The sequence below is a fragment of the Babylonia areolata genome, chromosome 9 (assembly GCF_041734735.1).
Source record: "Babylonia areolata isolate BAREFJ2019XMU chromosome 9, ASM4173473v1, whole genome shotgun sequence".
NCBI lineage: Eukaryota > Metazoa > Mollusca > Gastropoda > Neogastropoda > Buccinidae > Babylonia > Babylonia areolata.
This window is the reverse complement of record NC_134884.1, coordinates 49,394,842-49,466,930: the sequence shown is the minus strand read 5'-3', so window position 1 is coordinate 49,466,930 and position 72,089 is coordinate 49,394,842. Positions and strand designations below refer to the sequence as shown.

The 72,089-nt window shown below is 46.1% G+C and overlaps 1 protein-coding gene across 1 annotated transcript; it reads left to right on the top strand.

The window, feature by feature from the left end:
• Nucleotides 1-17,955: 17,955 nt before the first annotated feature.
• LOC143285661 (spermine oxidase-like) lies at nt 17,956-60,689 on the top strand. The gene is made up of 11 exons (XM_076593059.1): nt 17,956-18,339; nt 22,528-22,725; nt 23,243-23,329; nt 32,457-32,572; nt 42,133-42,287; nt 42,648-42,705; nt 43,301-43,381; nt 45,442-46,239; nt 52,094-52,293; nt 53,493-53,601; nt 58,682-60,689. The coding sequence occupies exons 1-11, from the start codon at nt 18,318-18,320 to the stop codon at nt 58,808-58,810; spliced, it is 1,953 nt and encodes a 650-aa protein (XP_076449174.1). The 5' UTR covers nt 17,956-18,317; the 3' UTR covers nt 58,811-60,689.
• Nucleotides 60,690-72,089: the final 11,400 nt, after the last annotated feature.

Sequence of the window (72,089 nt, the reverse complement as noted above, 5' to 3'; positions counted from 1 at the left end):
AGCACAAAGAAGACTGAGGTGATGCACCAGCCAGCTCCAGGAAAGCCTTACGTTGAACCAAGCATCTTCATCAACGGGCAACGACTGAACGCAGTGGACAAGTTCACATACCTGGGCAGTACACTCTCTCGCACAGTTGTCATCGACGACGAGGTGAATGCCAGACTCGCCAAAGCCAGCGCTGCCTTCGGCAGACTCCATAAGAACGTTTGGAACAGGAGAGGCATCACCCTGGAGACGAAGCTCAAAGTATACAAGGCCATAGTTCTCACCACACTGCTCTATGGATGTCAATCATGGACGGTCTACAAATGCCACGCCAGCGAGCAAAGATGTCTTTCTTGTCTGTCAGGAGAGTGGTCTGGTCCAAAGCTCGGACAGGGGTTGATCCTGTGACTCTCGGCCCATACACAGCTCGGAGACCATCATGGAAGGTCTTCATGTCGTGAGCATCAGCAGCGGACTGAAGTTCTTCGAACTTTCTCTCCCACCAGATGTTCTTCATCTCATGCAGCCTCTTCTGTACGAGTTGCTTGGTTTGCAAGTACTGGTTCTTCTTCCTCTGGCAGTCTTTATCAGAAATGTGATCCTGATGCCGTCAAACCAGTCTTTGTGGCTCCTCTGTACAAAGCCAAGTGTGTCAGCTGCTGATGTGTACACAGCATCTCTAAAGGTGCTCCATACCTCTTCTACATCGGTCGATGCATGAATTTCTTGGAGAGCTACTTGGATTTGCTGCTGCAGCACGTCCTTGGGGATAGGGAGGCGGTGGGTGTTCAGCTTCCTAGGGGGTTTCTGCCTGGCTGGTTGTAGCTTGCGTGCAAGTCTGATGTTCATCTTGCTGCGCACCAGGCGATGGTCCAACCAACAGACTGCTCCTCTCATGCAGCGTGTAATGGAAACATCACATCTGTCCCTCTGCCGGACAATCACATAGTCCAGCATGTTCCATTGCTTGGAGCGGGGGTGCATCCATGTGTTCTTGTACTTGTCCGCTTGTTGGAAGAGGGTGTTGGTGATGGTCAGTCCATGCTGTGCGCAGAGCGAGAGCAGAAACAGTCCGTTGGAGTTGCACTTGCCAGTGCCGTGCTGTCCAAGGACTTTTGGCCACGGGGAGAAGTCCACGCCAACGCGGGCATTGAAATCCCAAGGATGATCAGCCTGTCCTTTCTGTCTACTGCTGAAATGGTGCGGCTGAGCTCCTCATAGAAATCTTCATCAGGCTTGGTCATCATCGGGGCATAGCAGCTGATGACTGGAGAAGCGATCCTCGGACAGATTCAGACGCAGGGTCATCAGCCTATCGTTTATGCGACGTGGAAGGCTGTCAAGCTGTCGTGCAAGTTTGGTCCGTATGGCAAAGCCCACACCTGAGGTTCTTGGGATGCCATCTGGCTTCCCAGTGCAGTAGACGGTGTAGCCCCCTCCAACTTCCTCCAGCTGGGTTTCACCAACAAACCTGGTTTCTCTCAGGGCTGCTATGTCCATCTGGTAGCGATCGAGCATTCTTGCAATGAGCGCTGTGCGCCTTTCTGGTCTGTCATCTCTGTCTAAAAGGGTGTGAACATTCCAGGCACCCAGAGTCAGGGCATGACTCCTGGTTCTTTTCTTCTGTTGTTTTCGACCGCTAGTGTTGGATGTCCAAGTAGGTGCGGTTTCCTACTAGGTGCTAAGTGAGGCAGACTTTGTTCAGGGATCATTTTATCTCCCCTCCCCCGTGTGGGGAGAGCAGTGCTGTCCCGAAAAAGGGCTGCTCTGACGTTGTGGGAGGATACGGGCGCCGCATCTGCCCCAGTCTATGGCGGACGACCATCACCCCACAGCCAGAGTCGTGACTAGGAACTGCCAACAGCATCCTCTGCCTGTCCCTGTTACAACTTCTCCATTGCCGCAAGGCTTGGGAAAGCTGGGCGTTGAAGGGCTAGCTCGTCGTTCCGACATTAACCTGGTTGCCTGACCACACAGGTGACTTTTTTTTTTTTTTAGTGAGGAGGAGTTGTGCAGTCCCTTCCCCACTCTCTCGCCTTCCGACGCTCACAGTCCCACAGGTGCAGATACTGCCACGTGTAGAACGGCCTCGGCAGGTACAGGTTTCTTCTTCGGAGCTCCGTCTCCTAGGAGGACTTCCAGCCAAGGATAAGAGCTCCCCCTGCCCTCTGGTCATCCTCTTCCGCCTTCACAGCCATTGGGAAAGGTTTCCTCCTCTGCCTGGTCCGTCGTTGGGAGACTTCACATGCGGCAGGTAGTACTGGATTACATGGTACCAGTAGCAAGGGCTATGTCCCTGACCTGACTGTACACAGAAACAAAGTACATATAAATCATATAATGAGTATGTACGTATGTAACATCGACGCACATCATATCAATACTTGGGGTCTCCCGTCGGACCAACAGATGAGTAGGCAGGCAGGCTTATCTGTTGGTGTGTGTCCTCATATGGGAGAAGAGGCCAATTCTGGATGTGCAGCACTTCCCACAGGTGTTGCAACGGAAAACGTCTCCAGAAGCTGAACCCTGCTTCCTTCGCTCACGCTTCTCCTTAATGGCCAGCGTTCTCTTGTTTTCAAACGTCTTTATGCCACTAGAGCAAACCATCCTCCAGTGATAGCGGTCAAGGGCATCAGTTTCCCAGGAAGCAATGTCTATGTCACAGGCTTTGAGGTTTGTCTTCAAGGTGTCCTTGAAGCGCTTGCAGGGTCTTCCAAGTTCGCGGTGGCCTTCCTTCAGTTGGCCATACAAAAGCATCTGCCGAGGACCCTGTTGTTTGTCATGCGGACAACGTGTCCTGTCCAGCGTAGCTGGCACTGGATCAGCAGGCTTTCGATGCTGGGCAGGCCACTCCTCTCTAGGACCTGGAGGTTGGAGACCATGTCTTGCCACTTTATGCTGAGGATCTTTCGTAGGCATCTCTGGTGAAACTGCTCAAGTTGTTGAATGTGACGGCGATACGTCGTCCATGTTTCACAGCAGTCGACATTAGCCTGGTTGCCTGACCAGCACAGGTGACTTTTTTTTTTAGTGAGGAGGAGCTGTGCAGTCCTTCCCCACTCTCTCGCTTACCGACGCTCACAGTCCCACATGTGCAGATACTGCCACGTGTAGGACGGCCTCGGCAGGTGCAGGTTTTTTCTTCAGAGCTCCGTCTCCTAGGAGGACTTCCAGCCAAGGATAAGAGCTCCCCCTGCCCTTTAGTCACCCTCTTCCACCTTCACAGCCGTTGGAAAAGGTTTCCTCCTCCACCTGGTCCGTCGTTGAGAGACTTCGTATGCAGCAAGTAGTACTGGGTTATATGGTACCAGTAGCAAGGGCTATGCCCCTGACCTGACCTCAATACAAACACATACTAAAGAACTTATATATCATGAAATAATTATTTATGCCTGAACATCAAAACCCATCATATCAATACGAACACATCATATAATTACAATGTCGAGACTGACCATCCAAATGAAGCCCTGCCTTTTTATCTATGCTTTTTTCCCTCATAAAACCCATACTAATTTTTGATTGATTAATGAATATTTGGAACGATGATGGACGTCAGTTTTCCGTATATTCATTGCACCAGATACATATTTTGCAAGTGAAAGTATCATATCTTCATTTTCTCTCATCAGAATGCCGAACAAATTTTTTCTCTGCGCTGGAGCTGTAGTGAAAAGGGTAAAGTTTTTTTTTCGCAATTCATCGTATCTTTTGCAGTTAAATATGAAATGATTTTCATCTTCTGGCCTTTCGCCACACATTGGGCAAGGAGAAGTTGCTACATCTGAATCAAACCTGTCTTCTATTGGTATTCAGTCCAAGTGCTCTCAATCTGAGCTTCGCAAAGCAAATTTTACAATCTTAATATACTTCTCTGTTTGAAAAATTGATTTAAATGAATCGAACCATTTATACCTATCATTGCTTTCTATTTCTCCGTGCCAGTTTTGTTTGTAACATTCTGTAAGTCTGGGAATTGCGAAATCCTCAAAATTTACAATGGGTAAAAAGATTGGAACTGCTATGGATTAAAACCCAGAGAATATTTTCATACATACTCGTGACAAAACTTCAATAACATGTCATAAAACAATCATGCAAAGTCTCATGGTTGTAGGTTTACTCATCATTGAGCAAGTCCAAAGTATGTTGTCAAGGCCAGGAACTTGACGACTTCAGTTGCGTCGAAATTGAACAAAATAAACACTTTCGTGATTCAGCAAGCAATCTTCATAGGCAATTTTTTCATTGTTAAAGACATCTTTACAATGGAAAAACTAATGCATATGATAGAAGAGATGTTCAAGAATCCAAAACCCAAATCATGAAAAATCATAATTTTGGTCTCTTTTGCACTGCCGTGTCCCCCATTAAGTTCCGACACACACACACACACACACACACACAGGGATGGCTCCGTGCACTGTGGCTGGGGTGGCACACCATTGCACCAACACACGTGTACGCCTGTCTGTCTTGTCTTGTCTTGCGACGACTCAATACTCATTAAACAGATGTGACGGGGTGGTAAGGTGGTGTTAGAGAAGGTGAAGACAGGTAGAAGGTGTTGTGCAGAAGAGAGCTGCAGCCAGGCAAGGTAGACTCGGGAAGGCAGTGCGCTGGTTTTCTTCTTTTATTCTCTCATTCTTCCAGACCAGGAGAGTTCTCTATTTGTCTGGCACTCGCTCACTCCTTATATTCTGTTCCGCCGAACCGCAAAGCCAGCGCCGCGAAGCGACTCACGAAACCGGCCCTCCGCGAGCCTTGACGGGCCAAGTTTGTGTTTGTTTGACCAAATTTAGCGGCTTCTGACTTTCGGCTCGGGGAACTAACATAGACATATTATATATCACACAAAACTACAAGAGACGAGCATTTTCTTAAGCTGAACCATTTTCTACAAAAATAATGTAGTTAAAAACTGTAAACAAAAAGAGTCACTGAATGAACGAGCTTTTAACTTGACGAGTTCATGTATCATTTTTGTACATTACAACAATTAAAACGTCGCGATATGTAATATAATTGCAACAGTTAAGTAACTGAAAATCCTGAATTTCCAACTATATAAAAATCATCTATAGAATCTGCTTCTAGAGTACAGATTTTTTATGTCAAAATTCAAGAGAAAACTCAACGGACAGCTCCCGTGTCGGCACCGCTTGGCGGTGCTTTTGGCACTTGTGATTGACAATGAAATACTTCGTTTAAACCAACTACAACATAACTATACATGTATGACACGAATCAGATTGATAACAGAAATGCAAACATCTGCAAGACACGCTATAAAAATGTCTAGGTATTGTAAAAACGTATTTTGCTCAAATCGGCACTGACGAATTCCAATGGCTTGAAGAAGAGATAGTTTTGTGGGGCCGAAATACTGTCAGACATTTCGTACTATCGCATTCCTATAACTTTGGTGTACACGGAAAGCGATACACGAGAAGAAAGCTTAATCTTTTACATTTTAATGCACAATCTAAATTCCACGGCAACTATATCGATTTATAGAAAACATGGTATTTTATATGTTTCAACTGAGTGGATTTCGAAGATCGCGCCAAAATTCATTCACATAAATATTAGTTTAAAAGAGTTATAGGCCACCTGGCCAAATCATATCATTACAGTTGAGAAGTATAATCTTTCTGAAGTCCAATAATATAAAAACTATAATCTCATCTATAAGGAAGTGTTTATAATTAACAAATTGATGAAAATCATCATACGGTTCCCTGTAAAGGGAGATAACTTGTGACCGATTTACAACTTCCTTGGGTAACCTTCGGCGAGTCACAAAAGTCGTCTGCTAAGATGGCCCAACGAAGATTGTAGCCAATCCGGCTACACAGAAATGGCGGTTGTGTAATGATTGACGAGCAGTAATAACAACGGTGGCTTCCTGATCAATAAAACCCATGTGATCACGGATTGTTGGTCACCTGTCTGTCGTCACCTCCAACACTATTGGCGCCACCTGCGGGAAGCACCAGCTATGTCAATGCGGGTCGATGGTTTGGACAAAGCTAAGCTGCTGGTGTTTATTGGCATTCTCTGTACACAATCGATTTCAACCATTGTGAATCACCATTCGTTGTCCCACCATAGCTTTTCCGATGACAACCAACAGTATCTGTCGGGACCTTCGTCTGTCCTTCCCTCTCTCATCGAGTCTACTCAGGCCTGCATCTCTGATCTGAAGACATGGATGACTGAAAACAAGCTAAAACCGAATGAGGATAAAACTGAAATCGTGATTTTCACCCCACAAAGACTTTGCCACTCAGTCTCTATTCCTTCCTCAGTTTTCCGCAGTGGTACTGACATTCCTCTTTCCTGTTCCGTCCGCAGTCTTGGTGTCTCTTTCCTATCAGGAGCATGTTTCAAATAATTATATGCAAACTGTGTTACTTTGAAATTCGCAGAATTACATCCATTCGTCATCTCCTGTTGTTTACATCAAAAGCCTTTTCAAAATATATTATAAAAAAAGAAAAGAAAAAAAAGAAAAAAAGAGAAGAGACGTGTGAATTTATTTTCATTTATGTCAGTGAGTTGTATGAGGGCTGTATGACAAGAATGGTTTTTTACGGAAACCAGACTGGTCTTCATGGATTAGGTAGTTGTTGAAGATATAAGAATATAAACATTTTTGCAAATGTTTTTCAATGGGTTTAGAGAGAGAGAGAGAGAGAGAGAGAGAGTGACTGAAACCTGATTGAATGACACAGAAAACGAATGATGAGTGCTCAGTGGCAGCTATCAGTCGGCTCTACCCAGGCAGGCAGCCTCGGTGTTGTGCAAAGGACTCTGTGTTTGAAAAGCGCTTAGAGCTTGGTCTCTGACTGAAGATAGGCGGTGATAAGAAACTCTAGGGAGAGCTGGACAGTACAAGGTCTTCAGAGAAGCAGCCCCCCTCAGTCAAGTGTTTCGGCCCTGAACTCCTTACACTCTAAGGGGGCCGGGCCGCACCCAGGTCATGACTCCTGGATGTCCTTGTATTGCCGCCTTTTCTTTTTTTTCTGTTTTCCTGGTCCTCAGCAGGTTCGAACCCGCGCCTCCAGGGTGATCGCCACTTCAGGACTGAGTCACCTTTTCTGGCAGACGTTTTAACCACTGAGCCATCGTACGCCTAGTTTGAGTATGGAAATTTAATCCTTATGAAGCATACTTTCATTCCTCCTCGACCAGATCCACCTGGAACTCTTTTCTGCTGCTTCTGCCATTGTCTTGAGAACCCATGTCCTCTCTCTGCCAGAAATCGACAGCTGTTTCATGAGGCTGTAGTCAGATGCGCCCACAAACCCTCTTGCACCAAACTCTATGGCAAGGACTTTGGCTTGGAAGCCAGATTCTCTCAGGTTGCTGGCTAGGCTAGCATACTTCTCGGTCAACTGTGCATTCCCAATCTTCGGCACCATCAAGCAGCCCACGTTTCCATTCTTTGGAAACTTTGGATGCTGTTCCTGGCCAGACTTTATTGCCTTCTGCCGAACTGGTGGAACTCTACTGGAACTTATGGTGGGGTTGGTGCTCCTTGGACAGCCTGTGCTCACCACGTGTGCAATTTCTTTAAGCACTTGGTTGTGCCTCCATGCGTACCGTCCCTGGCTTAACGCCACTTTGCACATGAGCTGAGGACATGTCCCACTGTTTGTTTGCCATGGCAGAGTGGGCACGCAGGGTATTCTGCTTTCCCCCATGTCACCAAGTTTGTTTTCGAGGGAAGGAGGTCGTACACAGATCTTAGGATGAAGCTGGTCCTCAGAGGGGTCATGTTCCACATGTCGCTCCAGCTGAGGCTTCTTTGGAGTGCATGTTCCCATGTTGTCCACTGCCCCTGCTGGCCTTGCTGCACTGCCTTCTGGACTCTTTTGTCATCCTCTTCCTTCTTGATCTCTTGTATTATCATGTCTTTTTGCTTTCCCCCTTGCCTTGGAACACCATTCCATCTTTGTCAATCCCAGGCCCTGTCTGTTGGTTTGGGTGTGTCCTATTATTTCCTTTGTCTTAAGGCTTTCTTTCGCTGCACTGACTGCCTCCCTGACTTTCCATTTTCTGCCAGTCTTCAGCTTGGGTTGGTTGGATCTCACAATACTGTCACCTGAGTCTTCGAGCATGCTGAGAAGTCTTGCCTTCCCTACCTTCTATTCTTCGACAAGGGACTTCAGAGGTAGCCTCAGCTTTGCTTGGCGACAGTAGAGTGCCACGTCAGTGAGATCAGGTGGGACACCAAGCCATTTGCGTCAGTGTCTTTGTTGATCTTTGTCTCAATTGACTTGACTGTGCTACAGCTGATATCATCAGGAGAGGCCACAGGAGCTTTAGTATCAGCATGGACTGTAGGCACCACACTTTGTATTTGTCAGGAAGGCCACACTGGTCTATGATATGCAGGCCTTCTTTTGCTGTCTGCTTAGTTTCCTTCCCTCTTTTTGTGTCTTTCAGGGACTCATCATACCGTCTTCCGAGGCTCTTGCTTGGTTCATCTGACACTGTTGAAATGGCTTGGTTGGCTGCAGTCAATGTGACCGTTTCAGCTACCTTTCCTTTATGCAGTGAGAGGCTTCGTGTTTCTTTGGTTTGAAGTTCGTCCTGGCTGAGGCAGCTAGCTCGTTCAGCCGCTTCAATATTTCACGGGTGTTTATCCTCTTTCGTTGAAAGGACTGTTGTGTCATCCATGAAGGCTTTCAAAGGAGGTATCTGGTATCCGTTACCGAGGTCGGCTCGATCCGTTCCCGGCTTCATTGAGGCCTTCAAGATCACTTCCATCACCAGCACGAACAAGATTGGAGAAACTGCACAGCCCATGGCTATGCCCACTTCCAGATTGATCCAATCTGTCATGTATTCATTGGTGATGAACCGCATTGAGAAGCTATGGAAGTACTTCAGCATTTCCCCGATGTTCGTTGGGACATGGTGCATCTTGAGAGCCAGTTGGATCTTCTCATGAGGAACTTGACTGACCCGTACGCATTTGCCAGAGTCCAGCCATACCACGTCAAGTTTCTTTCTCTCTGCCTTTGCTCTTTGGTTTGCATCCCATTGGCGCTATATTGGCCGAAGTATCCACACACACACACAAACATGTGCGTCTTCTTAGGCTTTATTCTTTGAAAGTTTGTTGTGCTGTTTTCTCTATGAGAATGCAACAAGTGCAGTGTTTCACAACAACATAGGTGATTGGTTTCGGACCACGGTCGGTGTGCGCCAGGGCTGCCTGCTCTCCCCTACTCTCTTTAATCTATTTCTTGAGAGAATCATGGAAGAAGCACTAGAAGAACATGAAGGAACAGTGAGCATTGGAGGGCGAACAATCACAAACTTGCGCTTCGCTGATGATATTGACGGATTAGCTGGTCACGAGCAAGAGCTAACAGACTTAGTGAACCGCTTAGAAGAAAAATCAACAAAATTTGGTATGGAAATCAGCGGGGAAAAAACAAAAGTGATGACAAACAGCAACTTCACATCAGAAATCAAAATCAAAGACCAGAAACTTGAAAGTGTTCACAGATTCAAATATTTGGGATCTATCGTGACAGACGAGGGATCAAAACCAGAAATACTGTCAAGAATTGCCCAGACCACAGCCGCAATGACCAAGCTCAAACCCATCTGGAGAAACAGAAAAATCGCCATCAGTTCCAAAATCAGACTGATGCGTTCTCTGGTCATGTCAATCTTTTTATATGCACGTGAATCATGGACCCTCACAGCGGACTTAGAGAAAAGAATAAGAGCTGTAGAAATGAGGTGCTTCCGAAGACTCTTAGGCATCTCATACAAAGACCACATCACGAATGAAGAAGTCAAGAGACGCATCCGCAATGAAATCGGGCCCTATACTGACCTTCAAACACTCGCCAGACAACGAAAACTGAAGTGGTTTGGTCATGTCACACGCTCCTCTGGTCTTGCTAAAACAATCTTACAAGGCACAGTGAGGGGAGGAAGAAGAAGAGGCAGACAAAGGAAGAGATGGGAGGACAACATCCGAGAGTGGACAGGCATGGAGCTGAGAGACACCCTGAGAGCGGCCGAGAGACGCGAGGACTGGAGAAAGGTGGTTGACAAAGCTTCGAAGGCGCCCCAAAGGATTCGGAATCTGAGGGATCGGTGACGGTGACGGTGTGCTGTTTTACAAATTAGTGATTTTGTATTTACCTCATCATCCGAAATACTTTGTTTGATATGTTTTGCAGGAAGGTGTGTATGCAAAATGTACGTGTGGATGTCTGTGGATGACTCTGTGTGTGTGTGTGTGTGTGTGTGTGTGCGCGCGCGCGTGTATCTTCAATGGTGGAAGGTTTATACCAGCCATCACTGTTGTGTTTTTTATCACATGTGTGTTCTGTTGTATGTCATGCTTGTGGTCTGTGAGTGTCACATGTGTTGTGTGTTGCACGTCACGCTTGTGGTCAGTGTCACAAGTGTTTTGTGTGTTGTACGTCATGCTTGCTGGCGAACTCCAACATGGCAAGCGCTCCCATGGAGGCCAAAAGAAGCGCTTCAAAGACACTCTGAAAGCTTCTCTGAAGGCCTTCAACATCAGCCACAACACATGGGAGCTGAATGCAATGGACAGACCAAAGTGGCGTTCAGCTATCCACAAAGGCGCCAAATCCTGTGAGGCCAACAGAATTGCTGCACTGCAGCGGCAGAGCAACGCAGACAGGCCAGGAAAAGGTAGTGCCAGCAAGTCCCTGACAGCCGCCACCATCCCCTGTCCACACTGCGTCAGAACCTTCCGGGCGCGGATTGGCCTGACCAGTCATCTGCGCACCCACAGAGCCCAACCCACCCAACCCTAGGATGACTAGATGGTCCTCGTTGATCCCGACGGACGAACCACGTCATGCTTGGGGTCTGTGAGTGTCACATGTGTTGTGTGCCGCACGTCATGCTCGTGGTCAGTATCACGTGTGTATTGTTTTATGTCATGCTTGTGGTCTGTGTCGCATGTGTGTTGTACGTCATGCTTGTGGTCTGTATCACGTGTGTATTGTTTTATGTCATGCTTGTGGTCTGTGTCACATGTGTGTTGTGTGTTGTATGTCATGCTTGTGGTCTGTGAGTGTCACATTATGTTGTGTGTTGTACGTCATGCTTGTGGTCTGTGAGTGTCACATTATGTTGTGTGTTGTACGTCATGCTTGTGGTCTGTGAGTGTCACATTATGTTGTGTGTTGAACGTCATGCTTGTGGTCTGTGAGTGTCACATGTATGCTCTCTTTCTCTCTTGCCGTGTTGCAAGCACTGTGTGTGTGTGTGTGTGTGTGTGTGTGTTGTCCCCGGCAGACAGAGGCTGACATCTCGCTACGTATTGCTGTAAGCACCCCATTTAGAATGTGCTGACTACGGATGATTTGTAAATTGTATTCTTCAACACAGTACTTGTGTTCATATTAGTATGTTGTTAATTATTGCTTTGTTCAGTTATTGCTTTGACATGTAGTCACAACTCGGCTATGATTGATCTAAATAATTGCCATGTTGTCATATCAGTGCTTGGAGCAGTGTCAGTCCATTTCATTCTTCTTAACGTCACAGTCAATGACGTCTCTGGACACTGATAGTTTGTTCGAGAATGTTCTAGTGAAGCATATGACGCGTTCTTTCTCGTTTGCTGTCACTGATGAAGGCTATGTTCCTTATCCCGCTTCGGCGGAGGAGATTTAAATGTTGAGCTACATGTGTGTAGTATTCTGTCGAGATTACAAGATAGTGTTGTGTTATCAGCTATTGGTTAAAACCTATTGGTATGTATCACAGTCTGTCTCCTATACAGCTTACTCCAGTATCGTGCTACATGATAAACTGATTCATTTGAGTCACTTTGACACAGTATAAGCTTTACCTAATCTATACTGTCAGTGTACTTTAACTAAATCAGCTTATCTACACAATTGAAATGTATTAGAAATATCATTTGATGTCAGTGTTTGGTCTTCACACATATGCATTATCTTATGTTGTTTATCCCAAACAGAGTGATAGTCTTTCCATGTAATATGTATACATGTGCTTTATTATTCACTTGTGCTGACATGTGCTTAATGACATCTGTTTACTTGTGGATTCAGGCACTGTTTTATCTCTTCTCCTAATCCATTCTCTTCTTATAATTATTGTAAATAAAACAATAGAAAAACCCTTTTGTGACTAGCTTCTATATGTACCTGGCATGTGTGCGGGAATTCTTGTCTGTCCTTTAATTCAGTTGATCAATCATTAATTCTTTTGTACTGTACCCTTTCATTATAAATAAACCACTTGGGTACACGTCTCTCTCTCTGTGTGTGTGTGTGTGTGTGTGTGTGTGTGTGTTTAGTTTGCACATTGTTTTCAAATGTAATTAATACATTTGCCTTGTAAATAGGGTTTGGTTCTATATTCATTAGTAGTTTTATGATATAACTTAAATTTTGATTTATTTTCAATCTTGCTTTTCCAAAAAATGAAACATTCACAATCTAGTTTGCTCATTTAGTTTTGCTTTAGATTGTGAACAGGTATGCAGACTGATTATCCCAAACATGCTATTCATGTCTCCTGCTTGTCAAGCACAGGTGGCACATGCATTTGAAATCTGAAAACAAGTTCAATTCAATTCAATTCATGTTGTTTAGAGCCCAGCCGACCGTTTAGGCCATCTCAGGGCTGTTACCACGTTTCAACAAAAAAATCTTCTCAAAACTGTAAATAAAATATCTTATTTAAAATTTTTATGTTTACAGCCCAGCCAGCCACTTAGGCCATCTCAGGGCTGTGACCACAACAAATCTTTACAGTATGCCTTTTTTAAAAAAACATGCAATTAAAAATATCTAAATCTTGTTAAAAATATTTGTTTCTCTTAAAAAGTCCATTACTGCCCAGGGAGGCACATCCCTGAACAGTGTTCTCAAGGACTCAGCTGTGTAGTGTTTATGTCGGACCTCGTTCAAATCCCAGCAGTCAATTAATAAGTGTTTCACAGTAAGAGGTTCATGACAAGGGATACACCAAGGCATTTTTTAGCAGATAGGAGTGTGTGAGGAGTGTGTGGCCAGTATGTAATCGGCACATCACCGTTTCCTCTCTGCGGTTACCAGAAAAAGATGGAAGGTATTCTTTCAAATTTGGTCTAATTTGGAACAGTTTGTTGTTGGTATTGTTGTTCCATTCTTCTTGCCAGAGATTGTTTGTGTAACTTTGAACTTTTGGTTTCAGGTCAGAAAACGGAATTGTGGAATTGAATTTGGTCTGCTTTGTTGCACTTTTGGCTAGTTGGTCAGCCATCTCATTTCCAAAAATGCCCGAATGACCCGGTATCCAAACAAAGACAATATTATAGTCATCATTTTTAAGGGAGGTGTGCAGCTCGTGGAATTTTAGAAGCATGGGATGATTTGTATTGCGGCCAGAGATGGCCTCCAGAGCAGACAGAGAATCAGAGAGGATAAGAAAGTTTTTGTTTTGTGACTGATGAATCATTTTTAGAGCTAAAACCAAAGCAGTGAGTTCTGCAGTGTAAACACATTCCCAAATTAAGTGTTATATTAAAGTATCTTTGAAGTTCCATGGCTTCATAAAACAACCAGTTTTCATTTCTATGTCTTGGGTTTCTATTTATAGATGTGCCAGCAGTCCATAGCTCCCTTCCTACAGCTTTCAGTGCTGCTTGTGATAGAAGCTGATCCAGTGGAGCTGACAGCAGTCCCTCTTCCATGACCAGAGTGTTTGTCCACAGACCTAATCCAAAGAAGACAAGAAACACACGATTTGTTAGTTTTTGTCCCAGGTTTGACTGGGGAGATTTTCAAATGTCACATGGTTGTGATGTACTGTTGATGTATTCAAGACACTTTCTGCAACCAAGGACTCGAAGAAGTATGGCATCAATCAGTGGAAAGCTAATAATAGCAGACCATATACACTCTAACACAATGAACTGTACTGATCACACACACACACAGTACACACACACACAGTACACACACACACACAGATAAGAAATGGAGTGGTTGTTATCAAATTTCTATATACCCATATTGTTATATTTGAAGCAATAAAATGTCATTTTAGAGTGATGTGTGTGTGTGTGTGTGTGTGTGTGTGTGTGTGTGTGTGTGTGTGTGTGTGTGTGTGTGTGCGCGCGCGCGCGCGCGCGCGCGCGCGTGTGTGTGTGTGTGTGTGTGTGTGTGTGTGTGTGTGTGTGTGTGTGTGTGTGTGTGTGTGAAAGTCAAAGTCGAAATTTTATTTCAAGATGGAATATTGAATACGCAACAACTGCTTTATTTTATTTTACTTTTACATTAACTGATTAAGCCATCTGAATAAAAAATATAAAAAGTAGAAAGAAAAAACAAAACAAAGTAAAATTGAAAAAAATAGAGAGAAATCTATACAAACACAAACAAAATACATACCTGCATTTCTCATTCATACAAAAAAGCAATGCCTGTGCTTGTATTCAATTACTTCACCTGCATCCAGTTTTACAAACACATTTGCTCGTATTGAAGTACAATAACACAAAAACACAGCCAACATATGCATGCAGAAAACATTAATCAAATAAGAAATGAAGCAGAAGACCAACAGATTACAGGGTAGCATTATTGTCCATCTTTTAAAGAGTCAATGAGATGATTCTTAAGAGTTTTCTGAAAAATGTTTTTGTTTGTATTACTTTTTAAAGTTGATTGGAAGGTTATTGCAATAATTTGATTATCTATTGGCCAAGGTATGCATATACATATGGTTATGTCTGTGGTCATTAGTTTTAAATGTGTCTGTAATCTTTGCAGTGTGTGTGTGTGTGTGTGTGTGTGTGTGTGTGTTTTGTGCACTGATGTGTATATTGTGCACATGCATGCTGATGTCATGTACCCACATGTGTGCATGTGTGTTTATTTGTTCTGTTCACATGTACACACACTGCCACACTGCACACAGATGAAGAAGGTGGCAGAATGGGTAAGATGCTCAGCTTATACAGAGAATCTGTGAGGGTGTGGGTTCGAATCCCACTCTCACCCTTTCTCCTGAGTTTGACTGGAAAATCAATCAGAGCATCTAGTCTTTCAGATGAGACAGTAAACATAGGTCCTGTGTGCAGCACACACTTGGAGCACTGAAAAAGAACCCATGGCAACAAGAGTGTTGTCCTCTGGTAAAATTATGTAAAAAGAAATCCACTGATATGTACACAAACATATTATAAGCATGCATTTATGGCCTGACAAGTGCGTTGGGTTATATATGTTTTAACAACATCCAATCATTTTTTTCATTGGCAAAATGAAACCCTGTCTGCAGATGCCATCATGTAATTAAGGATACACAAAATCTCTTTCGTATTTTATATATATATATATATATCAACAACAGTAGGCTCCCCATGTCTTAAAACTTGCCTGATTTACAGCGAAAAATTGCTGCTTTTTAAGAATACAAGTTTTAAGACAAGAAGAGCCTACTGTTGATATTTTAAAATTTTACCAGTCTTGGTATTTACGTCAGTGCTTTCTGCAAGGAGCGGTGCCCAGGACAGGGAGAGAGTGAACTGTGTGTGTGTGTGTGTGTGTGTGTATACATATGTGTGTGTATGTGTGTGTGTGTGTGTGTGTATGTGTGTGTGTGTAAAATAACAAATTACTTGATAAATATCATAATTTTTAATTTATATGTTCACAGGTGAGTGACTATATTTTTTTCTTTTTATAAGCTCAAACATGTATGTTACTAATTTATCCTGTTGATCCTTTCCAACACTGTAAACTGACAAGTGTGGCTACCCCATGGAAGGAAGGAGGGACTGCTTAGATTATTTCTTTTAAATAATTTGACAGTCTTACACACTTAAATCTACATTCACTAAAAAGTAGAAGATAAAGAGGAGATTTGATAGAAACTTTTAAGATATCAAATGACATTAACATAAATGATGTAAATGCAAGATATATATCTTTAGAATGTCTGATTATGATAATACAAGGAATTCAGTAAAGAAAATTTGTTTAGAACACTGCAACACCAACCTTAGAAAAAATTCATTGGCTAACCAAATTGCACAAATATGGAATGCACTACCAACCGAAGTTAAACTTGCACAAAATACTAACATGTTCAAAAATCTCCTTCCTTGACACCAATACCATATTAAAAGAGAAAAAAAAATTGAATATGAAGAATGTACCCCTGCCCCCAGCACTCCCCGCCCCCCTCCTGCCCCGTTCCCTTACCCCTATCCACTTGCCCGGTTTACTGAACTGTAACACTCCTCACCACATTTATGTGCTGGATCGACTCACTGATTGTGAGACCGAGTGTTTTTGACTGATTTGCTAGGCTGATGCCTGGCTGCCTGGTTCAGTGAGCTGATTGACATTTAATTATGGTGTGCATATTCAATTGTGTGATGTGTGTATGCGAACACACACTTGTGTGTGTGTGTGTTTGTGTGTGTGTGTGTGTGTGTGTGTTTGCTTGATATTTTAGTTTCGGAAATTTTAAACTTGGGTCTGGTCTATTATGCTGTGATGTAGAAAGCAATTCCATTTACCATGTTTTGTCTTTAACCATAAGTCTTAGATGCTTATTATGTTTGTTTTTAGCATCATGTATTACAAACTTATTCTTACTTTGTTTAGGAAATACTACATATATATGTGTGTGTCTATGACTGTGCACATTTTATTTTTCATCATGTATTATTGATTTCTTCTTCTTCTTCTTCTTCATCTTAAGCTTAGATAATGTGTGTGTGTGTGTGTGTGTGTGTGTGTGTGTGTGTGTTCTTTAATACTGCAGTTTTATTACTGTTGTTAGTTTTTAGGTATTGAGTGTTGTATTCTAATCCCAGGGTGTGCCTAGTTTCTAGTATAGGACAAGGAGTCTTCATTAATTAATTAATTAATTATTATTATTGGTAGTAGCAGTGGTAGTGGTGATTGTGGTGGCAGTAGTATAGTGGCAGTGGTAGTATCATTGTTATTATTATTCCTGTTGTTGTTATCATTATTATTGTTATTATCATCACCATCATTATTATTATTACTATTATTGATATTGTTATTGTTGTTGCCATTATGTTGCCACGTTTTTAGTAATTTTTTATAATGAGTGTGTGAAATGGAGACTGATGGCGGGCGCATGGATATTTGATGCAGCTGAGATTGTGCGCTTCTGAGCGTATGCAAATTAACTAAATGGCTTCTGTATGTCTATATTTGTACAAAAAAGAATTGAACTGTGTGCCACCACACCAAGCATCTGCATTTAAGGACAATAAATTATCTTGTGATCTTGTGTGATCTCGTGAAAAGGCTTCCTAACATTACGTTTAAGTAACATACTTACCGTGATCCACAAGTGCAGACTCCGGCGGGGGTCTGATTCCTGTCCTGTGCAAACAACTACCCGTCTTTGCGGAGAAAACGAAAGTAGCTACGGCTGATAACCTCCCGAAGTAGGTCACCTCCCCTTTGCATCCCGGACAGGTACTTGCGTACCCCGCCCAACAACAACAGACAAAAGAAGAAAATAAATAAAATAAAAGGAAAGAATTGAAGATGACAATTGGATGGGGACACAAAAAAGACCGAGAGGTCTAGGCAGATAACCTGCCAGTCCCTATTACTATACTTCATCTGAGTGCAGTTACCTCGAATGGCACGATCGTGCATTCACGGCAGCCGCAATTTCTTGCCTCAGCTTTTCTTTCCACGCTGCTGTTACTGTTGATCCCAAGCAGTTATACATTATCCATAGAGTTATCGTACACTTTTTCAAGCAGCACTCTTCTTTCGTAATCCATAATATAATAAAGTTCGCCGTTCTTTGGCGATTTCCATGATTGTCGTCTGCCATATTTCTCCAAGCAAGACAACGATCCATCGTGTTATCTCATTGGTCCGCTGTTTTATCTGTGATGACGTATGCAAGATGTGTGTTGTGCAAGGAAGTTCGTCTCAAAAGTTCGCCTGTGCAAACCGATGGATTTTTCCGACACACGGTGAGATGAACATCGCCAATTCAGTCTTGGCCCAAAGCAAACTTGCATTGTGTTCACTTTCAAGGAACCTTTGTGCAACTCACCCCTAAGCTGAAATTCACGGTCACGACACCAATCAATGTTCAGTGCTCAATGGTTTGGAGGGTGTGTGGTCGGCAGTGGTTTTTGAGACGACGTCCCACAGCAGAAAATAGTTGTCCAGGCCAAGAGAAGCAATACGTTTTCCAGGCCAAGAGACGCAGTACGTTTTCCATTTTCCAGGCCAAGAGAAGCAATACGTTTTCCAGGCCAAGCGACTTGTCGTTGAGGCGATATGGAGGCACGGCGAAATGAAGGTACGGGATGGTAATGTTTGTTTTCTTTCCACTTTATCTTATATTCAAGTACAGTGAAGCCATAAAACGGCAGTGGCGCGCACACGCACGCACACACACACACGCGCGCGGCGCGGGCGCACGCACTGACGCACACACACACACACACACACACTGGCCGACACACACACACACTGGCACTGGCACACACACACACACACACTTTACACATGCTGACACACTGACACACACTCACACAGACACACTGACGGGCACACACACACACACTGACACACACACACACACGCACACACTGCCGGCACTGGCACACACACACACACACACACACACACACAAACAACAACAAAACCCCTCCAAAAAACCCACACTGACGCACATTCATACTGTACACACGCACACCCACTATACACATGCACACATCGTACTATACACATCAGTGCACAAACTCACGCACATGCACACACACTGACACACACACACACACACACACACACACGCACACTGACACACACACACACACACACACTCACGTACTCAGTGGTACACCGGCCAGCACACACACACACACTCACTGGCACTCGGCTGGCCGCACACATACACATGCACACACACACACATGCACACACACACACACACACACACACTGACCACACCCACACAAACATACATGTATACACACACGCGCGTGCACCACACACACGCACGCTTGCACTCATCAGTGCACGCACTGACACACGCACGCACGCAAGTTCGCTCAGTCGCTCCGGGCGCACGCACGCACGCCTCGTACTTACACATACTGACGCCCGCGCAGTGACGCCAGCCCGCGGCGCGCCTCAGTCGCACACCGTAAGGCGCGCGCGCGCACGTACACACACACACACACACACACACATACATCATACATTAACACTCATAATAAACACTCGCGCACGAACCTGATAGTCTTTAATCTTTACATATTTCTCTGTTTGTTTAGTTGTCTTGTTTCCGCCTCCACCTCTTTCATACTTTCCTTCAGTCATTTTTTATTATTTTTTAAATTTTTTATCTGATAGATCATTTAATTCATTTTATGGCATGATCTCTTTTAATTGTCGTCTGTTACTTTTGTTTCAAATGCTATGTGTATGTTAGTGGGGTGTTTGAGTGAATGCTTGTAGTGCTATTGTAAAGCGCATAGAGCTTCAAGAATATGCGTTTCAGCAAGATGTGTTAATAGATAAATAAATAGATAAATTTAATGTCTGCCTGTCTGTTCTCTCTTTATCTCCGCTCTGTCTCGGTCTGTCTACCACTGTCTCTCCCCCCACCCTTCTCTCTCTCCAGGCCGCTTTCGTCTCCCACCCCCACTCTCTCTGTCTCTTCCTGCCTCTTCCCTCCGCCCCTGTTCTGTTCTCTCTCTCTTCCTGCCTCTTCCCTCCGCCACTGTTCTATTCTCTCTCTTCCTGCCTCTTCCCTCCGCCACTGTTCTATTCTCTCTCTTCCTGCCTCTTCCCTCCGCCACTGTTCTATTCTCTCTCTTCCTGCCTCTTCCCTCCGCCACTGTTCTATTCTCTGTCTCTTCCTGCCTCTTCCCTCCGCCACTGTTCTATTCTCTGTCTCTTCCTGCCTCTTCCCTCCGCCACTGTTCTATTCTCTCTCTCTTCCTGCCTCTTCCTTCCGCCACTGTTCTATTCTCTCTCTGTTCCTGCCTCTTCCCTCCGCCACTGTTCTATTCATTTTGCATCTTCAGGTTCTCTCTGTCCTTGCCTATTTTATGTCCGTTCTGTCTTTCTCTCTGCCCCCCCCCCCACCCCCCCCTCCTAATCCCCTCTGTCCTGTCTCCATCACACTCTCACGACAAAATGTAGCTGCCGGCAGTCAACAATTTTCACCGAGGTCACAAGGCGTGGACGTTCACTCCGTGTGACGGGTGTCAGTGGCTGAATTGTTACAGCACTGGAGTTCCGCCTGAGGTCCCGAGTTCCATCCCCAGTTCCATCCCCAGTTCCATCCCCAGTTCGCCGCACCTGGTGGGTGAAGGGTGCAGATTTTTCGGACCTCCCAGGTCAACATATCATGTGCAGACCTGCTAGTGCCTGAGCTCGAGCCACCTTATGCAAAAGATCAAATACACGCGTTAAAGATCCAGTAATTCATGTCAGTGTTTGGTGGGTTATGGAGACACAAAGATACCAAGCATGCATCAACACGACAGAATCATCGGCAAGTCGATGTTGGTCGTGTGACGAAAAGAAGTGTCACACAGAAAGGGAAGAAATGTGGATGTCACAGCAGTGGTTGTGTGACTGCAGACAGGGGAAGAAATGTGGATGTCACAGCAGTGGTTGTGTGACTGCAGACAGTAGAGGGGAAGAAATGTGGATGTCACAGCAGTGGTTGTGTGACTGCAGTCAGTAGAGGGGAAGAAATGTGGATGTCACAGCAGTGGTTGTGTGACTGCAGACAGTAGAGGGGAAGAAATGTGGATGTCACAGCAGTGGTTGTGTGACTGCAGACAGTAGAGGGGAAGAAATGTGGATGTCACAGCAGTGGTTGTGTGACTGCAGACAGGGGAAGAAATGTGGATGTCACAGCAGTGGTTGTGTGACTGCAGACAGTAGAGGGGAAGAAATGTGGATGTCACAGCAGTGGTTGTGTGACTGCAGACAGTAGAGGGGAAGAAATGTGGATGTCACAGCAGTGGTTGTGTGACTGCAGACAGGGGAAGAAATGTGGATGTCACAGCAGTGGTTGTGTGACTGCAGACAGTAGGGGAAGAAATGTGGATGTCACAGCAGTGGTTGTGTGACTGCAGTCAGTAGAGGGGAAGAAATGTGGATGTCACAGCAGTGGTTCTGTGACTGCAGTCAGTAGAGGGGAAGAAATGTGGATGTCACAGCAGTGGTTGTGTGACTGCAGACAGTAGAGGGGAAGAAATGTGGATGTCACAGCAGTGGTTGTGTGACTGCAGTCAGTAGGGGAAGAAATGTGGATGTCACAGCAGTGGTTCTGTGACTGCAGTCAGTAGAGGGGAAGAAATGTGGATGTCACAGCAGTGGTTGTGTGACTGCAGACAGTAGAGGGGAAGAAATGTGGATGTCACAGCAGTGGTTCTGTGACTGCAGTCAGTAGAGGGGAAGAAATGTGGATGTCACAGCAGTGGTTGTGTGACTGCAGACAGTAGAGGGGAAGAAATGTGGATGTCACAGCAGTGGTTGTGTGACTGCAGACAGTAGAGGGGAAGAAATGTGGATGTCACAGCAGTGGTTGTGTGACTGCAGACAGTAGAGGGGAAGAAATGTGGATGTCACAGCAGTGGTTGTGTGACTGCAGACAGTAGAGGGGAAGAAATGTGGATGTCACAGCAGTGGTTCTGTGACTGCAGTCAGTAGAGGGGAAGAAATGTGGATGTCACAGCAGTGGTTCTGTGACTGCAGTCAGTAGAGGGGAAGAAATGTGGATGTCACAGCAGTGGTTGTGTGACTGCAGACAGTAGAGGGGAAGAAATGTGGATGTCACAGCAGTGGTTGTGTGACTGCAGATAGTAGAGGGGAAGAAATGTGGATGTCACAGCAGTGGTTGTGTGACTGCAGACAGTAGAGGGGAAGAAATGTGGATGTCACAGCAGTGGTTGTGTGACTGCAGACAGGGGAAGAAATGTGGATGTCACAGCAGTGGTTGTGTGACTGCAGTCAGTAGAGGGGAAGAAATGTGGATGTCACAGCAGTGGTTGTGTGACTGCAGTCAGTAGAGGGAAGAAATGTGGATGTCACAGCAGTGGTTGTGTGACTGCAGTCAGTAGAGGGGAAGAAATGTGGATGTCACAGCAGTGGTTCTGTGACTGCAGTCAGTAGAGGGGAAGAAATGTGGATGTCACAGCAGTGGTTGTGTGACTGCAGACAGGGGAAGAAATGTGGATGTCACAGCAGTGGTTCTGTGGCTGCAGTCAGTAGAGGGGAAGAAATGTGGATGTCACAGCAGTGGTTGTGTGACTGCAGACAGTAGAGGGGAAGAAATGTGGATGTCACAGCAGTGGTTGTGTGACTGCAGACAGAGGGGAAGAAATGTGGATGTCACAGCAGTGGTTGTGTGGCTGCAGTCAGTAGAGGGGAAGAAATGTGGATGTCACAGCAGTGGTTGTGTGACTGCAGACAGTAGAGGGGAAGAAATGTGGATGTCACAGCAGTGGTTGTGTGACTGCAGGCGCTGATGACCCCACGGTGCCACACGCCAACACTGGTGCCGACGCCAACAGGCCCCAGGCCGCCCGGGTGGTGGTGGTGGGGGCGGGAGTGGCAGGGGTGGGCGCGGCAGGGACTCTGTTTGTGGGTGGCCTTCGTGACGTCATTGTGCTGGAGGCTGCGGACCGTCCGGGTGGCCGTGTGCAGAATGCTGTCCTGGGTCAGTGTGTGTGTGTGTGTGTGTGTGTGTGTGTGTGTGTGTGTGTGTGAGAGAGAGAGAGAGAGAGAGAGAGAGAGAGAGAGAGTGTGTGTGTGTGTGTGTGTGTGTGAGAGAGAGAGAGAGAGAGAGAGAGAGAGAGAGAGTGTGTAGTGTGTGTGTTTGTGTGTGTGTGTGTGTGTGTGTGTGTGTGTGTGTGTGTGTGTGTTACATCCAAACTTGACATCATTTCCAACCAAACACAAACACACAGCTTTTGGTTGCCATTCGTGGCCTGACCAGGCTGTGGATTCAAGCATAGGCCATGCATATCCCTTTTTGATTATACATAATGAACACATTCACACACACACACACACACACACACACACACAGATGAGACCAGTCAGCTGATTAACACTGTCTGACATACCATGCCACTCACCAACCAACCAACCAACCAACCAACCAGTGAAGCACCCAACCTACTAGTCGACAACGTGTACACCTCTGACGGGCACGAATGACGGACTTTTTGCAGACGAGGGATTTGTGGAACTTGGTGCTCAGTATCTGCACGGAAAACACGACATCTTCTACATTGCTGAACGAGAAGGAATGCTTGTTGGTGAGTGCAATTATTAGAGATGCTGTGATTAGAGGAAAACGGTGACATCGGGAATAGTAAAATCATTATGATGAAACGAATGATACATTCTGAGTTTCGACCCATGGAGTACATTCTGAGTTTCGACCCATGGAGACACCTTCAGACGACAGCTCCGTTGTGCAGATTGTTGATATGGGGAAAGTCCTGGCCGACAGAATCCTGCTTGTTGGTTCATGGCCATTCAGTGTGAGGTGTGATGGTTCATGGCCATTAAGTGTGAAGTGTGATGGTTCATGGCCATTAAGTGTGAGGTGTGAAGGTTCATGGCAGTTCAGTGTGATGGTTCATGGCCATTAAGTGTGAGGTGTTATGGTTCATGGCCATTCAGTGTGAGGTGTGATGGTTCATGGCCATTCAGCGTGAGGTGTGGTGGTTCATGGCCATTCAGTGTGAGGTGTGATGGTTCATGGCCATTCAGTATGAAGTGTGATGGTTCATGGCCATTCAGTATGAAGTGTGATGGTTCATGGCCATTCAGTGTGAGGTGTGATGGTTCATGGCCATTCAGCGTGATGGTTCATGGCCATTCAGTGTGAGGTGTGATGGTTCATGGCCATTCAGTGTGAGGTGTGATGGTTCATGGCCATTCAGTGTGAGGTGTGATGGTTCATGGCCATTCAGTGTGAGGTGTGTCAGTGTGAGGTGTGGTGGTTCATGGCCATTTAGTGTGAGGTGTGGTGGTTCATGGCCATTTAGTGTGAGGTGTGGTGGTTCATGGCCATTCAGTGTGATGGTTCATGGCCATTCAGTGTGAGGTGTGGTGGTTCATGGCCATTCAGTGTGAGGTGTGGTGGTTCTTGGCCATTCAGTGTGAGGTGTGGTGGTTCTTGGCCATTCAGTGTGAGGTGTGGTGGTTCATGGCCATTCAGTGTGAGGTGTGGTGGTTCATGGCCATTTAGTGTGAGGTGTGGTGGTTCTTGGCCATTCAGTGAGGTGTGGTGGTTCTTGGCCATTAAGTGTGAGGTATGATGGTTCATGGCCATTCAGTGTGAGGTGTGATGGTTCATGGCCATTCAGTGTGAGGTGTGGTGGTTCATGGCCATTCAGTGTGAGGTGTGGTGGTTCTTGGCCATTAAGTGTGAGGTATGATGGTTCATGGCCATTCAGTGTGAGGTGTGATGGTTCATGGCCATTCAGTGTGAGGTGTGATGGTTCATAGCCATTCAGTGTGAGGTGTGGTGGTTCATGGCCATTCAGTGTGAGGGTTCATGGCCATTCAGTGTGAGGGTTCATGGCCATTAAGTGTGATGGTTCATGGCCATTCAGCGTGATGGTTCATGGCCATTCAGTGTGAGGTGTGATGGTTCATGGCCATTAAGTGTGAGGTGTGGTGGTTCATGGCCATTCAGTGTGAGGTGTGGTGGTTCATGGCCATTCAGTATGAGGTGTGGTGGTTCATGGCAATTCAGTGTGCTGGTTCATGGCCATTCAGTGTGAGGTGTGCTGGTTCATGGCCATTCAGTGTGATGGTTCATGGCCATTCAGTGTGAGGTGTGGTGGTTCATGGCCATTCAGTGTGATGGTTCATGGCCATTCAGTGTGAGGTGTGATGGTCCATGGCCATTCAGTGTGAGGTGTGCTGGTTCATGGCCATTCAGTGTGAGGTGTGGTGGTTCATGGCAATTCAGTGTGAGGTGTGGTGGTTCATGGCCATTCAGTATGAGGTGTGGTGGTTCATGGCAATTCAGTGTGCTGGTTCATGGCCATTCAGTGTGAGGTGTGCTGGTTCATGGCCATTCAGTGTGATGGTTCATGGCCATTAAGTGTGAGGTGTGGTGGTTCATGGCCATTCAGTGTGAGGTGTGGTGGTTCATGGCCATTCAGTGTGAGGTGTGATGGTCCATGGCCATTCAGTGTGAGGTGTGCTGGTTCATGGCCATTCAGTGTGAGGTGTGCTGGTTCATGGCCATTCAGTGTGATGGTTCATGGCCATTAAGTGTGAGGTGTGATGGTTCATGGCCATTCAGTGTGAGGTGTGATGGTTCATGGCCATTCAGTGTGATGGTTCATGGCCATTCAGTGTGAGGTGTGATGGTTCATGGCCATTCAGTGTGAGGTGTGATGGTTCATGGCCATTCACACCACTGTGGAAGAAAGCCATAGGTTGGAACTGTTTAGGAAAGTTCCTCTCTAGCATAGGCAGGTAGCGTCTACAGTTTCCGCACGGTTAGGGGGTGGGGTGGGGGGCATAAACACGCTATGGAAACGGGTGTTATCTGTCTTGTCCATTAATAATAGACAGTTAATACTGCACTAAGAACGGGAAAAAAAAACACACCAACACTTGTACCTACCTTTGAAAGTGTCAAAATGTGAAAGCAGTAGTAAAACAACGCTCTCTTTATCACTGAACTTTAAAATAATATGGATTGGTTTGCATGAGTGTGTTGGTTCAACCAGCAGTGTTTTCAGCCAAGAGACTGACAGCGGTAGAATGAGGAGGTCGGCAGACAACAGATGTAAGGGAAACAAGGAGAGGTACCCAAGCGCTAAAACACCCTGAACACCAACACACTCCTGTCGATAGCCATGACGGCGAACACCATGGAAACGAGCTCCGTGCAGGGAGCGAGAGAAACTGAATGCACGGGATCGATTTCCACATTCCCCTTCCACAGGACCTTGAGTGGTGGTCTGGAAGCTAGTCATTTGGATGGGACGATAAACCGAGGTCCCGTGTGTAGCATGCACTTAGCGCATGTAAAAGATCCCACGGCAGTAAAAGGGATGTCCCTGGCAAAATGAAATTATCATGTAGAAAATTTCTCTTTGATAGGAAGATAAAATACACTTGCAGGCAGAACAAAGGGTGGCGCTGTCACTGTTGCGGCGCTCTCCCTGAGGAGATCAGCCCAAATTTCACACAGAGAAATCTGTTGTATCAAAGAGTAATAATAGAATACAAAGCAGTACAGCACAAGGCAATACATTGGCGGCAAAAACGATGCAGCAGCCTTGCTGTGTACCATACTGTGGTCACTGTGTGTCCTTCCAGCCTGGCTGTGTACCATACTGTGCTCACTGTGTGTCCTTCCAGCCTTGCTGTGTACTATGCTGTGCTCACTGTGTGTCCTTCCAGCCTTGCTGTGTACCATACTGTGCTCACTGTGTGTCCTTCCAGCCTGGCTGTGTACTATGCTGTGCTCACTGTGTGTCCTTCCAGCCTGGCTGTGTACCATACTGTGCTCACTGTGTGTCCTTCCAGCCTTGCTGTGTACTATGCTGTGCTCACTGTGTGTCCTTCCAGCCTTGCTGTGTACCATACTGTGGTCACTGTGTGTCCTTCCAGCCTTGCTGTGCACCATACTGTGCTCACTGTGTGTCCTTCCAGCCTGGCTGTGTACCATACTGTGGTGACTGTGTGTCCTTCCAGCCTGGCTGTGTACCATACTGTGGTCACTGTGTGTCCTTCCAGCCTTGCTGTGCACCATACTGTGGTCACTGTGTGTCCTTCCAGCCTGGCTGTGTACCATACTGTGCTCACTGTGTGTCCTTCCAGCCTTGCTGTGTACTATGCTGTGCTCACTGTGTGTCCTTCCAGCCTTGCTGTGTACCATACTGTGGTCACTGTGTGTCCTTCCAGCCTTGCTGTGCACCATACTGTGCTCACTGTGTGTCCTTCCAGCCTTGCTGTGTACTATGCTGTGCTCACTGTGTGTCCTTCCAGCCTTGCTGTGTACTATGCTGTGCTCACTGTGTGTCCTTCCAGCCTGGCTGTGTACCATACTGTGCTCACTGTGTGTCCTTCCAGCCTTGCTGTGTACTATGCTGTGCTCACTGTGTGTCCTTCCAGCCTTGCTGTGTACCATACTGTGGTCACTGTGTGTCCTTCCAGCCTTGCTGTGCACCATACTGTGCTCACTGTGTGTCCTTCCAGCCTGGCTGTGTACCATACTGTGGTGACTGTGTGTCCTTCCAGCCTGGCTGTGTACCATACTGTGGTCACTGTGTGTCCTTCCAGCCTTGCTGTGCACCATACTGTGCTCACTGTGTGTCCTTCCAGCCTGGCTGTGTACCATACTGTGGTCACTGTGTGTCCTTCCAGCCTTGCTGTGCACCATACTGTGGTCACTGTGTGTCCTTCCAGCCTGGCTGTGTACCATACTGTGCTCACTGTGTGTCCTTCCAGCCTTGCTGTGTACTATGCTGTGCTCACTGTGTGTCCTTCCAGCCTTGCTGTGTACCATACTGTGGTCACTGTGTGTCCTTCCAGCCTTGCTGTGCACCATACTGTGCTCACTGTGTGTCCTTCCAGCCTGGCTGTGTACCATACTGTGGTGACTGTGTGTCCTTCCAGCCTGGCTGTGTACCATACTGTGCTCACTGTGTGTCCTTCCAGCCTGGCTGTGTACCATACTGTGGTCACTGTGTGTCCTTCCAGCCTTGCTGTGTACCATGCTGTGGCCATGTTGCTTCCTTCCAGCCTTAATGTGTACTATGCTGTGCTCACTGTGTGTCCTTCCAGCCTCGCTGTGTACTATGCTGTGCTCACTGTGTGTCCTTCCAGCCTTGCTGTGTACCATACTGTGCTCACTGTGTTTTCTTCCGGCCTGGCTGTGTACAATACTGTGCTCACTGTGTGTCCTTCCAGCCTGGCTGTGTACAATACTGTGCTCACTGTGTGTCCTTCCAGCCTAGCTGTGTACCATACTGTGGTGACTGTGTGTCCTTCCAGCCTTGCTGTGTACCATTCTGTGCTCACTGTGTGTCCTTCCAGCCTGGCTGTGTACCATGCTGTGGCCATGTTGCTTCCTTCCAGCCTTAATGTGTACTATGCTGTGCTCACTGTGTGTCCTTCCAGCCTTGCTGTGTACTATGCTGTGCTCACTGTGTGTCCTTCCAGCCTTGCTGTGTACTATGCTGTGCTCACTGTGTGTCCTTCCAGCCTTGCTGTACACCATACTGTGCTCACTGTGTTTTCTTCCAGCCTGGCTGTGTACCATACTGTGCTCACTGTGTGTCCTTCCAGCCTGGCTGTGTACCATTCTGTGCTCACTGTGTGTCCTTCCAGCCTTGCTGTGTACCGTACTGTGCTCACTGTGTGTCCTTCCAGCCTTGCTGTGTACCATACTGTGGTCATGTTGTAACAATACTGTTGCCATGTTGTTTCCTTCCAGCCTTGCTGTGTACCATACTGTGGTCATGTTGTAACGATACTGTTGCCATGTTGTTTCCTTCCAGCCTTGCTGTGTACCATACTGTGGTCATGTTGTAACGATACTGTTGCCATGTTGTTTCCTTCCAGCCTTGCTGTGTACCATACTGTGGTCATGTTGTAACGATACTGTTGCCATGTTGTTTCCTTCCAGCCTTGCTGTGTACCATACTGTGGTCATGTTGTGACGATACTGTTGCCATGTTGTTTCCTTCCAGCCTTGCTGTGTACCATACTGTGGTCATGTTGTGACGATACTGTTGCCATGTTGTTTCCTTCCAGCCTTGCTGTGTACCATACTGTGGTCATGTTGTAACGATACTGTTGCCATGTTGTTTCCTTCCAGCCTTGCTGTGTACCATACTGTGGTCATGTTGTGACGATACTGTTGCCATGTTGTTTCCTTCCAGCCTTGCTGTGTACCATACTGTGGTCATGTTGTGACGATACTGTTGCCATGTTGTTTCCTTCCAGCCTTGCTGTGTACCATACTGTGGTCATGTTGTAACGATACTGTCGCCATGTTGTTTCCTTCCAGCCTTGCTGTGTACCATACTGTGGTCGTGTTGTAACGATACTGTCGCCATGTTGTTTCCTTCCAGTCTTGCTGTGTACCATACTGTGGTCGTGTTGTAACGATACTGTTGCCATGTTGTTTCCTTCCAGCCTTGCTGTGTACCATACTGTGGTCATGTTGTAACGATACTGTTGCCATGTTGTTTCCTTCCAGCCTTGCTGTGTACCATACTGTGGTCATGTTGTAACGATACTGTCGCCATGTTGTTTCCTTCCAGCCTTGCTGTGTACCATACTGTGGTCATGTTGTAACGATACTGTCGCCATGTTGTTTCCTTCCAGCCTTGCTGTGTACCATACTGTGGTCATGTTGTAACGATACTGTCGCCATGTTGTTTCCTTCCAGCCTTGCTGTGTACCATACTGTGGTCATGTTGTAACGATACTGTCGCCATGTTGTTTCCTTCCAGCCTTGCTGTGTACCATACTGTGGTCATGTTGTAACGATACTGTCGCCATGTTGTTTCCTTCCAGCCTTGCTGTGTACCATACTGTGGTCATGTTGTAACGATACTGTCGCCATGTTGTTTCCTTCCAGCCTTGCTGTGTACCATACTGTGTCCATGTTGTAACGATACTGTTGTCATGTTGTTTCCTTCCAGCCTTGCTGTGTACCATACTGTGTCCATGTTGTAACGATACTGTTGTCATGTTGTTTCCTTCCAGCCTTGCTGTGTACCATACTGTGTCCATGTTGTAACGATACTGTCGCCATGTTGTTTCCTTCCAGCCTTGCTGTGTACCATACTGTGGTCATGTTGTAACGATACTGTTGCCATGTTGTTTCCTTCCAGCCTTGCTGTGTACCATACTGTGTCCATGTTGTAACGATACTGTTGCCATGTTGTTTCCTTCCAGCCTTGCTGTGTACCATACTGTGTCCATGTTGTAACGATACTGTTGCCATGTTGTTTCCTTCCAGCCTTGCTGTGTACCATACTGTGGTCATGTTGTAACGATACTGTCGCCATGTTGTTTCCTTCCAGCCTTGCTGTGTACCATATTGTGGTCATGTTGTAACGATACTGTCGCCATGTTGTTTCCTTCCAGCCTTGCTGTGTACCATACTGTGTCCATGTTGTAACGATACTGTTGCCATGTTGTTTCCTTCCAGCCTTGCTGTGTACCATACTGTGGTCATGTTGTGACGATACTGTTGCCATGTTGTTTCCTTCCAGCCTTGCTGTGTACCATACTGTGGTCATGTTGTGACGATACTGTTGCCATGTTGTTTCCTTCCAGCCTTGCTGTGTACCATACTGTGGTCATGTTGTAACGATACTGTCGCCATGTTGTTTCCTTCCAGCCTTGCTGTGTACCATACTGTGGTCATGTTGTAACGATACTGTCGCCATGTTGTTTCCTTCCAGTCTTGCTGTGTACCATACTGTGGTCATGTTGTAACGATACTGTTGCCATGTTGTTTCCTTCCAGCCTTGCTGTGTACCATACTGTGGTCATGTTGTAACGATACTGTTGCCATGTTGTTTCCTTCCAGCCTTGCTGTGTACCATACTGTGGTCATGTTGTAACGATACTGTTGCCATGTTGTTTCCTTCCAGCCTTGCTGTGTACCATACTGTGGTCATGTTGTAACGATACTGTCGCCATGTTGTTTCCTTCCAGCCTTGCTGTGTACCATACTGTGGTCATGTTGTAACGATACTGTCGCCATGTTGTTTCCTTCCAGCCTTGCTGTGTACCATACTGTGGTCATGTTGTAACGATACTGTCGCCATGTTGTTTCCTTCCAGCCTTGCTGTGTACCATACTGTGGTCATGTTGTAACGATACTGTCGCCATGTTGTTTCCTTCCAGCCTTGCTGTGTACCATACTGTGTCCATGTTGTAACGATACTGTTGTCATGTTGTTTCCTTCCAGCCTTGCTGTGTACCATACTGTGTCCATGTTGTAACGATACTGTTGTCATGTTGTTTCCTTCCAGCCTTGCTGTGTACCATACTGTGTCCATGTTGTAACGATACTGTCGCCATGTTGTTTCCTTCCAGCCTTGCTGTGTACCATACTGTGGTCATGTTGTAACGATACTGTTGCCATGTTGTTTCCTTCCAGCCTTGCTGTGTACCATACTGTGGTCATGTTGTAACGATACTGTTGCCATGTTGTTTCCTTCCAGCCTTGCTGTGTACCATACTGTGTCCATGTTGTAACGATACTGTTGCCATGTTGTTTCCTTCCAGCCTTGCTGTGTACCATACTGTGTCCATGTTGTAACGATACTGTTGCCATGTTGTTTCCTTCCAGCCTTGCTGTGTACCATACTGTGGTCATGTTGTAACGATACTGTTGCCATGTTGTTTCCTTCCAGCCTTGCTGTGTACCATACTGTGGTCATGTTGTAACGATACTGTCGCCATGTTGTTTCCTTCCAGCCTTGCTGTGTACCATATTGTGGTCATGTTGTAACGATACTGTCGCCATGTTGTTTCCTTCCAGCCTTGCTGTGTACCATACTGTGTCCATGTTGTAACGATACTGTTGCCATGTTGTTTCCTTCCAGCCTTGCTGTGTACCATACTGTGTCCATGTTGTAACGATACTGTTGCCATGTTGTTTCCTTCCAGCCTTGCTGTGTACCATACTGTGGTCATGTTGTAACGATACTGTTGCCATGTTGTTTCCTTCCAGCCTTGCTGTGTACCATAGTGTGTCCATGTTGTAACGATACTGTTGCCATGTTGTTTCCTTCCAGCCTTGCTGTGTACCATACTGTGGTCATGTTGTAACGATACTGTCGCCATGTTGTTTCCTTCCAGCCTTGCTGTGTACCATACTGTGGTCATGTTGTGACGATACTGTTGCCATGTTGTTTCCTTCCAGCCTTGCTGTGTACCATACTGTGGTCATGTTGTAACGATACTGTTGCCATGTTGTTTCCTTCCAGCCTTGCTGTGTACCATACTGTGTCCATGTTGTAACGATACTGTCGCCATGTTGTTTCCTTCCAGCCTTGCTGTGTACCATACTGTGGTCATGTTGTAACGATACTGTTGCCATGTTGTTTCCTTCCAGCCTTGCTGTGTACCATACTGTGGTCATGTTGTGACGATACTGTTGCCATGTTGTTTCCTTCCAGCCTTGCTGTGTACCATACTGTGGTCATGTTGTGACGATACTGTTGCCATGTTGTTTCCTTCCAGCCTTGCTGTGTACCATACTGTGTCCATGTTGTAACGATACTGTTGCCATGTTGTTTCCTTCCAGCCTTGCTGTGTACCATACTGTGTCCATGTTGTAACGATACTGTTGCCATGTTGTTTCCTTCCAGCCTTGCTGTGTACCATACTGTGTCCATGTTGTAACGATACTGTCGCCATGTTGTTTCCTTCCAGAAGAGGACTCAGAGGAGGAGGAGCTACCAGACACACTGCTGCAGTACACTGACTTCCGGTTCTGTCTGTCTGATGGCACAGCTGTGGACAAACACACCCTCCGCCGTAATCTCCAGGTACCACACACACTGACGTCACAGCTCTGGCCAGGTACAGTGCAGTGAAAGGCACCTCGGCAGAATCAGTTAGTCAGTTGGACTTCTGATCCAGTGTTCACCAACGATCAGAGTTCGAGGCCCTGTTTCGGCATGGCGTGTCCGTTGGACAGGCAGTTGACTCCGATTTTCACCCTGGTGTGAAAGGGCAGATAATATTCGGTTAGGGGAGGTTAAAACGGTGGAAGATGATGATTGGGCCCTGCCTTCCTATACCAAGCCATAGACATAGTGGACAGGAATTCATCGATCTGATGGCCGTAAAAACCTGTTGGATCTTTCACCTTTTTCAAACACTGTAGTGACCACAAAAAAATCTTTATATAACTATTCTGACTTTGCATTAATGCAGTGACTGGAAATATGGTTTCTTTTGTCTTTTTATCATTATTATTCTTCATCCCATAGCGTATTATGCAATAATGCAATGACTGGAAAATAATTAATTTTGTCTTTTTGTCATTCTTATTCTTCGTCCCATAGCACATTACTTCCTTGTACAAATCTATGCAGCACAAAAGCAGTACGTTATGACTGGAGAAAAAAACAAGAAAACACAGAACTCATAAAACACTTTATATTTTCACTGCATGTGCACTTGGATTATCTTTCAGAGAAAGGGTTTTGATATATATATATATATATATATATATATATGTAGCTGTGTACCCGAGTGGTTTATTTATAATGAAAGGGTACAGTACAAAAGAACTAACTGAATGATTTAAAGGATAAAAGGATAGACAAGAATCCCTGCACACAGGCCAGGAACGTATAGAGGCCAGTCACAAAAGGGTTTATCTATTATTTTATTTACAATAGTTAAGTAAGTAAAGAAGATGAGAGACGAGAAGAAGAGATAAAACAAGTATGAGGAGAAGAATTAAGAGGAAGACAGTGCCTGAACAGTCACAAGTGAACAGATGTCATTAAGCACATGTCAACACAAGTGAATAGAAAAGCACATGTATACATATTACGTGGAAGGACTATCACTCGGTTTGTTATAAGCAACAACATAAGATGAGATAACTTGAATACATATGTGTGAAGACCAAAGAACTGACATCAAATGGCATTTCTAATACATTTAAATAGTGCAGTTAAAGTGATCGAAGTTATGCTGATTTAGTGAAAGTACACTGACAGTCAAAGTGACTCAAATGAATCAGTTATCATGTAGCACTATACTGAAGTAAGCCGTATAGGAGAGGGCATGATCTCTAAATTACAATTAATAGACTGTGATACATATCAGATGGTTTTAACCAATAACTGATATTAATCCAACACTATCTTGTAATCACCACATAATACTACACACATCTTAGAGTAATGCGAGTCAGTGAAACACTGTAGCAGCAAAACTGATATCAGCATGCAAAAATAACACATGAATAATAAACAAGATAAAATCAGTGGCTTTGATTTATTACTGGCAACCTGAGAGGATAAATTAGTCAGCGCTCAATACAGAGATTGGAACTGTGATGGCTTAATCATTTAGTGGTGAATGAACCTACACAATTAATCCATTTCATCAAAGCCAAATGTGAACATAGCTAAGCTTGTGCTGAACATTTAAATCTCCTCCACCTAAGCAGGGTACTGACTGTGACGTTAAGAAGAATCAAATGGAACACTGCTCCAAGCATATGACGATTTTCTAGATCAATCATAGCCAAGCTGTGACTACATGTCAAAGCAATAACTGAACTGAACAAAGCAATAACTGAACAAAGCAATAACAACATCCTCATATGAACACAAGTACTGTGTCAAAGAATACAATTTATAAATCATTAGCACATTCTAAATGGGGTACTTACAGTGATACGTAGCAAGATGTCAGCCTCTGGGACAACACACACGCACACACACACACACACACACACTGCTTGCGAAACAGCAAGAGAGAAAGACAGCAGGCTCTGGTCAGATGACTGACCAGGTAGAAAGTGACCACTGATCACCCACTCCGTCTCTTTATGCAAGTTAAGCGGACTGCAAAGACAATTGCATGTGTTGCGAAGCAGATCAGCTCAAAACCTAAATTTGCTTAGCAGTGTGTTAGTTACAAGGTGTTCAGTGATAGATTTCTACATGATTCCTGAACCGATTTACATCAGGTAAGTCGCAAAAGAAAGAGCTCAACACCTACTTTCTAATGCGTTAAATCAGTTTAACGTAGGCAAACATAAATGGAATAGATTTAAAGATGGAATTGCGACGATTCTGCCAGTATATAATACTTGTTGTGTACTGATCTGACAAAAGAGATCTTAATTAAATATGCTGCAGCAGAAACAGCTCAGCCAATAAAGTACCGTGACACTGGTCGAGGAGTGAGTGTGTGGCGAGAAGGACAAAATGACGTAAGCTTAGCGTCATTTGAAATGTTTACACTGACGAATGATTAAGCTGAAATCAAGTATGTTTCTAACTGATTATAGTGTGTGTGTAAGCACTACAAATATAGTATTGCAGTGAATGATACAGAGACTTGATTTAATAGGTGTTTAGAGAATAGGTTGAAAATGGGCTTAGCATTCCAACCCGGAATGGTGTCAAACATTCTGCACGGGTCATTGTAGACTGGCAAATCAGTTGCGAAAACCACGTCTGCTATAGCTGATGTGTGAAGCAGTTTTTAAAGCAAGCAGAGCGCTTGGTTGCACACACACACACACACACACACACACACACACACACACACACACACACACACACACAAACTCTTACCAGTTCGAAAATGTTCAGTTTTGCTAAAATAACCACACTGGTGTCATTCAAGACTAATATCAGACACTCACCAACAAGCAAACTACTTACATTATATACCAAATGAAAGAATATTGAATACTCTTTCACATGAAATCCATGTTTTATTGATAACATGAATCAAAGATGAATGGCATATGCTCATATCAGGCCTTATGGGTAAATTTGTTGTTGTTAAATAAAAAAACTCTTAAAGAATTAAAAACAAAACAAACCCCAAACAAAACAAACAAACAAAAAAACAAAACAACCCCCCCCCCCAAAAAAAAAACCCAAACAAAAACAAACCCCCAAAACAAAAAAACAAACAAAACAAAACAAACAAACGAACAATCCTTTCTTTCTGCAAGGTTCAAAATCAGTCAGGATATTTGACATAGCCCATAAAATGATATCAGATACCATTTGTTATTATATTATAAGATATTTGACATTATTAGTACACAGAAAGATAACACCCATTACCATCAAAAACGTAAATCTCCATCCCTTCATTCAACACACGATATGAGACACTCATAAGCAAGCCACCTATGTTGTATATCAAATGAAAGAAAATTGATGAAGCTTTTGCATGAAATCATTTTTGTAATTATATCATAAGTCAGTCATGAATGGCACATAATCAAATCGGTTCTCACACATTAAAATATATGGTAAACTGTAAAAAAACAACAACAACAAAAAACAAAAAAAACAAAACAAAACAAAACAAAAGAAAAACCAAAAAAACAACAAAACAAAAAACAAAAAAAACAAACAAAAAAACAAAAAAACAACAACCCCAAAAACAAAAAAACACAAACGAAAAAAACAACAAAAAAACCCAACCAAACAACAACAACAAAAAACAAAACAACCAAACAAAACAAAACAAAACAAACAAACATCTACAAGCTGCATTGTCAAAATCCATTCAGAGTATTTCATACAAACTAAACAATAAAACCAGAAACAGTTCTTGTTTTCTGCTGACAGGCATGTGACATTTTTAGTACTTAGCAACATAATATTCATTATCAGAATAAACCTTGAAAATTTGCATACTACAATGCCAGTTGGCAAACACAGACCACCAATTACAAATTACACAGATTAGTTTATACTATTCAACACACAGTGATAAGCATTTACAGCACTGATAAGCATTTACAGCACTGCACAAACTGTATAAATAAGCTGAATCAGAGTAAAGGAAATGTACTTGAAAGATAAAAAAAAAAAAAAAAATCTTAAAAAAATTGTGTTTTAGCAAGAAATGAATCGTGATCCACTCTTCAGCCTGAGTGACAACCTCGCTGTGAGACAGAAGAAGACTGTTCCTCTCTTCTGAAAACAATAAACTGTCACTGGTTTCACATTTCACAGAATCTTTTCTTTCTCCAAGATGTAAGTGTTTACAGTTCATTCTAACATCACTCCAGACAGGGCGAACAGGTCCCTGTCAGGACCATGCTGTTGTGCATACATATTAGTGTATTCACAAAGTGTGGATACTAATTCCACAGTAAAGAACATTTTGAAAAAAAACAAACACTTGCAGCTGTGGTGAACCTCCTTGCGTCTCCACGTGTCTATAGACATCAAGAGAGTAGAATCCATGCACACGTGAAGGCTGAAATTGAAGCACTGGCTGGCTTGGCCCTCGATGTATATCGTCTTAACTCCCTGCCTTGAAATCAGATTTGAAACATAATAGATATAAAATAAAACAGCACTGCATACACGAGTTTAGTCTAAATACTTCAATTCAGCCCATTCTCAAACCAACCAGAAAAGTAAGAGCACTGAAAGTTTTGAAAAACTCAGTATCAGTTCATGAACGAATTTACATTTACAAGAGGGAATCGCTTCCATAGCAACACTTGATATTGTAAAAATATAGCCTTGAATTTCAAAAACAATAATTTGAATGTGTAAAATGCTGTAATAAATACATTGCTGATACGCAAGGAACAAATAGTGAGATCCAGAAGCATGACTTTGAACAGAGGAGCAACGTTTACATAGATTTCGTTTGCCAGTCCTACTTTCTCACACATATCTTTCTGGGTCAGAATGGGGTCCAGTCAGAATTCGCCGCTCTGTGCTTCCAGTCCCCTCTTCAGCATCGTCATCAGGGTTCCAGTTGTCAGAAAACTCACTATCTGACATTATCTGGTCACTATCAGAGTCTGACGAACTCACGATTAATGAGAAATTAAAAAAAAGTGAGCACTGCGTGGAAGCGGTCCAACGAAGAGCAGCATGATTTGCCCTCAATAAACACCAGAGGACAGTCAGTGTTACCGAACTGCTGCAGACACTGGGGTGGGAAACCCTGGAACGGCATAGGAGGAGACGGAGCCAGATTGGTCATGCTATACAAGATCAGCAGGGGCATGACCAAAGTCAAGTGCCCACACCTCCACCAGCAACAACAAGGGGCCAGAAGAACTCACACCAGAACATTTAACAGAATCCCCTGTAGAGCGGACATCAGGCTGAATGCCTTCTTTCCAAAAACAATCCGTGATTGGAATGCCCTGCCCAAGGAGACTGTTGATGCCTCAGCTCTTGCCACCTTCGGTAAGAAGATGGCACTCTGCTGATTCACTGTCACTTGATTTTTTTTTTAAAACGGGAATCCACCACACAAAATGCTGACAATGGTCAAATGGTTGACCCTGGGCATCATCCGGAAGAAGAAGTCTTGAAAACGAAGAGATCCAAGATGGCGGAAGTGCCATGTGGAGCAGGTCCGTATTTTCCCCATAAATCTAACACAATTTCTACTTTTGGGGTTTTTATTTGATGTAGCCAAGCGCTCAGCTCAGGCTTCAGAAACTGTTTTGGAGTCTAAGCTATAGCAGACGTCTTTTTTCGCAACTGACTTGCTGGTCTATGATGACTCGTGCAGAATGTGTGATGCCATTCCTGGTTGGAATGCAAAGCCCATTCTAAAACTCTTCTCTAACCATTTATTAAATCAAGTCTCTATCGTTCTCTGCAATATTATATTTGTTGTGCTTACACACACGCTTTAATTGGTTAGAAAGATACTTGATTCCAGTTTAATCGTTCGTCAGTCTAAGATTTCAACTGATGCTAAGCTTACGTCATTTTGTGCTTCTCACCACACAACCACTCCAACCAGTTTGCTGTACGTGATTGGGCGAGCTCTAATCTGTGTTTCTGCTGCAGCATATTTAATTAACATCTCTTTTGTCGGATCAGTAAACTGTAAGCATTATATACTGGCAGAATTGTCGCAATTCCATCTTTAAATCTATTCCATGTATGTTTGCCTACGTTAAACTGATTTAACACAGTTTTTAATTTTCCGTGATGAGCTTGCTAAAACTGACCCTTTTCAGGTGACTTAAATTAAGATTATAAATTCATTGTAAATAATCAACACTTCCTTTTATACTCATTAGAAAGTAGGTGTTGAGCTCTTTCTTTTGCGACCTTTCTGATGTAAATCGGTTCAGGAATCATGTAGAAATCTATCACTAAACACCCAGAAACAAACACAATTCTTATCAGATTTAGCCTGATTTTAGCTGATCTGCTTTGCAGCACACGCGACTGTCTTTGCAGTCTGCTTAACTTGCATAAATTGACGGAGTGGGTGATCATCTGGTCACTTTCTATCTGGTCAGTCACTGACTAGAGAGTCTGCTCTCTCTCTCTCTCTTGCTGTGTCGCAAGTAGTGTGTGTGTGTGTGTGCGTTGTCCAAGAGGCTGACATTTTGCTACGTATCGCTGTAAGTACAGTGTGTAGAATGTGCTGATGATTTGTAAATTTATTCTTTGATACAGTGCTTGTGTTCATATGAGTATGTTGATATTGCTTTGACATGTAGTCACAGCTTGGCTATGATTGATCTAGAAAATTGTCATGTCGTCATATGCTTGGAGCAGTGTTCCATTTGATTCTTCTTAACATCACAGTCAATGACGTCTTGGGACAAAGATAGTTTGTTCCAGAATGTTCTAGCGGATGACCATTCTTTCTCATTTGCTGTCACTGATGAGGGTTAGGTTACTTTTCCCGCTTCAATGGAGGAGATTTAAATGTTGAGCACAAGCTTAGATATGTTCATATTTGGCTTTGATGAGATGGATAACCTGGGTAGGTTCATTCACCACTTAATGGTTAAGCCATGACAGTTCTTCCAATCTCTGTATTGAGCACTCTTTATCCTCTCAGGTTGCCAGCATTATATCAAAGCTACTTATTCTCTTGTTCATTATTCATGTATTATTTCACATGCTGATATCAGTTACGATGCTTCAGTGTTTCACTGATTCTCATTACTCTAACATGTGTGTAGTATTCAGTCGTGATTACAAGATAGTGTTGGATTAATATCAGTTATTGGTTAAAGCTAACTGGTATGTATCACAGTCTGTTAATTGTAATTTAGTTATTATGCCCTCTCCTATACGGCTTACTTCAGTAAAGTGCTACATGATAAACTGATTCATTTGAGTCACTTTGACACAGTATCAGCTTTACCTAATCTATGCTGTCAGTGTACTTTCACTAAATCAGCATAGCTTCAATTACTTTAACCGCACTGTTTAAATGTATTAGAAATGTCATTTGATGTCAGTTGTTTGGTCTTTTTTCAAGGCCTGACTAAGCGCGTTGGGTTACGCTGCTGGTCAGGCATCTGCTTGGCAGATGTGGTGTAGCGTATATGGTTTTGTCCGAACGCAGTGACGCCTCCTTGAGCTACTGAAACTGAAACTGTTTGGTCTTCACACATATGCATTATCTCATCTTATGTTGTTGCTTAACCCAAACCGAGTGATAGTCTTTCCATGTAATATGTATACATGTGCTTTACTACTCACTTGTGCTGACATGTTGTGCTGAATGACATATGTTTGTGTCATTCCAGGCACTGTTTTATTTCTTCTCCTCATCCTTGTTTTATCTCTTCTTCTTCTTCTCTTATTTTATATCTCCTTATAACTATTGTAAATAAAACAATAGAAAAACCCTTTTTTTTGACTGGCCTCTATATGCTCCTGGCCTGTGCACGGGGATTCTTGTCTATCCTTTGATCCTTTAAATCAGTCAATCATTCAGTTTAGTAATTCTTTTGTACCGCCGTCCCCTTTTAATTAATAAGTTTTATGATAAACCACTCGGTTCACAACACGGCTACATTTAGACTAGACAGAACTCTAGTGATACTGAAAAATAATTCCTAATACACCAGACAAGAAAACAGTTAATTGTGTCTCAATTATGCTTCGGAAACTGATTTCCATTGTACTATGCACTATAAGCAAGATCATTTGTGCAAAGAATGAAATTGCAGAAATATTAGCAAAAACAAACTATATCTCTCTCACACACTCTTTCCCTCTCTTGCAGTTATGATACAGTAAAATCACATTACATTGTGTACTGGTTTCAACATTACACTACAGTCACATTATATTCACACACACGCACACACACACACAAACACACACACAAACACACACACATATGTGCACGCAAACACACGCACACAGTGACACATGCTGTTTTTACACACACACACACACACACACACATGCACACAATGACACATGCTGTTTTTACACACACACACACACACACACACACACACACACACATAGAGACCACACACAAAATTAACTGTACCAGCCAGCAAGGTGGAAAAAGTTGTCTGCTAAAATGTAAACAAGGAACGCTTGCCGTTTTCAAGACATCTCTTTGACAGTAAAATTCATGGATTACCCTCTGAATCAACTTACTATACCAAGATTATGGATCATATGTCAATAATCAATCGATATATAAACTTACAGCAAAATTAAATTTTTATGTTTTTTTCCTTCAAATATCAGTGTTTCCAAAAATACATCCCACTTGTCAATGGACACCTGCTCGTTCCTTCGATTCGGTGGTTGATTTTCCAAACCCGACCAGTCAGAATCAGCGTCAGGGTCAGGAATGGTGACAGAATCATCACTGTCGTACAATCGTTCTGTTTCGGACTCTGATGAGCTCATGCTGGCAAGGCGAAAATGTACAGCGCGAGTCAACAGCGATCTCAGGCAAAATGGTGGCGACAAAGTCAAAGTGAGGCGTGGTCGAGTCGAACGTTCATTTCGGCACTGTTTTATCAGTTAAGGATAAATTTCATATCTGACGTTTCAAAACCTTTTTTTTTCCCAAATAAAATTCAAAGCTATTCTAGAGAAAATCAGGTATTTGCCCTTTAGAAAAGTGGAATCAGCCAGTCAGCCACTCAGCGTATCGCCGTTCCTGTGGGAACGAAACTTACAGAGACGAACTGTTAGCGAGTTAAACGATAGAAAGAAAGAACAACTATCCAACGTAAGAAAATGTGACTGAATGACATGATGAAAGAAAAATCAATGGTCCTGCGAGTTGTCCACGGACCATGGGGTGTGACGTAGTCATGACCTGCGCTTAGAATGCTGACTGCAAAGGTTGTAGATAATGCTGATCAGCAGCGGGAGGAGGGTGTGACGCAGTCATGACCTGCGCTTAGAATGCTGACTGCAAAGGTTGTAGATAATGCTGATCAGCAGCGGGAGGAGGATAGAGACGACGACGACGTCGCCAACAACAGCAATAAAACAACAACAACAACAGAAAATGAAGAAGAAGAAGAAGGTAGGTAAGTAGGTAGCTAGGTATGTAGGTAGGTTGGTATGTAGCCAATACACGGGAAATCAGACACAGAAATTGACACAAACCACAGGTACTGGAAGACATACAGGACGCCTCCATTGAGGTTCCCAGGAAGGAGTCGGCCCAGGATGTGAGTGTGTCCGTGGGTCACCTGTACAGGGGGATGTACCCAGCATGCAGACACTCCATGCAGGGGTCGGAGGGCCTGAAAACCGCCATGTTCAGGTGAGTGCCGACCATCCCACAAGGAGGATTAGCTGGCACAGGGAGAGGGGGAAGGTGCTGAGGGGAGAAAATGTGTACTACAGTAATGACCGTGACTGAGAGAGAGAGAGAGGGAGGGAGAGAGAGAGAGAGAGAGAGAGAGAGATGGGGGTAGGAGGGAGAGTCTTCATCAAAGAATCACCGAAATAATTTATACTAGTAATGACAATACATAATAATGATGCTTTTTTCAGGCTAAATTGTGTCAGTAATAACATTTACAACTACCAGATTATCAGCTTTTGTATTTCGACATGATATCCATTTTGAATAATATCTGCACTCTGCCAGTGTCCAATGCTAACAGAGCGTGATGTGCAGGTGGCTGGAGACTTGGGAGTGCCAGGACAGTGGGGGAACTGTGGATCAGCTTCTTACGGTAACTTTTCAGTTTTCATATCTGGGGTTTCAACTTTTTTTTTTTCCCAATACATTCATCAGCTACTGAAACAGTTATCCACTTTGATAATTGGGCACCATCACCACTCAGCTATCCGATCACGGGAAACGAAAGCGTCAGAGACAAACTGTGCGAGTTGACGATAAAAGAAACACAAAGATCTTCTAGAGAAAATGAGACACATGGTAACATGTAAAATCCTTCATGGTCCCGCGAAGTTGTCTCACGTACGCCGATAGGTGGTGGAGTAGGTCGACCTGCCGATCGATGTTGTAGGGTAGATAATCTGCGATACAGTGTGGTGAGGGTAGGGTCACCGCGATACTGTGTTAGAAGCTGATGCAACTTGAGATAAGTGTGTGTAGGGCAGGGGTAGCCGATACAGTGTGTGAGCAGTGTCAACTCCGAATAACATGCATACAGAGTACTGAAGAAATAGGGTAAGTAGGGTAGCTAGGGTATTGCGTAAGTGTGTGTAGGATCCGGAAACAGTGGATCGTGTTTTTGAAGCAACACAGGTCCCCTGCCGAATTGACATGGAGGCTCATGGGTTCCCGTGATACGGGTGTGCCAGGCGGGGTCCTGTGATACATGTGTGAGGGGGGTCACTCTGTACATGCTGGAGGTCATCACCTGCCGATCGAAGTGGCTGAAGGTCAGTCAGCTGATCACCATCTAAGGAGTAGCGTCACTGGAAGGGGAGTGCTGATGGGCACGCGAAAGTGTTGTAGAGGGACCGGGACTGAGAAGCAGAGTGTGTGGAGGGTCAGGGTCGACGCTAGGAAGGGGTGGAGGGCAGGGTCACCAGACACCGAAATAATTTAGGTCGGATACCATGCTATAAATGTGTTTTAGGGCAATTTGTCGAATACAGTTGTGATACGTCAGGCACTTTTGTATTACATGTTCGTTTGAGGTAATGCACTCTGCAGTGTGATGGTACAGGTCGTGATGATCAGTGGTGTGAGTTGGGCAGGCCAGGACAGTGGGATGAGGATCAGGTCCCTCTACAGTGGGTAAGGGTCAGTTTGGCTCTCTTTTTATGTTCTTTGCAGTCCTCCCATCTTCACAGTCTGTTAGTCAGGGTAAACCTGTCGATTACATGTTTGTGGGCATCACACCCTGCTGCAGAATGTGCGAAGAGTAGGTCATTGAAAAAAGTGAGTCCAGGGTAGTACTTGCCGATACAGTTTGTGAGGTCGGGTCACTTACGATAACAGTGTAGATGGGGTCAGGTCACTCTCGTTCAGTGTGTGTGAGCAAGGGTAACTGCTAACAGTGTAGTGTGGTGTGAGGTGCTAAGCAGCTGAGTAGGGTCGTGCACTGGCTAAGGTCATGTGCGATGAAGTGTGGTGACGCAGGAACAGTGTGAGTGAAGTGTGGTACGCTGCGTCACCGTGGTGAGTACAGGTCGACTGTGGTCAGGTGTGTGAGTGTGGTGAGTGATGAAGTGTGTGTGAGGGTCAGGGTCACCTGCTGATACAGTGTGTGTGAGGGTCAGGGTCACCTGCCGATACAGTGTGTGTGAGGGTCAGGGTCACCTGCTGATACAGTGTGTGTGAGGGTCAGGGTCACCTGCCGATACAGTGTGTGTGAGGGTCAGGGTCACCTGCTGATACAGTGTGTGTGAGGGTCAGGGTCACCTGCTGATACAGTGTGTGTGAGGGTCAGGGTCACCTGCTGATACAGTGTGTGTGAGGGTCAGGGTCACCTGCTGATACAGTGTGTGTGAGGGTCAGGGTCACCTGCCGATACAGTGTGTGTGAGGGTCAGGGTCACCTGCTGATACAGTGTGTGTGAGGGTCAGGGTCACCTGCTGATACAGTGTGTGTGAGGGTCAGGGTCACCTGTCGATACAGTGTGTGTGAGGGTCAGGGTCACCTGTCGATACAGTGTGTGTGAGGGTCAGGGTCACCTGCCGATACAGTGTGTGTGAGGGTCAGGGTCACCTGCCGATACAGTGTGTGTGAGGGTCAGGGTCACCTGTCGATACAGTGTGTGTGAGGGTCAGGGTCACCTGCTGATACAGTGTGTGTGAGGGTCAGGGTCACCTGCCGATACAGTGTGTGTCAGGTCAGGGTTAGAGTCCCGGTCTTGCCTTTTCTCCCAGGTTTGACTGGAAAATCAAGCTGAGCGTTTTGTCATTGGGATGAGACGATAAACCGAGATCCCGTGCTCAGCCCGCACTTGGCGCACTGAAATAGAACCCATGGCAACATAGCATCTGGCAAAATTATACAGAAGAAATCCACAATGACAGGTACACAAATAATTGTGTCTGCATCACTCACGGCCTGATTAGCGCGTTAGTGGTATGATACTGGTCAGGAATCCGCTTAGCAAATATTGTGTGGCATATATGGGTTTGAAACTTCATTGTGTGTATGTAAGCGCGCGTGCGTGTGTATGTGTGTTGTGTGTGTGTGCGCGCGCGTGTGTGGGTGTGTGTGTGCGCGCGCGCTAACATACATATAAGCACGGAAAATGTATATATGTATCCCACTACATAGGCAACATAAAACGTTGGTGTGTGTATATATATATTATTTGTTTCATTTTACGTTATATACTGTATTGTTTCATTTACTGTCTCCACGGCATTTTAGGTGGATGTTACGAAGGTCACACCTGTCTTTCAAAACACAACATAGTGTGAGTTGTCCCATGACCAGTCCTGTGTGTCCTGTGTGTCATGTCTGTCAAAACACAACATAGTGTAGGTTGCCCTGTGTGGCAGGCTCCGGGCAGTACGTGTTCTGCCCTGGACACGGGACCAAGGAGACCACAGGAGGCATCGCTGAAGTCTTCAACCATCTGCTGAGAGACTCGGTACCACCTGAACACGTGCGTTTGAACAAGGTGGTCAAAAAAATTCACTGGTCTGCAGACGTCATTCTCCCAGCTGATGAGGAAGTCAGTGCCGGAACCACACCGTCAGATGACGACCTGGACCGCTGCAGTCTGCCGGACGGAAGGCAGCACAGCACCGACAGCCTGACTGTGGACCCACAGCGTGATGCACGTGCGGCAGAAGGCAGACACAGCGACACGCTTCATCCCCACCCAGCTGAAGAGCACACGGACCAAACTGTCAGCAGCAACTGTCAAACCTCGCACAGAAACCCGAAAGACGATTATATTTCCGAGAGAACCGCGAGCGATTACGCAGTCAGGATCGAGTGCGAAGATGGCGACATATTCTACGCAGACCACGTGATCGTGACAGCCTCCATGGGGGTCCTAAAAGAGAACCCCCAGCTGTTCGTCCCTCCCTTGCCTGACCGGTACCGTGACGCCATCTCCTCCTTTGGCTTTGGGGCCATCACCAAGGCGTTCCTGTTCTGGGAGGGGGACGAGGGGACCTCTCTGCATCACCACCCTCCCTCTGTCTCGCCTCCCGATGACCACTGGCAAAGGCGCATGTTCGGAAATGACGTAGAAGGCGTCATTCCTCTGTGGCTGGATGACGTCAAGCCCCAGTTCAAGTCGGCCAGATACAAGGAGACCATGTCGGTAGGTACTGTGTGCTGCGGCGTACTTCACCTTGCTACAGTGTAGTTCATTACGATGCAGTGCACTTCACCTTGCTACAGTGTAGTTCATTACGATGCAGTGCACTTCACCTTGCTACAGTGTAGTTCATTACGATGCAGTGCGCTTCACCTTGCTACAGTGTAGTTCATTACGATGCAGTGCACTTCACCTTGCTACAGTGTAGTTCATTACGATGCAGTGCGCTTCACCTTGCTACAGTGTAGTTAATTACGATGCAGTGCACTTCACCTTGCTACAGTGTAGTTCATTACGATGCAGTGCGCTTCACCTTGCTACAGTGTAGTTCATTACGATGCAGTGCGCTTCACCTTGCTACAGTGTAGTTCATTACGATGCAGTGCACTTCACCTTGCTACAGAGTAGTTCATTACGATGCAGTGCACTTCACCTTGCTACAGTGTAGTTCATTACGATGCAGTGCACTTCAGTGTAGCTCATTACAATGCAATGCACTACAGTGCAGTTCATTACGATGCAGTGCGCTTCACCTTGCTACAGAGTAGTTCATTACGATGCAGTGCGCTTCACCTTGCTACAGAGTAGTTCATTACGATGCAGTGCACTTCACCTTGCTACAGTGTAGTTAATTACGATGCAGTGCACTTCACCTTGCTACAGTGTAGTTAATTACGATGCAGTGCACTTCACCTTGCTACAGTGTAGTTAATTACGATGCAGTGCACTTCACCTTGCTACAGTGTAGTTAATTACGATGCAGTGCACTTCACCTTGCTACAGTGTAGTTCATTACGATGCATTGCACTTCACCTTGCTACAGTGTAGTTCATTACAATGCATTGTACTACAGTGTAGCTCATTACAATGCAATGTACTACAGTGTAGTTCATTACAATGCAATGCACTTCAGTGTAGTTCATTACAATGCAGTACTCTTCAGTGTAGTTCATTACAATGCAGTACACTTCAGTGTAGTTCATTACAATGCAGTACACTTCAGTGTAGTTCATTACAATGCAATGCACTTCAGTGTAGTTCATTACAATGCAGTACACTTCAGTGTAGTTCATTACAATGCAGTGCACTTCACCTTGCTACAGAGTAGTTCATTACAATGCAATGCACTTATCGATATCAGGCACAATGAAAGGGCCAATGTCAAGCACAGCACAGTGAAAGGGCCGATATCAAGCACAGTAAATGGGCCGATATCAAGCACAGTGAAAGGGCCGATATCAAGCACAGTAAATGGGCCGATATCAAGCACAGTGAAAGGGCCGATATCAAACACAGTGAAAGGGCCGATATCAAACACAGCACAGTGAAAGGGCCGATATCAAGCACAGCACAGTGAAAGGGCCGATATCAGATATCAAGCACAGTGAAAGGGCCGATATCAAGCACAGTGAAAGGGCCGATATCAAGCACAGTGAAAGGGCCGATATCAAGCACTGCACAGTGAAAGGGCCGATATCAAACACAGTGAAAGGGCCGATATCAAGCACAGTGAAAGGGCCGATATCAAGCACTGCACAGTGAAAGGGCCGATATCAAGCACAGCACAGTGAAAGGGCCGATATCAAGCACAGCACAGTGAAAGCGCCGATATCAAACACAGTGAGAGGGCCGATATCAAGCACAGTGAGAGGGCCGATATCAAGCACAGCACAGTGAAAGGGCCGATATCAAGCACAGTGAAAGGGCCGATATCAAGCACAGTGAAAGGGCCGATATCAAGCACAGTGAAAGGGCCGATATCAAGCACTGCACAGTGAAAGGGCCGATATCAAGCACAGCACAGTGAAAGGGCCGATATCAAGCACAGTGAAAGGGCCGATATCAAGCACAGTGAAAGGGCCGATATCAAGCACAGTGAAAGGGCCGATATCAAGCACTGCACAGTGAAAGGGCCGATATCAAGCACAGCACAGTGAAAGGGCCGATATCAAGCACAGTGAAAGGGCCGATATCAAGCACAGTGAAAGGGCCGATATCAAGCACAGTGAAAGGGCCGATATCAAGCACTGCACAGTGAAAGGGCCGATATCAAGCACAGCACAGTGAAAGGGCCGATATCAAGCACAGTGAAAGGGCCGATATCAAGCACTGCACAGTGAAAGGGCCGATATCAAGCACAGCACAGTGAAAGGGCCGATATCAAGCACAGTAAATGGGCCGATATCAAGCACAGTGAAAGGGCCGATATCAAGCACAGTGAAAGGGCCGACATCAAGCACAGCACAGTGAAAGGGCCGATATCAAGCACAGTGAAAGGGCCGATATCAAGCACAGCACAGTGAAAGGGCCGATATCAAGCACAGTGAAAGGGCCGATATCAAGCACAGTGAAAGGGCCGATATCAAGCACAGTGAAAGGAAGGGTGTGCAGCAGGTAAACGACTGAAATAAAAACAAGCAGGAAAATGGACAGCACTCAGGGATCACGCTTGCAGTGACACAGGCGCACATACCGACACAGAACACGGAGTCACGCACACACAGACACACAGCGTGCACACAACAGCCTGCTGTCTGACGGACACCACGACACAGCAGTCCGCCGACAAAGGACTGACCAGTACTCTGTCCTTCCTACAACAAAGGACTGACCAGTACTCTGTCCTTCCTACAACAAAGGACTGACCAGTACTCTGTCCTTCCTACAACAAAGGACTGACCAGTACTCTGTCCTTCCTACAACAAAGGACTGACCAGTACTCTGTCCTTCCTACAACAAAGGACTGACCAGTACTCTGTCCTTCCTACAACAAAGGACTGACCAGTACTCTGTCCTTCCTACAACAAAGGACTGACACTGTCCTTCCTACAACAGTCAGTCACAAAGGACTGACCAGTACTCTGTCCTTCCTACAACAAAGGACTGACCAGTACTCTGTCCTTCCTACAACAAAGGACTGACCAGTACTCTGTCCTTCCTACAACAAAGGACTGACCAGTACTCTGTCCTTCCTACAACAAAGGACTGACCAGTACTCTGTCCTTCCTACAACAAAGGACTGACCAGTACTCTGTCCTTCCTACAACAAAGGACTGACCAGTACTCTGTCCTTCCTACAACAAAGGACTGACACTGTCCTTCCTACAACAGTCAGTCACAAAGGACTGACCAGTACTCTGTCCTTCCTACAACAAAGGACTGACCAGTACTCTGTCCTTCCTACAACAAAGGACTGACCAGTACTCTGTCCTTCCTACAACAAAGGACTGACCAGTACTCTGTCCTTCCTACAACAAAGGACTGACCAGTACTCTGTCCTTCCTACAACAAAGGACTGACCAGTACTCTGTCCTTCCTACAACAAAGGACTGACCAGTACTCTGTCCTTCCTACAACAAAGGACTGACCAGTACTCTGTCCTTCCTACAACAAAGGACTGACCAGTACTCTGTCCTTCCTACAACAAAGGACTGACACTGTCCTTCCTACAACAGTCAGTCACAAAGGACTGACCAGTAATCTGTCCTTCCTACAACTGACCAGTACTCTGTCCTTCCTACAACAAAGGACTGACCAGTACTCTGTCCTTCCTACAACAAAGGACTGACACTGTCCTTCCTACAACAGTCAGTCACAAAGGACTGACCAGTAATCTGTCCTTCCTACAACTGACCAGTACTCTGTCCTTCCTACAACGACTCTGACCAGTACTCTGTCCTTCCTACAACTGACCAGTACTCTGTCCTTCCTACAACAAAGGACTGACCAGTACTCTGTCCTTCCTACAACGACACTGACCAGTACACTGTCCTTCCTACAACTGACCAGTACTCTGTCCTTCCTACAACATAGGACTGACCAGTACTCTGTCCTTCCTACGACGACACTGACCAGTACTCTGTCCTTCCTACAACATAGGACTGACCAGTACTCTGTCCTTCCTACAACAAAGGACTGACCAGTACTCTGTCCTTCCTACAAAAAAGGACTGACCAGTACTCTGTCCTTCCTACAACGACACTGACCAGTACTCTGTCCTTCCTACAACAAAGGACTGACCAGTACTCTGTCCTTCCTACAACATAGGACTGACCAGTACTCTGTCCTTCCCACAACGACACTGACCAGTACTCTGTCCTTCCTACAACGACACTGACCAGTACTCTGTCCTTCCTACAACAAAGGACTGACCAGTACTCTGTCCTTCCTACAACATAGGACTGACCAGTACTCTGTCCTTCCTACAACATAGGACTGACCAGTACTCTGTCCTTCCTACAACGACACTGACCAGTACTCTGTCCTTCCTACAACGACACTGACCAGTACTCTGTCCTTCCTACAACATAGGACTGACCAGTACTCTGTCCTTCCTACAACGACACTGACCAGTAGTCTGTCCTTCCTACAACAACACTGACCAGTACACTGTCCTTCCTACAACTGACCAGTACTCTGTCCTTCCTACAACATAGGACTGACCAGTACTCTGTCCTTCCTACAACATAGGACTGACCAGTACTCTGTCCTTCCTACAACGACACTGACCAGTAGTCTGTCCTTCCTACAACAACACTGACCAGTACACTGTCCTTCCTACAACTGACCAGTACTCTGTCCTTCCTACAACGACGCTGACCAGTACTCTGTCCTTCCTACAACATAGGACTGACCAGTACTCTGTCCTTTCTACAACGACACTGACCAGTACTCTGTCCTTCCTACAACGACACTGACCAGTAGTCTGTCCTTCCTACAACAACACTGACCAGTACACTGTCCTTCCTACAACTGACCAGTACTCTGTCCTTCCTACAACGACACTGACCAGTACTCTGTCCTTCCTACAACATAGGACTGACCAGTACTCTGTCCTTCCTACAACTGACCAGTACTCTGTCCTTCCTACAACATAGGACTGACCAGTACTCTGTCCTTCCTACAACGACACTGACCAGTACTCTGTCCTTCCTACAACTGACCAGTACTCTGTCCTTCCTACAACATAGGACTGACCAGTACTCTGTCCTTCCTACAACTGACCAGTACTCTGTCCTTCCTACAACATAGGTCTGACCAGTACTCTGTCCTTCCTACAACATAGGACTGACCAGTACTCTGTCCATCCTACAACGCTGACCAGTAGTCTGTCCTTCCTACAACGACACTGACCAGTACTCTGTCCTTCCTACAACGACACTGACCAGTAGTCTGTCCTTCCTACAACGACACTGACCAGTAGTCTGTCCTTCCTACAACGACACTGACCAGTACTCTGTCCTTCCTACAACATAGGACTGACCAGTACTCTGTCCTTCCTACAACTGACCAGTACTCTGTCCTTCCTACAACATAGGACTGACCAGTACTCTGTCCTTCCTACAACATAGGACTGACCAGTACTCTGTCCTTCCTACAACGCTGACCAGTACTCTGTCCTTCCTACAACTGACCAGTACTCTGTCCTTCCTACAACATAGGGCTGACCAGTACTCTGTCCTTCCTACAACATAGGACTGACCAGTACTCTGTCCTTCCTACAACATAGGGCTGACCAGTACTCGGTCCTTCCTACAACATAGGGCTGACCAGTACTCTGTCCTTCCTACAACGCTGACCAGTACTCTGTCCCTACAGGACGGCCATCACACTGACCAGTACTCTGTGCCTACAGAACGGCCATCACACTGACCAGTACTCTGTGCCTACAGGACGGCCATCACACTGACCAGTACTCTGTCCCTACAGGACGGCCATCACACTGACCAGTACTCTGTGCCTACAGAACGGCCATCACACTGACCAGTACTCTGTGCCTACAGGACGGCCATCACACTGACCAGTACTCTGTGCCTACAGGACGGCCATCACACTGACCAGTACTCTGTGCCTACAGGACGGCCGGCAGTGGTGGCAGGACGTGTGCATGCTGACCCCTGTCCGCACACACCGCTGCTGCATCGTGGCCTGGGCCGGTGGGGAGGCTGCTACTGTCATGGAAACACTTCCGGAGTCAGAGGTCAAGGACGTTCTGCACGAGTTGCTGGCCTTCTTCCTTGGCAAGCCTGAATTGCCTGCCCCTTCTCGACTCCTGAGGTCAGAATTGTGTGAAGTGTCTTCCAGAGAGAGGGGAGGTGAGGGGGTGGGGTGGGGGTGGTGGGTGGGGGGGTGAGGGGATCAGAGCAAGAGGACCCGTGTAGCAGAGTGAAGTCTTTGTGGTGTCATGGTCTTTGCAGACAGAAGGAAGAAAAGGGAATGGGGAAGTCAGCAGTGGTCAATGTATGCAGAAGGCTAAATTCCCATATGGTTGGTCAGTTTTGTGGATGGGTTTCTCTTTTTAATCGCTCACTTCTGGCTGCTGGACAAACCAGTGAAGATATCAGCCATTGCCACGTGAGGACACACGTTATGGCTCACTTCTGGCTGCTGGACAAACCAGTGAAGATATCAGCCAGTGCCACGTGAGGACACACGTTATGGCTCACTTCTGGCTGCTGGACAAACCAGTGAAGATATCAGCCAGTGCCACGTGAGGACACACGTTATGGCTCACTTCTGGCTGCTGGACAAACCAGTGAAGATATCAGCCAGTGCCACGTGAGGACACACGTTATGGCTCACTTCTGGCTGCTGGACAAACCAGTGAAGATATCAGCCAGTGCCACGTGAGGACACACGTTATGGCTCACTTCTGGCTGCTGGACAAACCAGTGAAGATATCAGCCATTGCCACGTGAAGACACACGTTATGGCTCACTTCTGGCTGCTGGACAAACCAGTGAAGATATCAGCCATTGCCACGTGAGGACACACGTTATGGCTCACTTCTGGCTGCTGGACAAACCAGTGAAGATATCAGCCATTGCCACGTGAGGACACACGTTATGGCTCACTTCTGGCTGCTGGACAAACCAGTGAAGATAGCTATTGCCACGTGAGGACACACGTTATGGCTCACTTCTGGCTGCTGGACAAACCAGTGAAGATAGCTATTGCCACGTGAGGACACACGTTACGGGGAAAGCGTGAAATAAGGCTCTGTCTAAAAACTCCACACGGAAATCTTTGCTGACAGTGCTTTTGTGCCGACTGTGAATCTGGAATGGTTTCAGCAAATTCGTCATTTCATTCAAGTGACTTGAAGCGTTCAGCAGTGAAGCCTTGATCATTGATATTATCATTATCATGATACATGGTAGTTAACGCGAGTGTGTGTGCGCGCATGTGTGTGTGTGTATGTGTGTGTGTGTGTGTGTGTGTGTGTGTGTGTGTGTGTGTGTGTGAGATGTGTACAGGACCAAGTGGCACTCGAACCCTCACACCCGCGGGGCCTACAGCTACCTGGCCACAGGCCTGCCTCTGGACCTGCACCACCTGCTGCCCCGTCCCCTGCCCTCCCCCCAGGTCAGTCTGTACACACACATCACCCACCCCCTACCCTCCCCCCAGGTCAGTCTGTACACACACATCACCCACCCCCTTCCCTCCCCCCAGGTCAGTCTGTACACACACATCACCCCCCCCCCCCTACCCTCCCCCCAGGTCAGTCTGTACACACACATCACCCCCCCCCCCTACCCTCCCCCCAGGTCAGTCTGTACACACACATCATCCCCCCCCCCTACCCTCCCCCCAGGTCAGTCTGTACACACACATCACACACCCCCTGCCCTCCCCCCAGGTCAGTCTGTACACACACATCACCCACCCCCTGCCTTCCCCCCAGGTCAGTCTGTACACACACATCACCCACCCCCTACCCTCCCCCCAGGTCAGTCTGTACACACACATCACCCACCCCTTACCCTCCCCCCAGGTCAGTCTGTACACACACATCACACACCCCCTGCCTTCCCCCCCAGGTCAGTCTGTACACACACATCACCCACCCCCTGCCTTCCCCCCCAGGTCAGTCTGTACACACACATCACCCACACCTTACCCTCCCCCCAGGTCAGTCTGTACACACACATCACCCACCCCTTACCCTCCCCCCAGGTCAGTCTGTACACACACATCACCCACCCCTTACCCTCCCCCCAGGTCAGTCTGTACACACACATCACCCACCCCTTACCCTCCCCCCAGGTCAGTCTGTACACACACATCACCCACCCCCTGCCCTCCCCCCAGGTCAGTCTGTACACACACATCACCCACCCCCTGCCTTCCCCCCAGGTCAGTCTGTACACACACATCACCCACCCCCTGCCCTCCCCCCAGGTCAGTCTGTACACACACATAAACCCAGACCCTGCCTTCCCCCCAGGTCAGTCTGTACACACACATCACCCACCCCCTACCCTCCCCCCAGGTCAGTCTGTACACACACATCACCCCCCCCCCTACCCTCCCCCCAGGTCAGTCTGTACACACACATCACCCACCCCCTACCCTCCCCCCAGGTCAGTCTGTACACACACATCATCCCCCCCCCCTACCCTCCCCCCAGGTCAGTCTGTACACACACATCACCCACCCCTTACCCTCCCCCCAGGTCAGTCTGTACACACACATCACACACCCCCTGCCTTCCCCCCCAGGTCAGTCTGTACACACACATCACCCACCCCCTTCCCTCCCCCCAGGTCAGTCTGTACACACACATCACCCACCCCTTACCCTCCCCCCAGGTCAGTCTGTACACACACATCACCCACCCCCTTCCCTCCCCCCAGGTCAGTCTGTACACACACATCACCCACCCCCTGCCTTCCCCCCAGGTCAGTCTGTACACACACATCACCCACCCCCTGCCTTCCCCCCAGGTCAGTCTGTACACACACATCACCCACCCCTTACCCTCCCCCCAGGTCAGTCTGTACACACACATCACCCACCCCCTGCCTTCCCCCCCAGGTCAGTCTGTACACACACATCACCCACACCTTACCCTCCCCCCAGGTCAGTCTGTACACACACATCACACACCCCCTGCCTTCCCCCCCAGGTCAGTCTGTACACACACATCACACACCCCCTGCCTTCCCCCCCAGGTCAGTCTGTACACACACATCACACACCCCCTGCCTTCCCCCCCAGGTCAGTCTGTACACACACATCACACACCCCCTGCCTTCCCCCCCAGGTCAGTCTGTACACACACATCACCCACACCTTACCCTCCCCCCAGGTCAGTCTGTACACACACATCACCCACACCTTACCCTCCCCCCAGGTCAGTCTGTACACACACATCACCCACACCTTACCCTCCCCCCAGGTCAGTCTGTACACACACATCACCCCCCCCCCTTCCCTCCCCCCAGGTCAGTCTGTACACACACATCACCCACCCCCTGCCTTCCCCCCCAGGTCAGTCTGCACACACACATCACCCACCCCTTACTTTCCCCCCAGGTCAGTCTGTACACACACATCACCCACCCCTTACCCTCCCCCCAGGTCAGTCTGTACACACACATCACCCACCCCTTACCCTTCCCCCAGGTCAGTCTGTACACACACATCACCCACCCCCTGCCTTCCCCCCCAGGTCAGTCTGTACACACACATCACCCACCCCCTTCCCTCCCCCCAGGTCAGTCTGTACACACACATCACCCACCCCTTACCCTCCCCCCAGGTCAGTCTGTACACACACATCACCCACCCCCTTCCCTCCCCCCAGGTCAGTCTGTACACACACATCACCCACCCCCTGCCTTCCCCCCAGGTCAGTCTGTACACACACATCACCCACCCCCTGCCTTCCCCCCAGGTCAGTCTGTACACACACATCACCCAGACCCTGCCTTCCCCCCCAGGTCAGTCTGTACACACACATCACCCAGACCCTGCCTTCCCCCCCAGGTCAGTCTGTACACACACATCACCCACCCCCTGCCCTCCCCCCAGGTCAGTCTGTACACACACATCACCCAGACCCTGCCTTCCCCCCCAGGTCAGTCTGTACACACACATCACCCACCCCTTACCCTCCCCCCAGGTCAGTCTGTACACACACATCACCCAGACCCTGCCCTCCCCCCAGGTCAGTCTGTACACACACATCACCCACCCCCTTCCCTCCCCCCAGGTCAGTCTGTACACACACATCACCCACCCCCTGCCCTCCCCCCAGGTCAGTCTGTACACACACATCACCCACCCCCTACCCTCCCCCCAGGTCAGTCTGTACACACACATCACCCACCCCCTTCCCTCCCCCCAGGTCAGTCTGTACACACACATCACACACCCCCTGCCTTCCCCCCAGGTCAGTCTGTACACACACATCACCCAGACCCTGCCTTCCCCCCAGGTCAGTCTGTACACACACATCACCCAGACCCTGCCTTCCCCCCCAGGTCAGTCTGTACACACACATCACCCACCCCCCTACCTTCCCCCCCAGGTCAGTCTGTACACACACATCACCCACCCCCCTACCCTCCCCCCAGGTCAGTCTGTACACACACATCACCCACCCCTACACATCACCCACCCCCTACCTTCCCCCCAGGTCAGTCTGTCACCACACATCACCCACCCCCTACCCTCCCCCAGGTCAGTCTGTACAACACACGTCGCCCCCCCCTCCCCCCATGTTGTCAGTCTGTACACACACATCACCCACCCCCTTCCCTCCCCCAGGTCAGTCTGTACACTGCTGTCTGTGCCGTGTTCACACCAACAGTTGTGTACACACACACACATAGACACACACACACACACACACACACACAGACACACAGACACACACACAGACACACACACACTCACACAGAGGCTGTCACATGTTGCTGGGGAAGCTTTAATCTTGTTGTTAAACGTTATATGATACCTCCACCCCCCCCGGACCCCCCATCGCCCACCCCCTACCCCGCCCCTTTCATATTTTGTTGCCGATGTGTCACAGAACGGTTATGGCCATGTGTTCATTACACGCACGTGCATCTACGATAGGAGTTGAGGTTGAAAAACGAAAAAAAACAACAACGAAACAGCCCAAAGGCTTGATGGCGTTGGTGTGTGTGGCGGACAGTTGATGTTGGTGTGTTGATGTTGGTGTGTGTGGACAGTTGATGTGTTGGTGTGTTGATGTTGGTGTTTGTGGACAGTTGATGTTGGTGTGTGTGGACAGGTGATGTTGGTGTGTGTGGGCAGGTGATGTTGGCATGTGTGGACAGTTGATGTTGGTGTGTGTGGACAGGTGATGTTGGTGTGTGTGGGCAGTTGATGTGTTGGTGTGTGTGACAGTTGATGTGTTGGTGTGTGTGGACAGTTGATGCTGGTTTGTGTGTGGACAGTTGATGCTAGTTTGTGTGTGGGCAGTTGAAGTTGGTGTGTGTGGACAGTTGATGTGTTGGTGTGTGTGGACAGTTGATGCTGGTTTGTGTGTGGGCAGTTGATGTTGGTGTGTGTGGACAGTTGATGCTGGTGTGTGCGGACAGTTGATGCTGGTGTGTGTGGACAGTTGATGTGTTGGTGTGTGTGGACAGTTGATGCTGGTGTGTGCGGACAGTTGATGCTGGTGTGTGTGGACAGTTGATGTGTTGGTGTGTGTGGACAGTTGATTTTGGTGTGTGTGTGGACAGTTGATGTTGGTGTGTGTGGACAGTTGATGTTGGTGTGTGTGGACAGTTGATGCTGGTGTGTGTGGACAGTTGATGTCGGTGTGTGTGGACAGTTGATGTTGTTGTGTGTGTGACAGTTGATGTGTTGGTGTGTGTGGACAGTTGATGTGTTGGTGTGTGCGGACAGTTGATGTCGGTGTGTGTGGACAGTTGATGTTGGTGTGTGTGGACAGGTGATTTTGGTGTGTGTGTGGACAGTTGATGTTGTTGTGTGTGTGACAGTTGATGTTGGTGTGTGTGACAGTTGATGTGTTGTTGTGTGCGGACAGTTGATGTGTTGGTGTGTGTAGTTGATGTTGGTGTGTGTGGACAGTTCATGTCGGTGTGTGTGGACAGTTGATGTTGGTGTGTGTGGGCAGTTGATGTTGGTGTGTGTGGACAGTTGATGTTGGTGTGTGTGGACAGTTGATGTTGGTGTGTGTGGACAGTTGATGCTGGTGTGTGTGGACAGTTGATGTCGGTGTGTGTGGACAGTTGATGTCTGTGTGTGTGGACAGTTGATGTGTTGGTGTGTGTGGACAGGTGATGTTGGTGTGTGTGGGCAGTTGATGTTGGTGTGTGTGGACAGTTGATGTGTTGTGTGTGTGGACAGGTGATGTTGGTGTGTGTGGGCAGTTGATGTGTCGGTGTGTGGACAGTTGATGTGTCGGTGTGTGTGGGCAGTTGATGTTGGTGTGTGTGGACAGTTGATGTGTCGGTGTGTGTGGACAGTTGATGTTGGTGTGTGTGGACAGTTGATGTTGGTGTGTGTGTGGACAGTTGATGTTGGTGTGTGTGGGCAGTTGATTTTGGTGTGTGTGGACAGTTGATGTGTTGGTGTGTGTGGACAGTTGATTTTGGTGTGTGTGGACAGTTGATGTTGGTGTGTGTGGACAGTTGATGTTGATGTTGGTGTGTGTGGGCAGAGGCCTGTGGTGCAGTTGGCAGGAGAGGCGTGCAGCCCGCACCACTACTCCACTCTGCACGGGGCACTGCAGTCAGGCCGCCAGGCGGCGCAGCACATCCTACATCATCACAACCTGCCGTTGTCGTAAACACTTTGTGGTGTCTCTGCACATGTTGGCATCAAAACTGCAACGTTTTCATCCCCTGGTCTGTTGCTGGACTGGGTGTTATTTGTTACTTGTTGCCATTCATTATCTTTGAACGTTTTCATCCCCTGGTCTGTTGCTGGACTGGGTGTTATTTGTTACTTGTTGCCATTCATTATCTTTGAACGTTTTCATCCCCTGGTCTGTTGCTGGACTGAGTGTTATTTGTTACTTGTTGCCATTCATTATCTTTGAACGTTTTCATCCCCTGGTCTGTTGCTGGACTGAGTGTTATTTGTTACTTGTTGCCATTCATTATCTTTGAACGTTTTCATCCCCTGGTCTGTTGCTGGACTGAGTGTTATTTGTTACTTGTTGCCATTCATTATCTTTGAACGTTTTCAGATGCTTCGGATTTGCCATCAGTTTTTCATAGTCCGCTGTAGATTGTTTACCCTTGTTAACGACCCCTGTGGAATGTCTGGTATTCTTCCACTTGAAAATTTCAAGAAAATGTTCCGACTATTTTTGTTTTATTCAAAATTCTGTTTTTACCCTTCGGTTTTCTGAGCATGTTAGTTTTTCAGAGACATATTCTTCCTTAAAAAATCCCCAGAGATCCCTTCCAAACTATGGGTAAGAATGCTTCTCCACAGCAAGGAAGAAGCCGTTCTCTCTCTCTCTCCACCCCCAATATATATATATATATATATATATATATATATATATATAGAGAGAGAGAGAGAGAGAGAGATATATATATATATATATACACATATATATAGTGATACACATATATATAGTGATAAGAAACCAGGGAGAGCTGGACAGTACAAGGTCTTCAGAGAAGATGGCCCCCTCAGTCAAGTGTTTCGGCCCTTAACTCCGTACACTGCAATGGGGCCGGGCCGCACCCAGGTCATGACTCCTGGATGCCCTTGTATTGCCGCCTTTTTTTGTCCTGGTCCTCGGCAGGTTCGAACCTCTCTTTCTCCCTTTTCATTAAATATATATGTGCTATTGTAACTGATGTAGATTAGCAAGGACAGATCAGAAGAATGAGCCATGCCTAAAATCTTAATCCTGGAATAAAAACACGTTTTGACTTCTGAGTTCTGCCTCCTCTCTTGCATAATGATATATTCTGAATTTTTATTGTTTTCAATTAACAAGCATATTTATTTGCGCAGTAAGAATTGCTGGATGAAAATGTTGCCCTTCGCAATATATTTTCATGTAATGCCGTTGTGACAAGCTGTGTTTGATGGTGTGCAAGGTGTTTGGCTGTCAGCGAACAGCTGTGGGCCCAGTGGGCCACAAAACTCCATGACAATAACAGCAGTCTTTGAGGGCTATGAAGACTTCAACAACTGCGTCCTAGCGTGTGTCACCACAAATAAACTGGCAGGAGATAGAGCAGCATTCGTGGGGCAACGATATCGAATGATGAAAGAGTAAAAGCGCCAGGTTCTCTCTTTTCATGATGATTTTTTCTCTCCAAAAAGTCATTTTCATTTATGTGCACGTTTGTAGGCTGGAGTATAAAAAGTCATTTTCATTTATGTGCACGTTTGTAGGCTGGAGTATAAAAAGTCATTTTCATTTATGTGCGAGATTCCACACGTGTGTAGGCTGGAGTATAAAAAGTCATTTTCATTTATGTGCGAGATTCCACACGTGTGTAGGCTGGAGTATAAAAAGACATTTTCATTTATGTGCGAGATTCCACACGTGTGTAGGCTGGAGTATAAAAAGACATTTTCATTTATGTGCGAGATTCCACACGTGTGTAGGCTGGAGTATAAAAAGACATTTTCATTTATGTGCTAGATTCCACACGTGTGTAGGGTGGAGTATGAGAAATATAATTGACGGATATCTTCTCTTTTGTTGTTGTTGTTTTGTTTGTCGGAAGTGGGTGTGGAACAAGTTTTGTTTTCGTTGACAGTGGGTATGTGATTTTGATAATAATAATAATAATGTACATTTATATAGCGCCCTTTTTAAGAGCTCAGGGTGCTTTACATGAAAGAAACATATTACAAGTTACATAAAACATTCATGACTACTCTTTCTCAAAAAACCCTCCCTCCCACCCCTCCACGCACACTCTCCCCCTCCCACTCTACATACATCCAAAGTGAGTTGACATGGGTGGTGTAGAGAACAAGGAAGCTGAGAGTGCTTATAGATAGGTTTTATAAAGATGAGTTTTTAGTGATGAGCGAAAAGCAGAAATAGAATCAGATGCACGGATAATTTTTATTATGATGAGGAAGGTTGTTCCAGATGTGAGGAACAGCAAAGAAGAAAGAACGTTCACCATAGGTTCTTGTATTGACACGTGGAAGTTTCAAAAGGTAACAATCAGAGGAAGAGCGGAGATTTCTTGCTGGAGCGTAAACACTGATGAGGTCAGAAAGATATGTAGGTCCAGCGGAGTGGAAAGCAGAATAGCAAAGACACACAACTTTGTATTTAATTCTCGCTTCAATGGGGAGCCAGTGTAGAGTGCGGAGGTGAGGAGAAATGTGATCAGTACTTGGGACTCTGAGAGTCAGACGGGCAGCATTGTTTGGAAGTTTTTGAATTCGCTGAAGAATATTATGTGGACAGCCTATGAGAAGAGAATTACAGCAGTCAATTCGTGACAGCACAAAAGCAGAAATAAGAGTTTTAGTAGTTTCAACAGAAAGGTACTGACGGGTAGAGTTGATGAGACGAAGTTCACAACTGACTATGCGTATCAGATTTATGACCTGAGCATGCATGCTGAGATCTGAGTCAAGAATGACTCCAAGGTTCCTTGCTGATTTAGAAAACTGAACTGTGGCATCACCAACCACAATTGAGGCAGAAACAGAAATAGATGTGGACATTCCTGCAGAGGAAATAATCATAGCTTCGGTTTTGTCATCATTTAACTTTGTTGAATGTTATCCAGGATTTAACATCGAGAATACAACCCTGCATTAACAGAATCAGACTGTACTTGGTTTGGTTCTGCAGACTTTTGTAGCTGAGTATCATCAGCAAAAGAGTGACGAAGAACAGAATGGCCAGAAATGACATCAGAAAGAGGAGCAGTGTACAGAATGAACAGAACGGGGCCCAGGACAGAGCCTTGTGGCACACCATGGGAGATCAGGGTTGGATCAGACTTAAAGTTACTGACAGAGACAATCTGGAAGCGGTTGGATAGGTATGACGAAACCCAACTCAGAACTGTTGAGTGAATCCCCAAAACATGTTCAAGTCTGGAAAGGAGTATACTGTGGTCTATTGTGTCAAACGCAGCCGACATATCGAGCAAAGTTATCACAGATAGTTTACCTTCATCAACAGACAGTAACATGTCATTAACTACTTTCAACAGAACAGTTTCAGTGCTATGGGCAGATCTCTATGCTGACTGAAAAGAAGAGAACAGGTTGTTTAAAGCTAAATGATCTGAAAGTTGGGAGAGAACAATTTTTTTCAATAATTTTGGACCCAAAAGCATGGCTGGATGCAGGGCGAAAACTTTTGAGGTCATTGTGATTTAGAGTGGCTTTCTTTAGCAGGGGCTTAACATGTGCAGTTTTGTATACATCAGGGAAGACACCAGAAAAAGAATCATTTATAATGTTTGTAAGTGCAGGCAAAACAACATCCAAACACTCATACAGTTGTGGTGTGGGAAGGGGGTCCAGGTCACATGTTTTTGGAGCAGACTTTTTCAACACACTACGTACATTGTCTCTGAAACAGGTGCGAAAGCAACAATAGGAACACCTTGAAATTCTTTTCCCAATGATGTGACACAGCTGACTGTGAATCCAGTTCTTTCCCGAGGTTAACAATTTTTTAAAAGAAAAAATCCGAGAAGACACTGGACAGTACTGAACATGGATAGATAGAAGGAAGCAAAGAAGATTTTGTTCTGCCACAAAGCTTATTTGTAATGCAATATAGTTCTTTGCTTGATTTAGCTTCGGAGATCTTGGTGTTGAAAAACAGTCTTGGCTTTGTGCACAAGAAAGGTGAGATTTGTTTGCAGACAGTTAAACCAGATACCTTCCACTGTGCTTCCGCATGTCGCCTCTGTCTCTTCGCTGCCAGCAGTTCCTCACCAAGAAACCCAAACCATGGACACGACACCTTCCTGGACGACACTCTGCAACAAGATGCAGGGGCGTGCTTGTTCAGTGCTGTCTGAAGGGCAGTGTTGTGCTGGTCAGCTGAACAGTCCAGAAAGCACTAAGTCCTGATTTCAGGTCGTCGCGAAAAAGCAATATGGCGTTTTCCTTTTCTAGTTGGTTGTGTTTCGCTTCATTGAGGCATTCACTTCATATCGTCTTTCTCATTCGTCTGCTGGGTTTGAGCACTCCGTTTTTATCAGACAGGTCGGGGATGTGGCGCTGTGATGTGTAGTGTCTATATGTGGGATGTGGCGCTGTGATGTGTAGTGTCTATATGTGGGATGTGGCGCTGTGATGTGTAGTGTCTATATGTGGGATGTGGCGCTGTGATGTGAGGTGTCTATATGTGGGATGTGGCGCTGTGATGTGTAGTGTCTATATGTGGGATGTGGCGCTGTGATGTGAGGTGTCTATATGTGGGATGTGGCGCTGTGATGTGAGGTGTCTATATGTGGGATGTGGCGCTGTGATGTGTAGTGTCTATATGTGGGATGTGGCGCAGTGTCTATATGTGGGATGTGGCGCTGTGATGTGTGGTTTCTATATGTGGGATGTGGCGCTGTGATGTGTTGTCGAGTCTAAGGTATGTTTCGTATAATTTTACCCAGGATTCGCTCGAGTCGACCACCCTCTAACACAAACAGCAGACCACTTAAAATGAAATATATTTTTACATCTTTTATTCACGCATTCACACGATGTCAGAAAGAAGAGGCAGAAAGAGAACGGGACAAAATAATGTATGCTAGCTAGCCTACAGATGGAAAAGAGTGCTACACCCACCCAACTACCCCAATCTATACCACTACCCGGGGAGAAAAAAAAAACTTCCCAAAGGCAAAAGGGTGATAAGGGTGATGGATGACTAATGAGTTTATGGAAAAAAAACGAACAAAAACAAAAAGAAACGAACAGAACAAACTATGCCCCTACAAAGTCATTTTCCCTCAACCCTCTCCCCTAAAACACAGCCAACTTGTTCAACTGATGCGGTGGCACAGTCAGGGCAACTCAGGTTGGAGTTTGGCGGGGCATGGTCCTCGGAGTGACTTCGGCAGGACAAAGAACTGTTCAAACAGCTGCAATACAAAATATTCGCTAAAATTCACGATAGTGTTTGAATGGAGCTAAAGGAGAGAGCTATTTATTCGAGGGACGTCGAGACTTCAGCGGGGCTTACAATGGCACTACCGTATGGACATAAGCCGTTGTCCCTCAGGTGGGTTAGGGTTACGTATTTTCACATATTTTAAAGGAGAGAAAAAATGGATGAATAAAACACTTCCACGCATTCATACAACAGTTATTTCCCCCCTAGATCAACCTCCACTTGGGAAAGGGAAAACGACAATATATTATACGAACTAGCGAGTAAAGGACAACGCATATGAGAGTCGTTTTGGTCTTGAATACACTTTCTAACTGCGCTAAAGAATTAATGTGATGCGTAAGAAAACGAGACAATTGACTACAAGGTCCGGGCTTGGACGACTAGAATAAAAACAACAACAACCACCTTTTGTAACTTAATCTGTGAAGTTCACATTCACTGTGTGTTTACATAGATGTATGAATAATAAGGACAAGAAAGAATAGATACCCATCCTATCTAACAGCAACACACACGTCTTGGTGTGTGAAAAATCCCACGCACAAAATAACAGAAAAGAGGACTGGATCCCCGTACGTGTGCACACAGTAATTATATTATCCTGTGACAAAGAGAAGGGGGAACAAATATTTACAATATAATGATGTACACATATTAGGCGCGTCAAAAAACAACAACAACAAAAAGATTAAAAAAACACAAAACAAACGAAAACGACCGGCCTACCGCGAAAATGAACTAATATTAAAATGAAGAAATAACTGAGGAAACTTGTTTTTTTTTTTTTTATAAACAGAATGTATCGAAGAAATGACATTTGGTTTCGAACTATCTTAATGTTTCTGCTTTCCTCAGCAGCTGGTGGGTCGACGGGTAGCAATACCGTGTGGCAGAGACCGGGTGCCGAGTCCGGGTGCTACACTCTGGTCAGTGACGAGGACAAATTTGAAAGAGACTGGGGGGTGGGGGTCCTTTCTAGTTCCAGGTGATGCGGAACTATTCCTCTACACTCATCATCTCATTGAAGAGAGGCCACAGGGTCGGAGGGACACTGGGGATCTTTTAGGAGTGTCTGAACGAACAGATACCCCCTATCCGTCCTACAGAGCGTCGAAGCTCGAGGCGACCAGACGCCGTGAAGTTCTGAAAAGTGAATGCCCTTGATGTCTGTATGTTTGGTGAAATTTTACCTTCTTTTACTGAGTGAGGAATCTTGAAAGTGAGCCTGTGCAAGGAGTATGTTAAGCACGTGCAAAAGCTAAAATGACAGAACAGCACGGATTGGAGGGGGAGAGAAGGAGCAGGGGGGGGGGGGGGGGGGGGGGGGGGGGGGGGGGGGGGGGGAGAAAAAAAAGAAAAGAAAACCAAAATGAGAAAACAACAACTGAGGTGAGATATGTACATGGGTGATCACGTTCGTCACGGCTCGGTGACACTGGTTTTCAGCAGGGGCCTTATGCGCTAAATCCGTGACATGTTTGGTGCGTTTATGTGGGATGTGGCACTGTGATGTGGCACTGTGATGTGTGGTGTCTATATGTGGGATGTGGCGCTGTGATGTGTCTATATGTGGGATCTGGTGCTGTGATGTGTGGTGTCTATATGTGGGATGTGGCGCTGTGATGTGTGGTGTCTATATGTGGGATGTGACGCTGTGATGTGATGTGTCTATATGTGGGATGTGGCGCTGTGATGTGTCTGTCTATATGTGGGATGTGACGCTGTGATGTGATGTGTCTATATGTGGGATGTGGCGCTGTGATGTGTGGTGTCTATATGTGGGATGTGGCGCTGTGATGTGTAGTGTCTACAAGTGGGATGTGGCGCTGTGATGTGTGGTGTCTATATGTGATATGTGGGATGTGGCGCTGTGATGTGTGGTGTCTATATGTGGGATGTGGCGCTGTGATGTGTGGTGTCTATATGTGGGATGTGGCGCTGTGATGTGTGGTGTCTATATGTGATATGTGGGATGTGGCGCTGTGATGTGTGGTGTCTATATGTGATATGTGGGATGTGGCGCTGTGATGTGTGGTGTCTATATGTGATATGTGGGATGTGGCGCTGTGATGTGTGGTGTCTATATGTGGGATGTGGCGCTGTGATGTGTGGTGTCTATATGTGGGATGTGGCGCTGTGATGTGTGGTGTCTATATGTGATATGTGGGATGTGGCTCTGTCATATGTGCAGTGTCTATGCGTGTTTGCTTGTGGGTGGGTGCTTACTGTGTTTACGCGCGTGTGAGTGTGTGTGTGTGTGTGTGTGTGTGTGTGTGTGTGTGTGTGTGTGTGCCTGTGTGCTCTCTCTCTGTGTACGTGTGTAGGGCATAAATTATTATTTTGTGGCTTGCGCGCGCGCGCGCGTTTGTGTGTGTGTGTGTGTGTGTGTGTGTGTGTGTGTGTGTGTGTGTGACTGAAACGTGACTGAATGACACAGGAAACGAATGATGAGCGCCCAAAGGCAGACGTCTACCCAGGTAGGCAGCCTGTTGTGCAAAGGAGCCCGGGTTTGTAAAGCGTTTAGGGCTTGTTCTTCGACCGAGGATAGGCGCAATTTCAGTATCCATGTCATCATGATCATCATGATCATCGTCATCATTACCATCATCATCATCATCACCATCACCATCGCCATCATCATCATCACCATTATAATCACCATCACCATCATCATTATCAACATCATCATCACCACCATCATCATCATCATCACCATCACCACCACCACCACCACCACCACCATCATCATCATCATCATCATCATCGTCATCGTCGTCGTCGTCGTCGTCATCATCATCACCATCATTATCATCACCATCGCCATTCATTCCACCACCACCATCATCATCATGATCACCATCACCACCATCATCATCATCATCATCACCATCACCACCACCATCATCATCATCATCACCATCACCACCATCATCATCATGATCACCATCACCATCACCATCATCATCACCATCATCGTCATCATCACCATCACCACCACCACCATCATCATCACCATTATCATCACCATCACCACCATCATCATCATCACCATCACCATCATCGTCATCATCACCATCACCGTCATCATCGCCATCACCATCACCACCATCATCATCATCACCGTCATCATCGCCATCACCATCACCACCATCATCATCATCACCGTCATCATCGCCACCATCATCATCACCACCATCACCATCATCGTCATCATCACCATCACCGTCATCATCGCCATCACCATCACCACCATCATCATCATCACCGTCATCATCGCCATCACCATCACCACCATCATCATCATCACCGTCATCATCGCCATCACCATCACCACCATCATCATCATCACCATCACCATCATCATCACCATCACCGTCATCATCGCCATCACCATCACCACCATCATCATCATCACCGTCATCATCGCCATCATCATCACCATCATCATCATCATCACCGTCATCATCGCCATCACCATACCCAGAAAGACAGAACAGGCAGTTATTTGTGACATCATGAGAGATGAAGATGAAAACCATGGGGTTGAACGTGCAGAAATAAAGCCACAACGTCTACCCACAAAGTGTGGCAGATGTGTTTATTGAAGAATGTACATCATCAACATCAGGCTGCAACCATTGCCTGTTCTCACCAACATCAGGCTGCAACCATTGCCTGTTCTCATCAACATCAGGCTGCAACCATTGCCTGTTCTCATCAACATCAGGCTGCAACCATTGCCTGTTCTCATCAACATCAGGCTGCAACCATTGCCTGTTCTCATCAACATCAGGCTGCAACCATTGCCTGTTCTCACCAACATCAGGCTGCAACCATTGCCTGTTCTCATCAACATCAGGCTGCAACCATTGCCTGTTCTCATCAACATCAGGCTGCAACCATTGCCTGTTCTCATCAACATCAGGCTGCAACCATTGCCTGTTCTCACCAACATCAGGCTGCAACCATTGCCTGTTCTCACCAACATCAGGCTGCAACCATTGCCTGTTCTCACCATCATCAGGCTGCAACCATTGCCTGTTCTCATCAACGTCAGGCTGCAACCATTGCCTGTTCTCATCAACGTCAGGCTGCAACCATTGCCTGCAACCATTGCCTGTTCTCATCATCAGGCTGCAACCATTGCCTGTTCTCATCATCAGGCTGCAACCATTGCCTGTTCTCATCAACATCAGGCTGCAACCATTGCCTGCAACCATTGCCTGTTCTCATCAACATCAGGCTGCAACCATTGCCTGTTCTCATCAACATCAGGCTGCAACCATTGCCTGCAACCATTGCCTGTTCTCATCATCAGGCTGCAACCATTGCCTGTTCTCATCATCAGGCTGCAACCATTGCCTGCAACCATTGCCTGTTCTCATCAACATCAGGCTGCAACCATTGCCTGTTCTCATCAACATCAGGCTGCAACCATTGCCTGTTCTCATCATCAGGCTGCAACCATTGCCTGCAACCATTGCCTGTTCTCATCATCATCAGGCTGCAACCATTGCCTGTTCTCATCATCAGGCTGCAACCATTGCCTGTTCTCATCATCAGGCTGCAACCATTGCCTGTTCTCATCATCAGGCTGCAACCATTGCCTGCAACCATTGCCTGTTCTCATCATCATCAGGCTGCAACCATTGCCTGTTCTCATCATCAGGCTGCAACCATTGCCTGTTCTCACCAGCATCAGGCTGCAACCACTGCCTGTTCTCATCAACATCAGGCTGCAACCACTGCCTGTTCTCACCAACATCAGGCTGCAACCATTGCCTGTTCTCATCAACAGGCTGCAACCATTGCCTGTTCTCATCATCAGGCTGCAACCATTGCCTGTTCTCATCATCATCAGGCTGTAACCACTGCCTGTTCTCATCATCAGGCTGCAACCACTGCCTGTTCTCACCAACATCAGGCTGCAACCATTGCCTGTTCTCATCATCAGGCTGCAACCACTGCCTGTTCTCATCATCAGGCTGCAACCATTGCCTGTTCTCATCAACATCAGGCTGCAACCATTGCCTGTTCTCCCGGCTGACTTTATTCGGTGGGGGTGGAGGTGGGGGTGGGCACAAAGCCAAAAACACTCCCTACCACCTGTGAACATCCTTTGCGTATTTCAGGAATCGGCGGTCGGGTGGGGTGGGGGTGATTTCAGGCAAAAGTCGAAAATCAGTTTCATTAATATGAAATCACCATGATCATGTGGACATGGTATAAGCTCTTTTCTTTAATCATTAATTTGCCGTGATCATGTGGACATGGTATATGCTCTTTTGTTTTATCATCATGAATTTGCCTTGGTCATGTGGACGAGGCAGATGTTTTTTTCATTGATATCAATTCACCATGATCGTATGGGCATGGCATAAAATCTTTTGTTTATTCGTCATTAATTTGCCATGGTCATGTGGACATGGTAGATGCTATTTTGTTTTCTGATGTTAATCTATTATGATCATGCTGATGTAGTAGAAACTATTTTGTTTTACATCACTGTTATCAGTATTGCTCGCTTTGTTTCTTTTCTTTGTTTTGTTTTGTTTGTTTGTTTGTTGTTGATTTGATTGGCGTTGAATAACAAGAAAGATTGAATGGAAAGCCGGACGTGGGTGTGGTAGGAATGTGCACGCCTCCCCCTCTCTACAGACATACATTCCACACAAGAACACGTCCTGTTGTTTCAAACCCCGAAAAAAGTACGTTACTGTTATTTTTGTTCACTTCGATGCCAAGCAGACGAACATCGCGCAATGAACAAAGTCACGACATGAAGAGAAAACAAGCTGTGATGCTTGCACAAAGCTATCGTCGCTTGTGTCGGGAACTGGTGTGGAGCAGCGTCATCCTCTGTGTGTGTGTGTGTGTGTGTGTGTGTGTGAAAGAGAGACACAGAGAAAAAAACAAGATACTTTCCGGCTCAGACTGTTGCGTCAGTGCTCTTTGCGCGTTTGTCAACACAGTGATGCAAAGCCAGTTCAAGATGTCAACACAGTGATGCAATCCCAGTTCAAGATGTCAACACAGTGATGCAATCCCAGTTCAAGATGTCAACACAGTGATGCAAAGCCAGTTCAAGATGTCAACACAGTGATGCAAAGCCAGTTCAAGATGTCAACACAGTGATGCAATCCCAGTTCAAGATGTCAACACAGTGATGCAATCCCAGTTCAAGATGTCAACACAGTGATGCAATCCCAGTTCAAGATGTCAACACACACACACACACACACACACACACACACGCACACACACACGCACACAAACGCACACACACTTCGTGTTGGAAGGATATGGTTTCAAAGTGAGCACGCAGGCTCACACACTGGTCCACCAGGAACACCTTTTGTTACAGTGTCTGTTTCATGGTAGCACAATGTCGGTTTTATGATAACAGATAGTAGGGCTATGTTTCATGACGTCACATTTTATGACATCATAGTATCTGTTTCATGGACAGAACGCAGTAGTTGGCATTGTTGACACAGCTGGCCAGAATGAACCACTGTCACTGACAACCAGGCACACAGCTGGCCAGAATGAAGTGCTGTCACTGACAACCAGGCACACAGCTGGCCAGAATGAAGTGCTGTCATTGACAACCAGGCACACAGCTGGCCAGAATGAACCACTGTCACTGACAACCAGGCACACAGCTGGCCAGAATGAAGTGCTGTCACTGACAACCAGGCACACAGCTGGCCAGAATGAAGTGCTGTCACTGACAACAAGGCACACAGCTGGCCAGAATGAAGTGCTGTCATTGACAACCAGGCACACAGCTGGCCAGAATGAAGTGCTGTCACTGACAACCAGGCACACAGCTGGCCAGAATGAAGTGCTGTCACTGACAACCAGGCACACAGCTGGCCAGAATGAAGTGCTGTCACTGACAACCAGGCACACAGCTGGCCAGAATGAAGTGCTGTCACTGACAACCAGGCAAACACCAAGACTTTTGTTTCAACCCTGCCTAGAGCAAAAGCCACGGACCATCCACAGATATCACCATCTGACTCGCACACATTCAGGTCTTGCATTCTCTCTCTCTCTCTCTCTCTCTCTCTCTCTCTCTCCACTTTGTCTTCTCAGTTTGAAAGTCCTGTGTGCTACCCAAGTCCTGTGCGCTACCCATGTCCTGTACGCTACCCAAAAGGAAATGGACAGGTATCATCAACAGATCCATTTGACAAAATCATTTTGACTCCAGTCACCACAAGTAGGACAACATTTTTGACTCCATTCACCACAAGTAGGACAACCTTTTTGACTCCAGTCACCACAAGTAGGACAACCTTTTTGACTCCAATCACCACAAGTAGGACAACCTTTTTGACTCCAGTCACCACAAGTAGGACAACCTTTTTGACTCCAGTCACCACAAGTAGGACAACCTTTTTGACTCCAGTCACCACAAGTAGGACAACCTTTTTGACTCCAGTCACCACAAATAGGACAACCACAATCCTCCTTCCCCCTGTCATGCACATCCCCTCACCCCATCTCTCTCTCTCACACACTTCCTTAGTGTACACTTTACTTCCCTTTTATCTCCCCCCCCCCTCTCCCCGTCCCCCTCATCTTCTTTTACATGTGTAGCCATGTTATGAACCCGAGTGGTATATAAGGGGAAGGCGGTACAAAAGAACTAAACTGAATGATCGATTGACTGAATTAAAGGATGTACAAAAATCTCCATGCGCAGGCCAGGAACATATAGAGGCCAGTCACAAAAGGGTTTTCTATTGTTTTATTTACAATAGTTATTTAGAAGTTGAGAAGAAGAAAAAAAACAAGGATGATGAGAAGAAGAGATGATAAGAGATAAAACAGTGCCTGATAAGAACACAACAAACAAAATATCACTGAGCACATGTCAGCACAAGTGAATAGTAAAACACATGTATACATATTGCATGGAAAGACTACCACTCGGTTTGGGATAAGCAACAACAAAAGATAAAATAATGCATATGTGTGA

Excerpts from the sequence above, each read along its gene's own strand:
- LOC143285661 (XM_076593059.1), top strand. The coding sequence starts at position 18,318 with ATGGAGGCACGGCGAAATGAAG. Across the intron at positions 22,726-23,242 it reads TGTGCAGAATGCTGTCCTGG|ACGAGGGATTTGTGGAACTT; the intron begins GTCAGTGTGTGT and ends GACTTTTTGCAG. Across the intron at positions 42,706-43,300 it reads CTGTGGATCAGCTTCTTACG|GCGGGGTCCTGTGATACATG; the intron begins GTAACTTTTCAG and ends CGGGTGTGCCAG.